We start from the raw sequence: 60,948 nt of genomic DNA, 5'->3' as shown, positions 1-60,948 counted from the left end.
GGAATTTCTTTGCAGTATGAGAATTCAGCCCACACTGAAATGCAAACACAGCAGGAAAGCAGGAGTTCCTTCCCAGAAAACCCTCCTTGTGGAATAAGGCATGGTTTTAACGAACAACAAGAATATTTGTATTTGGCAAAGTATGCGCTAAGACAGACAGATCCCTGTGGGGACATGGGATAGAAACAACCAGTAACTACTTCAAAACAGATTGCTTTTCTTCACCAGAAGATAATTGCACCATCCTAGCCGGGTTTCCTCTTCTGGACTATAGTAACTCTGCAATGTCAAACTTTAAAGAATAAAAAAGTGATCGTGTACCAGGCAGCTCATACTTAAGAGCGAGCTCCTGAAACTCTGAACATGGTTGCTGTGGTAAGGCCACCTGCTCCGCGGCAGTGCCTCATCAGGTCGGGCTGTCTTACAGACCCAGCTAGATGGCGGCAGCTGCGGAACCCACAGTCACGCAGTGAATGGACAACACAAGGCTTCACTTTTGGTAGCATGATGAATTTAATGCAACAGTCACAGCAGGAACAAGGAAAGAGAAAGGCAGATGGACTACCTGCCTCAGCAAGCGAGGGCTTGTGTCGGCAGCGTAGAGACAAGCAGGGTGAGGCACTTAAAAGCTGCTGGATGAAAACCCATCCAGGAGAAGCCTGGGCCTACGTCTACGTTTATGTTACTGTCATTACTATCATAGTGCCATACTTCTTACGAGGAAACATGCAGCAGAAACAGAAAGATCCTAAGATTGTTCTGAAAATGAGACGACACAGTGCCCAGAGTGCCATGTCTCGGTTATAAAAGTCAATGCTTCACATTGTCTTATTTCTTTAGTAGAGGGATCTAGTTGAAAATTTTTTAATTACAAAATTATTGGCAATGATATAAAGCCCTGGCCGGTACAGACACGACTGTACTGGCACCCATTTGGTAAGGAAAATATGAGCATCCAGCTATCTTAAATATCCTTTATCATCCAAATATCTCAACCCAATGCTCTTATATTATTATTCAAAGATACGTTTGTCTTTCCCCCATTACTCCATAATCAATATTCCTCTTAGAAATTATAACATTCACATATATAAAATAAAATACAATGCTTTAAAAATCTCAAAAATGTAACGTTAGTAGTTCTAGTTATCTGAACTCAGCTTATGAAGGGGCTTTGAATTTTTATTGCCCAGATGGCTTAAAAATAAAGTCTTAACTGTCATGTGGCAGTGGTCCTAACCTCTGTAAACACCATGCCACTGAAAACATTTTAATTGGCATGAAATGCTATACTCAAGCATGGTGTGAAGTTTTTAAACCTTAAAGCCTCTTAACATAGTCATGTATATTTATGTACAGACACAAAACATATGAAAGAGGTAATCCCAAAATCACACTAAACATAATAAATATAGAACCTGCTTTGTTAAAAATCTACAGTATACATTCAAGTAAAGGCTACACTTCCAATGCCAACCACACTTGGGACGAATATTTAATGTTTACAGGAACCAGTCCCTAAAAGTGCTCTTCTCGGTACCTGGCGAGGCAATCATTCCAGCGCTTCTGTTTCCATCCAAACGCCATGCATTCCTGCAGTCACAGAGCCAGGGGCTTCTGTTACTAACACACAACCAAAGCTTTGCATCCTTTTAAGTAGCTTAGCATTTCAGCTCTTTGGGGGAAGACAGCGAAGTCCAAACAAACAACTCTGAGCATCTTAAGTTAGACGACTGACTTTATGCTACACCCTGTGTCAACTCCTCTAGCGCACATCTGGGAACAGCACTGCAGCCCGCACATTTAAGGTAAGTCATCTCGGTCCCCGTGAGCGCTCCTGAAGGCCGAGGAGCATCCGCTGTAGCACCCCTCCCGCGAGCTGGGCCTCGACTGCACGCTCCACTTCTGATCCGTGCTTTCTCTTGCAACCTCACTTGGTTTACTTTCTTCAGGAGTTATATTCAGCACACTGATGGAACTGTTGGGGAAATAAGGTAAATCTCAGAAGCTAATTATCTGCTCCTTGGTTATCGTTTAGAGCAGATGGTCGCGAACGTCTCAAGTCTGACTGCCCCCACGTCTGCACTAACACTATGTTTTGTTAACTGCACTGAAGAAAACAGGAGGCTGCACTCGGAGAGCCTTCTTCTGACTTCCACCTACCCGTGAGGCGGGGCTGAGCAGCAGGGCCTGCAGAGCAATGGCCACTCCCATGTCTACCCTACTGTCAGTATACTGGCTCTGGGTTCCCCTTATGCCAATCCAGACAAGTATCTCTCAGCCTCAGCCGTGCCTTCTGGCCTGCTCTCCCGGGGCACAGTTCTCACGCCACAATCTCCTCCCACGCAGAAACGTGGAATACTGCTTTTTTAAAGCTCATGTTTTTCCTTCCCCTCCTCTTGCTTAAAATTCTCTCACATTTGCTCCACAGCTCTTGGATTACTGACCTGAAAATGGACTAAATTATCTTATAAATCATATATGTGCGTGTCCTAAGGGTAGGGAATAAACTGCTTTAATACTTTTACCTTAGGTAGGAATTTTCTTTACCAACCTAAGGAAGTGGATTTTCTTGGCTCTTTGCCCTTCAATACCCGTGTAATGGGCACACCAAAAGAAACTTAAATTAGTTACTCTGAAAAACTATCAAAACGCCATTCTTCAATATTAAAGTACTTAAATTTTTAAGTGATTTCCAGACATAATCACCTTAGCCTGCCTGTCTGCCCCCACCCCTCTCTCTGTCTCTCTCTCTCTCTGTTTTTCCAGACAGGGTTTCTCTGTGTAGCCCTGGCTGTCCTGGAACTCACTCTGTAGACCAGGCTGGCCTCGAACTCAGAAATCTGCCTGCCTCTGCCTCCCAAGTGCTGGGATTAAAGGCGTGCGCCACCACTGCCGGGCCTTAGCCTCTCTTTTAAGGCAGGGTCTCGTTATGCAGCACTGGTTGACTTAGAACTTGCCATGTACAGCAAGATGGTCATTCCCTGAGTACTGGGATGAAAGCTATGTGCCACTTCTGGCCCAGAATTCTATACTGTAAATGTAAACAGAGACAGGTGTGGGTGGAGACCAGGCCTACTAGAGTTCTAACCCTAGCATGACACCTCACATGCTGGCAATCTCTGTGCAGACAGCATGAATGAGTCAACCTAATTTCTTCCCACAGTGTCCACTGTCATAAGACACACACACAACCACCACTACCACCACCACCAACAATAACAACTTCTCCTAAGCAATACAATGTTAACTGTTTTTAGAAGTATGTGAAAGGTCATTTAGAAACAAGTACCTGTGTTCAGACACACATGAATGTGTCTGGCGAAAGTCTGAAGTAGAAGGTGAGGCAGGAAGAGATTTAGTCAGTTTTGATGTGCAAGCTGGCACCCCATTAGCCACACTGTGTAGCTTCTTTTGCCGTGGCCGTGAGTGGACTATAAGATTGTCTGGATCAGAACCTGGTTTACATGCAGGAGAAAGAGCAGAGCACATGGTAAAATATCAACCTCGAAGATTACCAACCAGGATCAGCCATTTGCAATTTAGAGTGGGATTTGAGAAAGAACAGGTTAACTGTCATCTCTGTCACACATTCCGCAAACAGAGGGGCCTACCTTAAAAACGGTCAGTTTCTAAGACCACAAGTTTTCAAGAACATGGCATTATTATAAATTCACAAAAGAGCTTTTGATATGCATGCTTCTCCCATGAGCCCTACTCTGACTTGAGTAAATAAACCATTAAGCTGGTTTTGGGGGTCAGGGGTATTGGTAAGAGTGGGAGCTGTTATGGGCTGAGGTCCTGGGTCTGAGCGCCAGAACCTGAACACAGGTAGGCAGAGAGATTAAAACCAGAAACCGCTTCACTTAGGCTAGGTCTCCGGCTCCACAGATGGGCATCCTGTGCACACTGGTGCTGCAGGCTTGCTCTGCCCCTGCCTTGCGCACAGTCCGACTGGACATGGGGGAACACTTACTTCCTGAGAAGGCACTGAAAAGTTTCACATTTTCTGAGTTCTGGTGGTCAAAGTTCGTCATGTTTAAAAACTGCTGCTTTACCCAGCTGGCTCGCTCTTCTTCAAACGCCTTTCTCTATCAGAACAAAGAGGAACAGCCATCACTCCATTGTTAAGTCTCAGACCTTCTCCAGCTGTTTTTCCCCTCTGGCCACCTGTACGTTCTTATAGTGATACAGTTGCCTAGAAACTAAAACACACTCAAGAAAATCATGCTTAAACAATAAGCCGTGGGAGTCGGAGAAATAGCTGCAATGGTTAAGAGCACCTGTTGCTGCCCGTACAGAGGACCTGGGCTCCATTCCCAGCACCCACATGATGGTCCACCACAGTCGATAACACCAATTCAGGTGACGCAATTTTGGCCTCTGAGGGCACCAGGCACACGTGTGGTGCTCACATATACATGTGCTACACAGACATACATTCAGGTATAACACCCACATACTTACGCTAGTAATTTTTAAATAACATAACAGAAAATCCTAGACTTCACTTAATAGTCCATCAACTGCCAGGTTTTTCATGAACAGAGTATTAGCAGAACTTATGACACAAAAAACACACAGCATAAAACTGACATCAGAAAAATCCCCCACTTTATAAACTGGCCACTTGGAAACAGACTTCTGACCTCACCGGACATTTCTTTTGTCTTGGAGCCATCTGCCAGTGGCCAGCGTCACTGAGCCACAAAGGAAACAGATCACACAGGATCTCCTTTTGATCACGTGATTATACATGTGATCCCTAAACCACATATTCTCTCATTCCTGTCACGGCCACCCGTGTCTCCAAGCAGACATATTCTCGGGCAGGTGTCAGACAGCTCCAGGGCACATGAAGCCTTGGCTGCCTGAGAAAGACAACTATGGATACAAGGTTTACTCGTGTGGAAGAATCCGTGTGGGCACCTTAGGGTGCCCAGCACCAAGTCTGTTACTCAGATGAAACCAGGCGTGACCAGACAGCTCGGACAAACAGCAGCAGAAGAGGGAAAAGAGCAATGACAATAACCCGACCGCAGACGATGACAACACTTCAAGAGTTCTGAGAATACTGTCACACAGATTATAAGATTCAAGATGCATGCAAAACAATAGTAGTGTACAAAGAAAAGGAAAATTAAGTGCATTAGAAAAATAAAAGCAAATTCTGAAAAAAAAATCAGTGACTGAAGTAAATAATAAAACTGATCCTAAAGACAGCTTGGTGATCCAAAGGGAATATCCCGACCTTAGAACGGTGTCAGCCACAGACACACCAGAGGGCCAGGCACCGTCTAACAGCAGGGACAAGTCAGGCACAGGGGACCAAGCAGGAGAAAATGCCTCTAGATGGAAGACACCGGGCTCTTCCAGAGGAAAAACTCTAACTGTACCCTGAGGAGACTAGGAACTATAAAAATCTCCACAAGCTTCCACAGAAGGGCGTGGACTTGAACCCAGGGCATCTGGAGGAGCAACTAGTGCTCTTAACCACTAAGCCATCTTCCAGTCCCCTTTTTTCAATTTTTGAAGTAAATCCTAGAAGTTAAATAAAATATCCAGCCAAGGCCATCTAATCTAGTTTTAGATATTCCAGTATTCAGAACAGTCAGTGTTTCTGTTTCAAAGGGTAGCTTAGGATGGTAACAGACCTCACAAGGAAGCAAGAACAGGGCCGCCTGTAACCGAGAGCTGTCATGCACAAGCACAGGGTCTGACTGGGAAATGAGCACGGGATCCCGGAGGAGAATGACATGGCTTCCCTGGCTGGCTGAGTCTGCAGTCCGCGGCAGGATGGCCTTGCTCAAGGCCCTGGGTTCAATCCCACCATTTATGTGTTCAAATGCACGATCTGTTTATAGAATGAGTAATGCCTACACGATCATGTAATCAATATTATTCTCTGGCTTTTAATTTCTAGGCTCCAGCTTTAGACCAGTCACAGGATTTTATATTATTTTTAGTATAGAGCAGAATATAGGAGTGGTAACCACAGAAAACAAAAACAATAAACTCATAAATCTGCAAAGGAGGGGTGAGCAGTGACGTGGGCCAAGCTGACCAGGGTTTCTGCCCGGCGTGGTGGCACAACTCTAACCCCCACATGCAGGGGCGGAGCTCTGGAGTTCAAGGCCAAGTCTGCATAGCAACTCCAGAGCAGCATAGGCTACACAGAGAGGTTCTGCCCCACCGAGAAAAAAATCCAAAGAAAACAAAAATGTCTATTGGTAACTCTTCTGAGAACTTCAACTTTAATATACTGTATTTCAACCTTTTAAAAATTTAATTTTCATTTTATGTATGAGTGCTTGCAAGTGTGTATGTGTACCACATGGGTGTCTGGTGCCCGTGGAGATCCCTTGGAACAGAATTACAGATGGCTCTGAGTACTGGGATCCCAGCCTGGGTCCCTTGTAAAGCACGGGCACTCGTCGGAAAGAAAGCTTGTGCCACCACACCCAGCTTCCCCAGCCTTTGACATCAGGCTCTGCCTCAGGGCTGAGCTGGCGGGGAGGAGGGCACTGCCTCACTGCACAACAGTTTGTAAAACCACGAGAGACAACGTGTCTTCAATTTCTGAAAGAGAGCAATGGAGGCAGGCGATGCACTGCTGACAGGAGGCCTGTGGACAGGAATGCATCTAAGACGGCTAACCCGGGATGCATACACTCCTCTGTGAGGGTTGGGGGGCAGGGTTTTACTGTGCCTTCGTCTCTGTTACCCAGCACGCTCTGGGTACTGCCTTCTGGCATCACACGTGCTGACAGGGAAGTGGCAGCTGCCCAGAGGAGCAGGGCATCTAACAGAGGACTGCCAAATGCTCAGCCTCCCTTCAGTCTCCAGTTATCTGTAACTAACAGGGCACCAGGCCATAACACACTGACTCCACGATGGAAATCCCATTCAGGCCATAAAACCCAGCACCCAGGACCACCAGCCCAAACATAACCAAAGACCTAATCCCTCAAACTCAATAGTTATGGGGAAGTCTCTAAATGCACTAGCCTTGCTTTTTGAGTTCTGGCTAACTGTTCTTGTTAACTGAGATATGTCAACCCAGGATATGGATTCTGTGTTAGGACCTCACTCTGAGAAAGGCTCAGGGATGCACTGGGCTCCCGAGCACACAGTGTAGTCCCTGGCCAGCTAGTCCACTTTCTATTGCTTTAACCCGCGTCTAAGCAGTCTGGTCAATGCTCCACAACAGTGAGACGGTCCATGGGATGCTTCAGAAAAATGGACAGCAGAGACAAGTCAGGCCTGCAGCCTCACCTTGACCCCGCCCACTGCCCATTGCAGCCTCACCCCCAACCCCGCCCACTGCAGCAGCCCTGCAGCCTCACCTTGACCCCGCCCACTGCCCACTGCAGCCTCACCCCCAACCCCGCCCACTGCAGCAGCCCTGCAGCCTCACCTTGACCCCGCCCACTGCCCACTGCAGCCTCACCCCAACCCCGCCCACTGCAGCAGCCCTGCAGCCTCACCTCCAACCCCAATCGAATGGCAGCTTCTGTAAAGCTTCGCCTTTCTCTCTCAAAATTCTTTTTTTGCTCTTTAAAAAGGGTCCACTCTTCTTTAAGGCGTTCCTTTTCTTCCAGCAAGTAACAGTCTCGCAACAGTGAGGTGGTGTCATCATCACACGTGGTGGCCAGCTGCTGCTATTAAATTTTAAAGTATGTAAGTCAGGAAACACCTACTAGGGCACACAGATTCAAGTGACAGTGAGGACAGTAGGTCAGTGTGGCCAAGGACAAACATTATGAGGACTCAGCAAGCCGGTGAGAACCGGCTTTCCCATGTGCTGCTTCCCGTGGTAAAGCAGGGGCCACGTGAGGAAAGGATGTGGTCCAACTGCTAGGGCAGAACTCAACTGAGATGGAAGTGTCACGTCTATTGACTCCTGCAGATGAAGCAGCAGAAGTCTTCCAGGTTCCGTGACGTGTAGGGAGAGCCTCCAGAGGCCGTGGTGGGTTCAGTGATGTGGGGGAGCGCCTGCCTGCCCACGCTGCTTACCTGTAAGAGCTGCTGCTGAGCCTTGATCATCTCTTTACACCGCTCAATCTCCAGCTCCAGTTTCTCAGTCTCTTGCTCATGGTCTTGTCGTGAGATGACGTCCTCCTCATTAAGGCCCTCTGAGTGTACCTTCGAAGCTGACAGAACCCAGGGTGCCAGTTAGTTTGTTGTCAACTCCATACAAGCTAGGGTCATCTAGGAAGATGCCACCCAAATTGAGAAGACACCTATCATAGTCACCTGTGGGCGAGTCTGTGAGGCCTTTCCGTGATCAGGGTTTGATGTGGGAGGGCCCAGCTGACCGTGGTGGGTGCCCACCCCCTCACCCCTTTCCCCCTACCCCCCACCCCCACCCCGTGAAGGCAGTCTTGGGCTATATAGGAAAGCAGGCTAAGGAAGCCATGAGGATCGAGCCAATAGCAGCACCCTTCCATGGCCTGTGCCTCAGCTCCTGCCCCGCCCTCCCTTCCTGACAGTCTGTGAGCTGTGAGGTAAACAAACCTTTTCTTCCCATGTTACTTCTGCTCTTGTTCATCAAAGCAAGAGAAACGCTAACTACAACAACTGGAAGCTAACAGGTCTCACAGCCACTGCCAGCTCACAATCTTGAACAGACTTTTAAAAATCAAAAGACTGCACAACTTTTGCCTTTCTGGGTTTTGTAAGAAGGAGTTATTGTCTCTGGCATTTTGCATTTTCAAAACTGTGACAAAATCAAACATTTTAAAGAAAAACAGCTCCGAGTTCTGACAATGTATATATAGTCACACAATTTTAGGACCAAATGGATTTCAAGGCAGCACGGCCGCTAACCCTTGGCTTATCAACTACAATTATTCAGACTGGCATGACGGTGCGATGCCTCTGTTCTCACCTCCAAGTCTTTAGGAGCTACTGGCTCAACCACAGAAGGATGCTAACAAAGTCACAAACGTATCAACTTTCTTGATGGTGCTTGGGAGAGTGGTACTAACAACTGTGAGTTCACATTGTAAATCCAGGCAAGCTTTCTAATAAACGGACTGAGAACATGAGCACACTTCATCCAACTCGGTGAGGGAGCTGCAGTGAGAACCACGCCCTTTGCCCTGCACAGCTCGTGGCACTGGGACCAAGACTCACTGGTCTCATCATTTCCATACGTTTTAAGTAGACTTCACTTACTACACAGAAATGTTAGTGCTGGAGAGACAGCTGAGAGGGTAAGCGTGCACTCTGCTCCTGAGAGGTCCCTGGCTCCCTGGCTCTGCTTCCAGCACCCCTGTTAGGTGGCATACAGCTGCCTGTGTAAGCTCCCGGGGAACCTATATTGGCATGATAGCCCCGTTTGCTGGCACACAAACAACACTAGACTATGGGCGACACTGTTCTCTAAGGTTTGTTCTGAAGCCAAGTGCATTTCTCTCAGTGAGTGCAAAACCAGGAGCAAACCAGGCAGAGTCTGACCCTGGCTGTGCGCAGACCTCTGAGCCCACAGCACTGCTGTTCCTGGGACTGAACAGCAGCACCCCCTCTGCATGCCCTGGGGCAGTAGTTACCTTGGTTATCGAGTTTTTCTACATGACTTTTCAAAATTCTCCACTGTTTCCTGATGCTGTTTGTCAGCTGCTCTCTCACAGTGTCACAGGAAAGGCCCCACACGCTGTCTCTGCTCAGTTCCCCAGAGTCATCTTCTATATCGGAGATAGCCTACGGCACAGACGGAATAAAGAGCAGCTCGCAGTGGCTGTACACCAGGGCACCGCATCTGACTGTTAAAATCTCTCCATTAACTAATACCTAATAACACTGAGGACACAGACACTCCCCAATCCAGACAGATCTCTTCCATCTGTCTGAAGAGAGGCAGCCCCTGTCTATGCAATACTGTGCTGAATACTGCCACAAAGTCAATCCTCTAACTGTGCATAAAGGCAGGATGCAGGCTGAGAGAAGCAGGCCGGGGCCACAGAGCAAGAGGCAGGACTGGGATCTGAGTTGCGTCTCTCAGTGAGAGGCAGCTCCACTAAATAAGCTGCAGAGATTAGCTATAGTTAGACCACTAATTCTCATTCTCTCCATATCATTTCATGGTTACCATGTTTCTCTCTGCTGTATTAAGACATGAAATTATAAGAAAATGTACCAATGCTGGTAAGTTATCACAGAGAAACAGTACCAAAGGTGCAGGTCAGACATGTGTCTACATGAAATATCCCTTATTTGTTATTAACACCCAAGGAGGGCAGAAATACTTGAATAATTTTAAAAAATACCTGCCAGGAGTGCCAGGAGCCATTTAGGAGAAGCTAAGAACTAAGAACTAGCAGGTGACCTTCTGAGATGGTTCCCCTAGGGACTGCAAAGCCATGACAGATTCGCTTCTTTTAGGCAAGGCCAAGGAGATTACATTTGAGGAAAGATTCCTGCTATTAATATGCTTTTCCTGTTATTAAATATAAAGCAATCACTAGGTATTGACCCACCCTTCTGAGCAGATCTCTGCAGATCTACAAAGAATCACTATTTTGTAGTGATGCTATATAGACAAATGGTTCTGTGGAATTCCTGATTTGTTCAAATAACTTTAGGAAAAGAGTTTTTAAAGACGGTCTTAGCTGCTAGAAGGATGTAATAACGTTAGAATCAGGAATAGACTCTGACCTCTCTTCCTAACAGGAAGTACAGGCTCCACAGTAAGAAACACATAATCACACTTCCATAATCACACTAAAAGAGAAATGGACTTGGGACAATTTGTGTTCAAGAAGAAACATTCAGGTCCAAGGATAAAGTCACAGTGTGCACTATGATATAAGGCAAGGCCATGTAGAAACTATTGGTTTGAACTTACAATGAGCATAATAGAATGAAACATTGCTTTGAACTCATTATCAGCATCCTTCTGCAATTCCCATTTTCTGTAACATTTTATCTATGAAGTAATTCTCACAGATAAACAGTGAACTTTTTGTCTAAGAAGGTATTAAAAGGCCAGAGAAAAGAAATAAAGTTGTTGAATTGTTTGGCTTGGGGGGCTCTGACCTATCTATCCATCCATCCATCCATCCATCCAAGTGTATGTCTGTCTGTCTATATGAATGTGTGTAGGTATATGTATATATGCAAGCACACATAAATACTTGTGGAATTGATTGTGACAGACAGTCAGGCCTGGCCAGCATGTGAGCGTATGAATGCATGTGTGTCTGTGCATATTGGCCTGTGGGAAGCATCTGAATTCGTTTCTTGTCCTTTCCTTGCTCTCTGGTTCACAGAGAGCTAAGGAGCTTACAGAGCGGCTTCTGGCGACTCACCAGAGAAGGGAGCACTGGCAATGGATCCCTTTACTTAGTTCCCTGCTGCTAAACAGCAAGTGCCAATCTCCAGATATCAGCACTTACTAAAGCACAGGTAATACAGAGTTAAGTTTCAGCCTCAATGAAGCATGGAACAGTCAGAGTTAAATTTCCCTAGTGCTTATTTAAGTCTAGAGAACTAAATAACTCTTTATGCTTAATAAAACACAGAGTTAAAAACAAGTCAACAGTGTTTAACCACAGAATAAGCAAGAAAGCTTTTAAGATTTTTTTAAAAATAAGTTATCAGCAAGCATTTATTACAGTTAGAGAGCTAGAAGGCCGGAGACCATCAGTCTTTAAGCTATGTTGGATGCTATATCCTGCTTCAAAACATTCCAGGCCAGGCTCGCTCCCAGAACAGGAGAAAGAAGGCAAAAAATTAAGAGAAGGGAAATTAAATTGGGTCCCCTCAGTCAGATGACTGGGTCACTCAGAGATGACCAGTTTAGAGCGGGATGGAGGAGGCTGTGAGTGAGCACTAGGGTGTAACAGCTCAGGTCTGAGCAGAGCTTAGATAAGGGCATGGATCTATGTATATGGTGCACACTGGATCTATGTACACGATGTATGTACATCAGCAGTCTTCAGGCCTGTGACCCCCTGCCGCCTCCTAGAATACAGCCTGAGTATCCCTCAGCTGAGACACCTGGAGCCTGCGCACTTGGGACTTAAGATACTTTTATATTCGTGCTACTCAAAGCTGCAGCTGTGGCACAGCTGGATCTCTATTTTTCAGATCATGGTGCTAAACCCTCATGCCACACCTGCGGTTAACGCTTAGCAGGTGGACGCGATGGCTCAGCCCTGCCACCAAACTGGACACCCTGAGTGTAATACCTAGGACCCACACAGTGGAGTGGTAGAAGAAGAGAACTGGGTCCCACAAGCTGTCCTCTGTTCTCTAACCCATGACATTTTAAATATTATAAGGCTGGAAACAGCTTGCAGGAGAAGGAAGAGTGAGAGGGGACACACTACATGATCTCCATTTTCCCAGGATGTGCCTAGAAACGCAGAGTGCAGTTCTGGGTTGTCATGCACGGTGGCTGTCTCATACCCAGGTCTGAGTGTGTGGCTCGCAGCCTGGGCTGTCAGAGAGGGCCACTTACAACAGTGCCTGTGCCGTCCTCTGCTCTTTCCCTGGGCTTCTTCTTCTGAGGAGACAGGAGAGAGATCATCTCCTTCTTCATCTGCTGGAGGACCTTCTTCAGCTCCGCGTTCTCCATCAGGATCTGCTTCTGGCGGTACTCATAATCATTCAACAGAATTTTGTACATCTCATCTTCATTCCTGGAGGGAAAGCACGGGTGTGAGAACACACGCCGGTCGGCTGGTGGCAAACCCGGCTACACTGTCAGTCAGGCGGCATGGCGTACCTGGCTTCTGTTTTGTCAGTCCTCCATGAGCCTCGTTTGCCATCAGCTCGACCCACATAATTTAAAACATCCATGGCTACAAATAAAAGCACAAAACCTGATCAGTCATCAAACTCCATCAGTCTTGAAACCCTACCCTGCCTGAGACACACTGGAGACTGAAGCCGACTTGTTTCGTAGGTCAGGACTCTTCACACACACCCCCCCCCCACCCCACACCCCACCCCCAGGCTCGGCTAAGTCTTCAGATGCTAAGCTTGCTTCGTTCCTGACTGGGAGAAGAGGAGGAGAACCCTCCAGTTGCTGAGGGCAAAGGGATGCAAAGTACTTCACAGAGGGGAGTGCAGCATGGGGCACACAGTGGCACTTGATGTTACATGTCACTGTTAACTTCATTATCAGGAGATGATAAACCACAGGCTGCTGGCCAGCTTACACTAGAAAATCAAGCTTTCCTAGAACGCAGCCACAACCACCTACGTACATACTGTTAGGGGACCTTCTCTTCAATGGCAGAGGAAGCAAGCTGAACTTAACTCGGTGCTCGGGCCACTACAGAGAAGGCTTGCTGGGTCCTATTAACTACATGGCTGCTGCCATTGCTAAGGGAGAGAGAGCCCGTAACAGTATTGATGTCCCATGGTCCCCTGATGGAGATGGACCCATTTGGTGTAAGAAAAAAAGTTCTCCTAGTTCTAGGACTAATAAGATTAAATCTATCGTTTCTGATTGGGCTTGGGACAAGAAACAGCTGCCCGCCCTCCAGACTGCTGCTGCTGACACTTGACAAAGCTAACTGCAAAATCATCCCCTGCCACTCGAGCCACTGTGATGCTTACAATCTTCAGTTTTCTACAGAAAGCACTTGCTTTTCTTGATGGATCCACTCTGCACTGTCCTTGTTAGACAAACACACGGGTGCTGGCTCGAATGGGAAGGATTAGGAGGTGTGGCCTTGTTAGAAGAGGTTCGTCAGTGGGCGTGAGCTGTGACGTGTTCCAAAAGCCCATGCCATTACCTGCTGGCTCTTTCTGCTTCATAGTTTGTCTCGAGATAGAAGCTCTCAGCTACCGCCTAGCACCACACCTGGCCTGCCAGCCTGCCCTGCCCCACCTCCCTGGCCCTGCCCCACTGCCCGCTCGCCCGCCCGCCTGCTTGTTTCCTTGTTCCCTGCATGGCTGTCATGGACTACCCTGTGCAACTGTAAGCCTAATAAACTCTTCTACAAGTTGCCTTGGTCAGTTGGTCCTATAGCAACAGTAACTATGACAACATGTAAATAGGAAGCTGACCAAAAGGACTCAATGTTTTGTTTTGTTTTGCAAATCAGCTCTCTCAATTTGTAGTTTGCGTGGAAATACCCACATTCTAAAGCCTTACAACATACGAGCCCCTTCACTCTTCAGAGCTCACCCCACCCCACTCCCCTCGTCACAACGCACCTATGTTTTTATCCTTCTTGTTCATAACGAGCTGATGCAGGCGCTCCTTTAGCTTATTATATTCACGCTCCTTCCTCTTCACATCATGATTATACTGAGTAGCCCGGCTGGCTATGATATTTTGTAATTTTTGTACCTGAACGAAAAAAAAAAAACCACTTTCTATCAAACAAGAATTGATAAAACTGCTAAAACTCAAGCATTCAAAAGGTTAAACAAGCCCTAGTCCCCATGCTCCCACATGATGACTCCTCAGCTCTGAGCTAACTCCTCCTCCTCCTCTGTGCAAAGCACCTTAAGAACACTAAGTTGAGTGGTGAGGACGACACGGCACGACAGGCTGTCCTCTCTGTGGGCAGCAGCTGCGGGGCCTCAGGCACGAGCTGCTCTGACACTGATGTGTAGGTGCAGCCACACTCCCAACCCTCTTCACTGAGACTGCGTCTCACAAAGCTGTGCTGGTTGATCTTGATTCTCAGGTTTCCTGCCCACCTCCTCAGCAGCCGGGGCTACAGACTGTGGTGTGGCCCCAGGCTCAGCTCAGGTAGCTCAAGATAGGAAATACACTTTATTCTTTAGAGCCATTCTCAACTATGAACACAGAGTGGGGTATTAGCTTACTCCATACCAAGACAAATTACAATCAAACTAAATGTAACCAACATCAGACTATACATTCCTACGTAGCAATTCAAGAAATATGTATATATAAATTATATATAAATATTATATATATTGTTTGGTTAGATATTCATTCCCCATTATTAAACGCTAATGTTAAAATAAATCCTTATCTATAAATTTCCTATGCAATAACTCAAGGAATCTAATTTATATATATTCATGTATAATTAATAACTATATAGTACAAATATATTATGTGTTAATATATATCTATAATCACATGCAACATATAATTCATATTTAGAAATGTTTATATTATGCATATTTATATTGTATTATATAAACTACATTGTATATATAAAATTCATATATAATATATAATGTATTATCTTATATATTGTTATACTTAACACAATGTATTATAAAACATGTATCTCTTTTTCTGTTATATGTTGTATTATATATATATCTTTTTATATGTTATATACTATGTTATATGTACTACATTGTATATATAAAAAAGAAATTTTATATATAATGTATTATTTTAAATATTATTGTATACAACGTATAATGTATTATATAACATACAATATCTCTTTTTACATTTTATGTATCATATAACATATATAGTATGTTATATGTTATCTCTTTTGGTGAAGTCAGAAGATTCTTGTAAGCTTTAGGAAATCCACTTGGATCTACCTCCCATGGAGCAAATAAACAGAAAACTACCCCTGTCAATCAACAGCCTGAGTTTCCCACCTAGTGCCTATACCAGAGGTGGAATTCCTCGCCCCACCCTGTTCCCTGGTTTTGGGGCTCGTCCTCCCCCAACTACCAAGACCATGTATACCTACGAATTTCTTTCTCCCTAATCTACTTTATCCTTAATATGTCTGTTCCAGAATCCTGCCAAGTCCGGGTGTTTACTCAAACTCCACATTCAGGTAGCTCCAGAGCAGCTGCCCTCGAGTGCTGTGGTCTAGCCTCGCAGAGCAGCTACCCTCAAGTGTTGTGGTCTAGCCTCGCAGAACACTCCAACAGGGCCTGCACTTTCCAGGCCACAAGTTCTCACGGAGCAGCCAGCTCTCCCAAGACTTGGCCAGCATCCCAATCTTCTCAGGGTCCCCATGGAAAGCCCCGCCCCCATCAGCAGGAAGCAGTCTAAAGAACAGGACAACCTCACTCCTGCCCCACCATCACCCCTTCCTAGTTCTTCATTTTTAATTAAACAAGAAGGAAGGAATGCTAGCCCACAGGCGATTCCACTAGGCTCCTCCGGGGACCTAGCAATGGCTTCTGTCATCACCTGCCACTGCAGGGTGTGGCCTGGCTGCATAGAAAGACTGCTAATCACAGTTCTCTTTCTTCTCTCTCTAGTATGTGTTCCCAACTGCCCCCTCTCTCTTTCCCTTTCTTTCCTCTCTGTCCTCATCACTGCTCTGCTCCTGCCTGCCTGCCCACCCCTACCCCTGTTCTCCAGGCCCTCAAACCCCTTCCCCCAATTTACACACACACACACACACACACACACATATATATGATACAATATATTATAGTAATATTTTTATAATAACATACTATATATTATTTATAAATTTTTACATTATATATTATATAATGTACTATAATATATAGTATAGTATATGGTATAAACCTATAATGTAATATAACATGTTATATTATATACAATATATTATTATGTTATATGCGTACGTATGATTGGTTAGAGATTCATTGCCCATTATTAAACACTAATTAAATAGGGTTAAAATAAACTGTATCTGTTTAGGGGCTTTTTAAGAAATAGACTCCCGGGGCTGGGAAGATGGCTCGCTCGGTGCTGAGAAGTGCATGCGGCTCTTGCAGCGGACCTGGGCTCAGCTGTCAGCACCTTTAGGCTCCAGCTCCATGGGAGCCAGCGCCCTCTCCTGGCCTCCACAGGTACCAACCATGGACATGGTGCACAGACATGGAGGCAAAACACCCGCCCATAAAATAATCAAGTGAAGCATAAAATGCATAATAAAACAGAAGCAGACTTCCTTCCAGGCTTCTTAGTTAAAAGAACTAAACACTGAAAATAATATTTCTATAGCTATCTTATGGACAGATGAATGGAAACCCAACTGTTTATCCTCAGACGCATGATAAAGCAATGCCTTCAGAGCACTAGCTCTGTAATTCCTTGTCCTACAGTGCACTAAGCCAGAAGCCAGCCGTCTAAGCATCCATTAAATTAAAAATCACAGTGCTGACTTTGAACTAGAAGTGAATTTTTAATGTGAAATGCTGCAGTGTTGTACACCCTAGGCAAGTTCTCTGTACTGTGGCCATTTTATGGGGTTAATTCTTTCTCTAGATGAAAGACGGCAACACTTAGCATCATGCCAGGGGTCAAGGGGGAGATGCTTCAGTGCAGAGAGCACTGGTCCCTAGGCAGGCAGGAGCCAGAGGGAGATGAGCACGCTTCCACTGCTGAGCGAGCCCTTGCTGAAATGAGGTGGCAGAGGCAGAGGGGTGAGGCATGGAGCCTGGCACCTGCGACAACTCGGTAGACACAAAAGGATACTGGAGAGAAAGGGCGTGGTTCTCAGTACAGGAAGGACAGGCAGTACAAGGGACACTACCTGTTGGCAGGTATTACTAAGAAAATGAACAGTCTTGGGGTAGGGGCAGAAGACGGGCACAGGACTGCCCACCCACCATGCCAGTGTCACACAGGATGCATCGACAGTTCTGTTTAAAAGCAAATTGACCATCATGTCACATGTCAAATTTCAAAAACCAAGAGCTGACCTCAGACACAGGAGCAGACAACTCACCTCATCTTTCTCATTCTTCAGGAGCTGATGCAAACTCCTGTTCTTGCACTGCAGCTGCCTGTCTCTCTCTTGAAGCCCGATCATCTCCCGCCTGGACGTTTCCAACTGCTCCTGGAACGTGAAATACGCCACTTGAGCAAAACTGACAGGAGTCAGGAAGTGTGTCCTCAGAAGGGCAGTGACAGGTCACATGGGAGCTGCAGTCCTCTCAGTGCAACCGTGAGCGTTTGTTTAAAGTGATTACAACCAACTTTAAGATATAAAATCACGTGCCTCGTTTAAATTCATTTTTATTTTTATTTATGTACAAGAACTCCAACGTGGTTTCCTCAAAGCCTCATTCTCTCGGATGCTGCCCCTGACGAATTCTCTTCAAGGCTGTGATACTCTAAGAGCACACTTCACAAGACATGCTCATCTGTAATAATACCATCATCCTCTGGGGGATGTGGGGCTTTAGGGAGCGATAAATGCCTCTAAATGTGAAGAGGAAGCTGGGAACACTATCCTTCACACTACCCAAGTTCAAGTCTAAACTCTGAGAAATTACAAAAAACCTAAAATTCATATAGACATACAGAGGCTCCAAAGAGCTAAAGCTTGAATACAGCAGCACAGCGAGCTGTCACAGGTTATGTGCATCTCAGGTCACATAATGCAGCCACGGTGACAAAGACAGCAGGGTAGTGCCATGACAACAGGTATGGAGGCCTTGGAATATGGCCGAGGAGAGAGAGAGACCGCACAGCTGCAGTCACCTCGTATTTAACCATGATCTAAAAAATATACACTGGAGAGAAGACAGGCCATTCCCAGGCCGGGAAGGAGGAGGAGGGCCCTCCTCTCACCTGTGCAAACTTTAATTCCAAATGGATCAAGGAGCTTAGTGCAAGACCACAAACTGTGAAGCTGCCGGAGGAGAAAACAGGAAGCATTTCAGACGGAGGGACGGGCAAGGAGCTGACGGGAAAGGTTCCAGTGACACAGAAAGCGACCTCAAGAAGGGTCAGGCAAGATCACAGGGAGTCAGAAGGGTAATCACAGCAAAGGAAGCTGTCTGCGGTGACCGAAGGAGGAAGTCTGCTAACCAAACGACTGTAGGGTCCAACACTTACAATCTGTAAAAAGACCAAAATCTTAAATACCTAAGCTCCAAATTATTCAATGAACAAACACACTCACTAGGTAGTTCTCAAAAGAAAAAATACAAATGGCCATAAGTACATAAAAAGTGTTTAACATTCGTAGCCACACAGGAAGTGCAAATGAAAAATTGCAGTGAAATTGCACATCACCCTAGTAGTCAGAACAGCTACCACCATCTCAGAACGAAGCAACTGCAAATGTTGGTGCAGACATAGGAAAGAGGAGACTCTAGGCAGTTAAGTCTTCTCTCATATCTAGAGTAAACGTGTGTGTGTCAAATGACCAGAAAGTTGGACAACCTTGGTGTCAGGGCAGGAGGGCACCTAAAGAGAATGGGGAGCAAGAGAGGTTGAGGGTATGTGTGTGTTGGGGGGAGCAGATCTGGGGATAAGACAGATCCTGACTTAACTCTACATGCATGACATGAGAAAAGAGGGGACTCCTCCATGGGATGACCAGGTGGAGGGGAGAGACTATGAGAGGTGTAAGTAAGGCACAATAAGGTTGTGAAATTTTAATAATGTGATCTATTTTGTGCATGCCAACCAAAAAAACTAAAATAAACCAAACAAAAAGCTCTGCAAAGAATTCCTAAAAACTGGCATTGTCATGAGGCTCCTTGAGCCTTCCACCCCCATCTAAATAGGAGTGTGTGCCCCATAATTCCTCTACCCCATCAGCAAAGTGACATTTATATAATGCCTTCCCCTCCTTTGGTGCCACCTCATCTCTGTACCTTCTGGAGCCAATGGTCCAGCCCCACCCTCACGGGCTGCATCAAACCTCATTGTCCCCAGCCTCCATAAACCTTTGCGGTTCTCTGAAAACACAATGTCCTCTCCTGCCCCCAGGACTTCATATAAGTTACACGCTCTGTTTGGAATACCTTTTCCAGATGCTAGCAAACTCCCGAATCACTCTTTAAATCTCGATCAAAAACCATGAGCTGGGACAGGGTGTGAATCAATCACAAAAGTTAGATCTAGAAACCTTACAGAGTTCTGTCCTATGCTAACCTAAATAACAGACTCTGACCCAGGTCAAATCCAACTTAGAAGAGACGCTAGTCAAGCACTCTGCTCTGGGAAGTTCTAGCTCCTTCCTTAAAGGCAAGGCCGTGGTCTGCAGCTTAACTGCATCATTCTATCGCACTCTGCCCAGATCACCACACAGCACCAACCCAGGGAAAAGAACGCGGCCTTCCAGGTTTACAGGTCTGGATCAGCCTGATTCCCACTCAGGTCCTGATAAGAGGACCTGAATCACTGCAGCACACACAGCTCACAGTCCTAGAAAGCACCTGTAAGTACCTTCTCCAGCCCAGCAGTCCCCAGCTAGCCAGGATGCACGGTGGCACAATCTATCTGTCCTTCCCAAACCGGGCATACAAGACGCCCAAAGCACTGTGGGAGGCTGTGTTACTGCACCTGCACTGAGGACAGACAAGACATGGGAGGTAGTGACGGGTTAAAAGAACAAGTGCCACGGACGAACTGTGACTTCTATAGAGCACCCCCAAATGTGCTTGGAGCTCACAAACAGGGCAGTGCACAGCGCGTGCACTTCACAGCACACTCTACCACCCTGCAAACGTTACCAAGCCCTGCTCTCCAACAGAATAGACTCAAGGCGCTGACTTTGCTTTTCAGTATCTGTCCTTAAGAGAGGAGTAGGAAACAGATACAGTGCAAGAGAGAGGCCAAGAACTGACAGATGGAAAACCACACGGAAGCCGCTTGCCAAGAGTATTCGTACACTCACAAAGCCTTTTTCTCGTGAATCGATCCTAATATAGAATACTGAGGAAAAGTGGTTTGTATGGTTATTCTTAATAACATGCAACTATAATGTAAATCTTTCCTATACTGTGATACAAACGCTGGTTCTTCTTTTCTTGGGGGAGGAATACATTTTTATAGAAAACCATTTAAAAAAAAAGGCTTTTTATAAGGAGGAAAAGAAAGCAAACCAGAAATCAGCAACAGCATCCTCTATGGTAAGATGGTAGGTCAATGGCCCTGTGGAAAGTGCCTGTTCTTTCTTACAGAGAAAGGTTACCACGGCCACAGGAAACTACTGCCCCCTGCAGCACTGGACGTCCTCAGAGTCTGATGCTGTCCGGCTCATTCCCCCAGTCCCATTCTTTGGTATCTACACCGTATCACGGGAATACTTTCCTTGGCACCAATGTGTGAGGAAGCATCTCTTCTTTATCAAGCAAGGCTGGATGAGCTGAGGGAGCCATGATTGCTCCCAGAACGTATTTCCTAACTTTCTACGAATTCAGCGAACCCTCGAAACAGTAAAACCAAGGCCTTCAGCCCAGACAGCGAGCAGCAGCAACCAATGCGTGCTCATTTCTGGAAACCACTCTTCCTACATTTAAAGAAACTTCAGGTTTTAAACACAACCCTGAATCACATCTGAAGCCCGTGGCCTCATGTGGAACCGTGGCCTCATGTGGAACCGTGTCCTGTGGCACAGCACTGAGACAGGGGGATGGACGACTGTACCTTAAGTTTGGCGTAGCAGCTCTGCAGGTGGTCCATGTCACTGCCCAGCTTCAAGTTCTGTGTCTCCACGCTCTCCTGGGCCAGCAGGTTCTTCCGCTGAAGCACGAGCAGCTCGTTCATACAGTTCAGAACAGCGACTATATTTAATTCTCTCTTTGCCTCTTTACTTTTGGATTCTTCATACAAGGAAGGAAACCCGAAGGTGGTCAGCTCCTGGAGGGGGAAGCGTCTGCTTATCAGTTCTCTCTGGGAAGATGTGGGTCCAACAACAGGATGTTTCAGTTCAGCAACAATGAGCTACTGAACTGCACACTGATAAGTTAGTAACAGTGTGTTGATTCTCCAAAACTGCAGAGAGGTTTTGAAGTCACCCAGACACAAAACAAACCCATGTGCACTTCAGAGTCAGCCCAGAGTGTACACATATTCAAAAACACTATGCAGTACAAAATATACAGGTTTAACTTGTCAACTGAAATTTCAACATATAATTGCTTTTCAATGGATTAATAGACAAGTCAGTGAAAAGGGAAAAATAAAAAATTCTTCCCAGATCAGTAACATTAAATATTCAAAGAATGAATACAAACAAGTTTAAATTCTTTGGTGAATTTTCTAAACTGATGAATTTTCTAGAATCTGCTGAACAATCGCCCATGACCTGGCACAAGCTATCCAGCTTTTTTATCAGTAAAATGAGTGAATCCCAGTGAAAGAGCCTGAGATAGGAGGCGTGTGGTGCCGCAGACACAGCAGTTAACCTCGGCAGCCCAGCTCCGAGGCTCGGTGGCTCTGCATGTCTAAGTCTCTGGCCACACAGGCTTGGTAAATGCTTTTCATGTGGCCTCGACATTTTGTGGTACATAACATGGCATGTTCTTGCTTCTTATAAGAACACACTACCTGATCAAGATAGGAAATACTTTGTTCAATGTTCTCTCCTGTGCAGAAGACACCGAAAACACCATGCACGTTTTTGGATAAAGGTACTGAAGAGCACAGAACTTGCTGGGAGTACAAACTGGACGGAGACATCTTTGTTTCTGAGGTATATTGAGAGAGATTTTTGTTTTCTGAAAATAAAAGAATATTCAGGTAATTATAAAGCTAACACCATCTCCATTACCAAAGATTCTGAGTTTCAAGCTAGGGCCACACACATTTATGTGAAATATATACACGTCTATGACAAAATGGCACAAGTTCATTAGTGACCGTTCCTGGTAGATATGTTAAATGAATGCCTATCTCAACTTCTACTTCTGCATTTATAAAAATAGATCAACATATTTGTCTGTGACACTCAGTTTATGTGTTTAATCAGAAACTGAAGGAGCCAATAAACATTTCAAATGCATAAAAATTTCCTCAAAAGTAGTAAATAATCTCTTGCCCACCGTAGCGCAGCTTGGCTTTTTATAAATTTACTGACAACGAAAACTGCGCATGTGACCGGCACTGCCAGCTCCGCCAGTCCCCATGTCTTCTGTGGCTGGGTGGGTAGTTTACGCTTTCCTCAAGAATTCCTCTTTGGTGGTGTCGGCTGGACTCACTCACCTGTACACAGAACTGGATCTGTCACAGTCATCCAATCTCCCATAGCAAGTTCCAGAGCCAGGATACCTGAGGAGGCGGCTCAGTGCTGCGACGCTTACAACAGCTCCTGTCACTCTCCTACGTGAGGCGGCTCAGTGCTGCGATGCTTATGACAGCTCCTGCCACTCTCCTACGTGAGCATCTCCTTAGAAGGCAAAGGACAGAGACATCAAACTTAAAAGATGAAGCCCAGTGAAAGCCAATGTACAAAGCATTTGTATGTCCTCTGAGTTCCTGACATTCTATTTTGTGTGCACATGAGTGTTTTGTCTGTGCACCATGTGCGTGCTTGGCACTATGGAGGTCAGAAGAGGGCATCAGATCCTCTGGAACCAGAGTTAAAAATGGTTGTGAGCCACCATGTGGGGCTGGGAACTGAACCCAGGTCCCCTGCAATAGCAGCCAAGTGCTCTTAACCACTGAGCCCCATATGTATGTCCTTTAAAACAGAAAGGGTCTGTAGTATTTACTCCCATGTACACAGCACAAATAGTGGGTAGTACATGTTGTGCTGGTTCGTTTTAACTGTCAACTGATACGTCCTAGAGTCTCCTGGGGAGGAAGTCTCAGTGAGGGACTATCTACATCAGGCTGGTGTGGACGAGCACGTATGGTGCAGAAAGAGCTAACCGTGGGCAGCACCATTTCATGGCCGGGCCACGGACTATGTCAGAGAGAAGCCATCGAGCTGAACAAAGCAGCTGCCCTCATGGCTCTCAACCGTGGGTGCAGAGACCAACGGTCTCACGCAGCTCCTGCCTCTGTGACCACCATGGACCACAGCCTCGAGTTACAAACCTTCAGATAGTAACCCTTTTCCCTTAAGTTGATTTTGATCAGGATGTTTAATTACATGAAAATAGAAATAAAACTAGAACACACACTATGCACCAAGCACAGTTTCTAGGCAGAAAGGAGGCTGCATTCTCTCTCATTGTGGGACGGGTAGGCTGGAGACACTTCAGAAGCAGGTATTAACTTAGCAGAGTCATCAGAACTACATAAAAAGCAGTCTCCATAATATGAAGGCGTTGGGGTGGGACATATCTACATCAGTCAGGGAAAGTTACCCTGGATGGACCAGTTCTGGTTTGAACATGAATGAACCTTAGAGGTTCATAGGTTGTAGTCCCCAGCCAGAAGCACTATCTGGGGGTACTGGAAACTCTGGGGCTGGAGCCCAGCTGGGGCAGTCAGTTACACGTGTTTGCTGCCCTGCTCCCTTCCCCACTGTGGCAAGGTGCGCTAGTGTCTTCTTTTCTTCCTTTTTTTTTGGCGGGGGGGGGGTGGGGGGGTGGGGGGTGGGGGTGGGGGAGGGAGGACAGGAGGAAGCGGGATTCTTTGTGTAGCCTTGGCTGTCCTGGAACTTACTCATAGACTAGGCTGGGTTTGAACTCCAAGACCTGCCTGCCTCTGCCTCCCCAGTGCTGGGATTAAAGGTGTGTGCACTGTTGCTGCTGCTTCTGCGCCCGCTGTCACCAGCAGTGCCTCCCACAGCAAGTCCAGCCACACCGTAGGCCTGCGGACTCTGAGACCAGAACCAGCAGTGGAGGGAAACACCTGAAACTAAACCAAGAGAAACCCCCCCTCCTTTCAAGCTGTTTATCTGATGCACTGGTGACAGCTACCACAAAGAGGGCGACACTGAGCAGAGGTCTAAATGCTGTGCAGTCAATCCCAAAACAAGAAATGGCCTGTGTAGCCAAAGTAAGGGAACCACAGGTACAGAGATGTAAATCGGAACTGGCAAGTAAGATAAACACTCAGAAAGCGAGGGTGGAGGGCAGCAAGCTGAGCTGGGCAGAAGGTGCTGTGGAGCGGTCTGAGGCAGGAAGTAACAAGAGCTTCTTTAAGATTTGATCCGGGTCATTGTCATCACAAGGAGCAGGCGTTAACAGTAAACACTCGTGACAATGAGGCTACTGCCACAGCACAGGTTAGACCAGTGCCACATTGCAGGCCCAACCACAAAAGCAGAAACAACTGCATGAAATGGAGATGTATCCTAGAGAGCCTTTACAGCTCAGGATGGACTAGAGTGTGGGTAAAGCCGCAGCCAGGGCATCACTCAAGGCACCGGAGCAGCCGCCAGTGTGGCATTCTGCATATTGTACCACACACAGGACATGCAGCCTGATACGCGGGACCTTGCGCTACGCTACATGTGTGATAGGATAAAGAAGAGATCCTGAATTCTTCTGTCCCTCAATGATGTCTCCCGCACCAGGAAGAGAAGGGTAAAAAGGATGACTCCATATCAACTTAACTTTGGACCCTCGGGGTCACAGCTCTGAACAAAACACGATACAATAGAACAACCTGTCTGTCTGCGACAGCTTTGCTTTGGGTAGACTCCCCCCTCTGAGCTCTGGGTTTTCACTGGTCATATCCCACAACGGCACCGTGTACTTTAGTGTGACTTTTTAGGATTAAATGAGTACTTATCACCTGCTTGGCACACATGATGCACAGTTAGTGGAAGCTCACTGTGTCCCCCTCCTCATTGCCAGGAGTAGATCCCTGACATTAGCAAGGTAGGAGGGGGATTTCTTTGGGCTCACAGCCGCAGAGATGTCACCCCACCAAGGGCAGAGGGAGAGAGATGCAGAGATGAGAGAGTGAACACCCATAGCAGCAGGCTTTCTCCTTCATTTCCTGTGGAAGCCCAGCCTATGGGATGGGGCTGCCCATGCAGGGGCAGCCCTCACTGTCGGTACTTTTTGGCCATGCACGCATTTACAAGTGTGCATCAGCACCAAAAGCAGCCATCAGTCACCAGTTAGACAGGATTCCCAGACAGACAGAAATCACTGCTGCTCTCGAAGAAAGGGAAGCACAGGTCTCCAGAAGACCTGGAAACTGATGTCCAAACAGACCGCAGACAGTCATCTAATGCCCATGTAATCTGTTGTCCACACAGACACCGGGCAGTGATCTGCACTTTGTACTCACAGGGCTGGAAGAAGCAGAAAGCTGATCACTGATCCTTGGAAGACGCGGAGACTGAACCGATGTCCACACAGACGCTGGGCAGTGATCTAACCCTCTGCGACCGTCTGTGGGGATAGTCACCAGGTAAGACAGCAAGGCTCACCACCTCTCTCTGCACAGGGAGCTGCGGCCTCACACCCGGCTCCTGCACGTCCACAGTGCCTCTTTAACCAAAAGGAGCAAGGCTTTCCCCAGCTCAGCACTGTTTATGCCAGTTTTAGTTAATGCTTAGTTTTCTGTGTCAAATGCTGGAAGCTGGGCTCAGAGAAATCACCGGGGCTGGCCTGGCTGTGCGTCTTACACTGAGCCTGGTGCCTCTCTGAGCCCTCCACAGGCTCACTCAGAGCATGTCAGTCCTACAGAAGTTAGACTCAAATCCAATCCAGCCTATGTCTGCGTATGCACCAGCATCTGGTTTATACAGACTTTCCCCTTCGCTATCTGTCAGGTTCTCTTCTGGACAAAGCAAGCCATCCTGTTGTGAGTACCTGAGAGCAAAGGAACAAGGAACTGATACCTGTGGCCAAAAGGCCATCAGGCCTGCCAAGAGTCAGAACAAACAGGAAGCAGAGTTTTGTCTGCGCCCTAGCTCAGGCAAAGATGCTGGCCCTGCTAAGGCCCTGAGCCACAGGCACTCGGCTAAGCTCTGCCAAGATTCTTGATGCAGGCAAGCTGTGAGATAGTACATGCTTGCTGTGATGTGCTGGACTGAGTTGGGATAATTTGTTATTCAGGAACAGATAACATATGTTTCAAAAAGAAGGAAACATTTCTGAGTCACCTGTAACACTACTTTCTATGCATCCTGATACAATGGAGCAGAAAACCATCCCAGGCACCAGGGATGCTAACACCTGGTTCATGAGGGACAGAACCCACTCTTCTATTTATTTTTCTGTGTGTGATGCTCAATGATTCCTGGGCTTCTGGAAAAGCATGGAATGTCCTAGTCTTTGTAGCCAAGTCCCTGGCATAGAGCAGGTCGCAGCCCATCTATACTCAAGGACCCAAGGCCCACACAAACCTCTGTGGTTCCGGCCACCAACTGTCCTCTTTCCTCTCTCAGGTTCTTTGTTTGTTTGTTTGTTTGTTTGTTTGTTTTTCAAGACAGGGTTTCTCTGTATAGCCCTGGCTGTCCTGGAACTCACTTTGTAGATCAGGCTGGCCTGGAACTCAGAAATCCGCCTGCCTCAGCCTCCCGAGTGCTGGGATCAGAGGCGTGGCCACCACGCCCGGCTCATCTCTCAGATTCTTACCCGTCTCATCGTTTGCAGTAAGTGCACAGTTAACAATTCTGTACACCCCAAAACGACCAATGCTAATCAGTAAAAACTCCAGTGAACAAGTCAGGGTCCATCCTGTGGATATGTGTGTGAGAGCAAGCAGCAATGGGAAAGACGCACATGCCCAGTCCGTGCTTGCTCCCCACTGTCCATCTCTCCTGTCCTGGTCACCCTAGCTCTGTCCTCCATCTACAGCAGGGAAAGGAGCGGGCCAAAGACGCCACCTTCCCAGCAAGAGCCTCTGAACACAGCAAGTGCTCTTCCCAAGCTGACTCGCAGGTTCTGCGACACACGCCCATCGCCCATCGAGTGTCAGGAGCTAACAGCTCCCCATTGCACAGGAATCTAGCACACGGTGCCAGCTGGCCTTCTAAATACTTCACACGGTTTTAGATAGTTCACTAACGTTTCTGCTAAAATATCACCAAGCTGAGTTACCAGATTGTTGGAACACGAAAATAAAATTGTTATAACGAAATCCTGCAACATTAGTAATCTACATTCACAGAAATTGAAGATTCAGTTATCAGCATGATTTATCTCTCAGAAATGAAATCTACTTACTTAAAACATGAGTAATGCCTTTAATTATGATTTCACTTTAGAGGAGACTATAGCTTGTGATTTTATCACACTCTGTCACCTACAAGTAGAAGCACACTAAATTCAACCTTAGTTTTACAAATTTAAAATCTAAGTTTCTTCACCTGTACGGCATAGTAGCATAGGTATTCCCCACAGATATAAAAGCTTTAGCAGAATTCCAGGGCGGTGACGCAACTGGCAGGCATGCAGTTAGTTCTTAAACAGGCACAAAGTCTTCATAAAGAAAATACCACTCCATACTAGAAGGGCCAAACCCAAAAGCTGTCATCACCTTATTAATTTGCCTTCACGTTGAGTTTAGGGCTAGCAGGGAGATTTTCGGTTAGGGAACGCAGGGTAAATCGTGGGGTTTCCTTGCCTGCTCACATGTCTGGGGTCCTAGTCTGCCTAAGTCACTTCCCACAAACCATCTCTCCAAGCTGGTCTCCTCAACAACATGATAGGGGCCCCAATTTCTAGCTCTTAAGACTAATGCAGGTACTAAATTAGACAACAGGTGCAGAAGCAGGCCAAGTATAACCAGAGTACAGGACACTGGTCTACATGCTTCAGGATTCCCAAGTCCACCTCACTACAGCCCTGTGTGCAGCACTAATTACTTTCCATGGTAAGACAATTAAGGCAGATGTAACAGTAATGCAGGCAGGGCCACAGGGCTAATGAGCAGAGAGCTGAGCCAGGATTCCAGCCCCAGCCCACATAGCTACTCTCTTGGCCATCTGGCCCCACAGAGCAATCTCTTCCTCTGTGAACTCCACCAAAGACAGGATTCTAACCATATCTCCCACCTGGGCAAAGGCTGAATAAAATAGTGTGGATATGCAAATGATGGTAGACTCGTGAAGACGTGATTTCAGTGATGCCCCCAGCTAGACGTGGCAGTGCTACTGTCTTTCTAGCACAGGTAGCTGAGCACCGTGGCTGCAGCACAGTCCTCATCCCCCGCCCCCGCCCTCCCCCAGTGTTGCTGCAGCAGGAGAGACTGCAGCACACATGCACCCTAAGAGGTGGGTCTGGAAACAGCAGAGTCCTTCACAACAACAGGGCAGTGGCTCAGGGAATAACCCTGCAACAACCCAAGCACGCACTTGTTCCCAAGATGGGTGGTTATGTGGCCATCAGAAACCCAGTGACACACAACAGATAAGGGACACCCAACAGAACGAGTGTTCCAAGAGACAGGACATTTAACACTTGGTTTTTAATTGTGCACATATGGAAAACAAGAGTGACACATCTGTAAAACACAGACTGAGGCAGGATTCAGCAGTCACTGCCTCACAGGAAGGGACAGAGGGGTTTATACAGAGGGTACTGTCAAAGTCCCCTTCTGTATTACATGTCTTATCATTAAAGTAAACAAGATGAGCTCACAATAGACTGTGTAATGAGCGCTGAGAGAAGGACTCAGTCAGTAAACTGCCCGTCTCAGAGGCCCAAGGACCTGCATTTGGATCCCAGGAATCCATGGAAAACCAGGCACTGGAAGACAGGAGGCAGAGCCAAGCAAATTCATGGACAGTCACAAGATCCCTATCATCAGCCATGTTATTTGATGTTTAGGCAGGCTGAAACAATTCCCATCCTTCACTCTGGATATATTGAGTTAAGAGTGTATAAAGCTCGGCTGGAGAGATGGCTCAGCAGTAAAGAGCACCAGCTGTTCTTCCAGAGGTCTTGAGTTCAATTCCCAGCAACCACATGTTGGCTCACAACCATCTGTAATGGGGTCTGGCGCCCTTTTCTGGTGTGTCTGAAGAGAGCAATTGTGGGGCACTCATATGTATTAAATTAATTCATTTTAAATAAAGAGTGTATAAAGCTGCATCAGGATCTTTGGAACACTGTTTTTTTCCTCCAGGTTTGTAGCTGTCGATAAGTATGTAGATGACGTGTGTAAACTGTCTCTTTAGTTCTTTGCCATGTGGCCAAGTCCCAGGCCAGTAACGGACTCTATCTCAAACGAAAGGTAGAAGGCATCTGAGGACTCGCACACAAGGTTGTCCTCTTATCTTCCACACGTGTGCTGCCCATGCATTTACCCTGCCCACGTGACCCCACGGAAATGCATCAACATACATGCACTCATGCGTGTGCATGCACACACACACACACACACAGAATGTGTGGTGAACCAAGGAATACAAACTAGCTAATTATTTGTAGTTAAAATCCTTTATAAATTTTTTAAAATGTGTACTGTTAGTCACATTTAAAAAAAATATTTTAAATTCTTTCCGGTCCTTCTAGCCATGGGGCACATGAGCCAGGGGTCCTGGGATCCGTCTGTTTTATGTCTTCCCTGAAAGTAGAAAGACCAGTCACTCTGGCTACAGTTTAGAGACCTATGAAGCTATCCACAGACTGGCAAAAGATCGGTGGGGTGAGAATTAAGAAGACATACGCCTTCTGATGTGCAAGACCAGCAAGGGAGACAGTGACATTGCCACCATCCACCACAGGCCACATGTGGCTCACTGGCTCCGCCCCTTACTCCTTAGATGGCCGTAGGAAAGGAATGGGTGGGTACTGCCTTGTTCTGTTGATGCAAGAGACTAAGAGACAGCTTACCTTCAGCTACACACCAGGAGGAGGAAACGCCAGCTACACTCCCCTAGGCCCTGACTCAGCAAGCACTGAGCACATGGCGGAAGGCCGTGAGCCTGTCTCTTCATTTCAGAAGAAGATGGCTCCTGGCTGATCATGTCTAAGATGCTGTTGCCCCTTTTTATTCTAGATCTGACAGACAGGGCTATTCTATAAAGGGGAACAGTACCCAAGACGCTGTCTTCTAGCCGGGAAGAACCAAAACCAAGACCAAGAGAAGAGCATGATAGCGTGTTAAGGAGCCAGTGCCCCTCAGGAGCCTAAGTATCTACGGGCCACAAGAACATTACAGGACTAAAACTTGTATTTGCTCTTGGAATTCTTTTAAAGCATATTTTGCAGATTTCCTTCAAACTTAACATTTCCAAAGTAAGTTCTATTTTTAGCAGCTCCAGTACTTTTTAGTGCTCACTGTATTTCAGGAACTAAAATAAGAAAAATTTAAAGTTTTTGTTTGTTTGTTTGTTTGTTTGAGACAGGGTTTCTCTATGTACCCCTAGCTATCCTGGAACTTACTATGTAGACCATGCTGGCCCGGTCTCACAGAGACCCAACAGCTTGAGTCTTTTGAGTACTGGGATTAAAGGTGTATACCACCACACCCTGTAACTTTAATTTTTTTCAAATCCTATTTTTAATGATGGTTCTTAAACGATTTAACCTCCCTTTTAGCCCACCACCACCGCAGGTAGTGGGAAAGAAAAGATACAGGAAGCGGACCTATTTAGAAAGCATCTTTGGAGCAACTCCTGTCTGCATTGTCTGGAAATCGGCAGTTCAGTTCACAGGTTAGCAGTGGCAGCTCTATCCACTCTAAAACACTTTAGGGACAGATACACCACAGTACAGTACGGTAGAGTCGGGATAGCAAACACAGACCAGCATCAGTGGCCCCACCTAGCAGAGACAGCCAGGCCTCACCTTCGGCACTAGTCAGGAGGGACCAGGGAGAAAAGCCTGAATGAAGTTCTTGCCAGTTCTCGGCTGTGCGAAGACCAGCAAAGATGAGAGACACACGAGCGTTGCACAGCTAGCTCTATAAGCAAGCCTAGCTCAGCCTCTGTCACTATCTGTTGAGTCCTTTTTCTTTTTGGTTTTTTGAGGCAGGGTTTCTCTGTGTTGCCCTGGCTGTCCTGGAACTCATGCTGTAGACCAGGCTGGCCTCGAATTCAGAAATCTTTCTGCCTCTGCCACCACGCCCGGCTTAAGTCCTTTTTCTGCTCTCTCCAAATATCACATGTCCTCCACAGGTCTTGCCTCAGTTGACATCATTCTGCCAATCAGCCCGAGTCCACAGAAGAAACTGCAGCATACTACCAGAAGTTTTTTAGTGTGTTTCTCTCTATGGGGTTCTGACAAATGCAGCTCAACTATGCAGTGTAAGACGAACCAAAACGTGTATTTTTAGCAAAGACTCCTTCATCATGTGTCCTTTCATGTGCTTGCTTTAGCAGAACATCCTTCCTCCTGTGTCTGCTTCAGCTAAACCTTCCTTCACGAGTCTGCCTTAGCCTCTCACCTGTGTCCATTTCAGCTAAACATTCCTTCATGTGCTTGCCCCAGCAAAACACCTTCCATCACAACTGACTCTCCAAAGAGCCCTTAAGTTTCCACTTCAATACCCAGGTCCAGTTTTCATTATATAAGAAGCACAGGTCACTTTTATAAAAAAAAAAAAAAAAAGTCCTCAGGAACGACTCGGCAAATGAAGTAGTTTGCGGTCATTATGGGCATCTTGATGGAAACACACACAGAGGACAAAAATAGGAGCTGGACAACCTGAGCTGGGTAGGAAGGACATGTTCTCTCAAGTAAAAGCCTGTGTTGGTACTAGGCCCAGTGTCACGCAGGGCAGACGAATAAGACTAATGAAACTGGACTTGGGAGAATGTGGAGACAAGGTCAGGGCAGAGCTCACAGGGATGCTTACAGAAGTGTTCAATGGAGGTTACAGTTGAGGGCAGACACAGCCAACCTTTTGACATTGTGAAATGAAATTATCATCCACAAAATTCACCTGTGAGAGCCACACAATCCAGTTCCATAAAACAAAAAACAAACAAAACTCAAGATGCTTCACCCACGTCTTTATTTTCAGTACTTGTGATTTTGTGTGGAGTCACATTCTAGGTACACAAGTCACATTCTAGGTACCTGGGCACATGGACGAGCCAATGCCCTTATCCTGCCTGTGACATGTTCCCTCAATTAAAGCTTTTGATCAGTGTGTCTATAGTTTTCTTGCCTTGGTTTTGAGACAGGGGTTTCCGAGGCCCAGGATAGCCTCACACTCAAAATCTGTCTTTCTGGCCTCCAGTGTGCAAGGATTTTACATGTGCCACCAGGCCTGGCTAATCACAAACATAACACATAGTGGGTGTTCCATATGCTCACTATTTCTATATGTATTACCATGGCACACGTATGTAAAGCACAACTGATTACAACAGGAAGTAGGTCATACATAGTAGTAGCATCCCTCTTGCATTACAAACAGGACCTGTCCTGTGGTGATGGATGGAGCACCTGACTAGAGAGACTAGGAAGGAAGGACATTCATACAGCTGTAGTCAGACAGTTCTGTTCAGTTTCCATTAAGACTTGCTATTGATTCCAGCGTCTCATCTCTGAATCCCACACGGCTTCCGCCTGACATTTTTGGACCTCCCATCCCTCAGGGTCTGCCCCGGGCCAAGACTGGTTTTGCTGGTGACTGCATCTTCATTGCTTCTAGATCTCCAGTCCTGGCACAGAAGACAACTTAACAAAGACCCGCCTGAGACAGCCATCGCTGCATTTCCAAGGCTCCTGTCAGCTTCAATTACGTGCCTGGTGAAAAGCTTTCAGGTATTATCTAGACCATCAAGGTCCAGAGGCCATGGACTATGCAAATTATTACCTAGGCAGACATACTACATCAGAAGCAATATAATCCCCAACAAACCCTTTAGATATTCCTTATTGCCCTCTGGTCAAGGTTCACAGCGCTGTTCTTAACGCTTGTCGCTAATGCAGCTCCGGCTGCACATGGACGACACCAACCACCTGTAACCTGCACCTGCTCTGCTGTGCCCAACGCACAGTTGCTTGGCGAGCGCCTGTCAGGACACAACTGAAAGGCCTTCTTTCCTAAAGCCCGCCCACATTTGCATTTCTCCCCTTCTCCACACAAAACCTCCTAAAGTACAAAATGTTCAGAGCAACACATCTTTTTGTCCTTGGGCCTGGCAAGTAGCAGCTGAGTGTCTGACAATAAATGCTTACTGAAAGAATAGATTTATTAACAAACAACAAATCTGTTCCTACACAAAATATTGGACCAGCATCACATGGTATCAATCTAGGTTTTTCCATTACTAATAATGGATGGTGTGTTTCTCTACTGTCTCATTCTATAGGCTCATGGCTTTAAGGTAAGATGTACGCTCACAACCACCTAACCATAATTGCCCAAGACACACAACAGACTCACACAGCCTCGTTATGAACTAATGGCTAAGCCAACAAGGTGAGTCCACAGCTACTGTAAAAGATACAGGAAGCTAACACTAAAAATCACTTTTGAAACTGAGCCTAGAAACCTATAAGCCCAGCTTCTGGGAGGCTGAAGCAGGAGAACTGCAAGTTCAAGGACTGCTTGGGCAAGCTAGTAACAAGGCAGCCTTGCCTCAGAATCAAGGCGCACCGGGTTTCACTGCTCAGCAACAGAACCCTAGCCTTGCATGTGCATGGCCCGGCTTGGTCTGGTTCCCCAAGGAACGTGTGAGGTCGTTCAGAATGAAAGGTGTTTGTTTTTTATGAAGATCTGTATGTTGTTCTACTTTGTCTGGGACTCCTAAACTCACGCGTATCCCCTACCTTAGCCTCCCAGGGAGCTGGGATAAAGACAGGAGCAGTGTGTGTGTGTGGGAGGGGGGGGGGCTTACTGCTCCAATGTAAACATGATTCAAGTCCCTGTGGAAAAGTGTTTTCTAGGCGCTCTCTCCCCCCCCTCTCTCTAGCTGAATGCTAAGTGAGGGCACTTTCACAAAATCTGTATCCTAACCGGTTTGGGCCGACAAGCTGGTTTGTCCAGTTTTCCCATTTTAAGAGAGCCCAAGTACATAATTTGACTGGGCTGGGTTGGAGGCCTTCTGGGCTAACATGAACAGTTAACTTTTCCATGGTGCGTACACCTGCCTGAGCAAGCCTAGGATGCTGTGGACTTAACAAGTCTTGTCACAAGGCTCAAGTGTGTCATGGATCGAGTTTCACATTTCATCCTGGAGTGGCCCGGCCCCAGCAGTTATCTCCAAGCTGCTGTGGCCCTGTTACTTAATCCCTGGACCTATTATCTTCCCTGTACAGATGGAGAACAAGAAGGAAAGGAAGGGTGTAAAATGACAGGCTGTAGGGGCCCCAACAGTTACCAAAGAAAACGCCCCGGTTTGAATTCTATCCATTCCTAATCCTCTCAGAGAGCCACTTTGTACGAGGAACTTCTGTGCACACCGGGCAGGACAAAGTGTCGACTGGGAGCACAGCTTTTCTTGTTTAGTTTGAATGAACACTCTAAGCTTCGTGGGCCCACAGGCTCTTGGGGAGTAAGGAGATTGGATGGCTTAAGTTTTGCTAGCTGGATCGACGGTTTTGAATTTTATCCAGCCTCGTAAATGTGTCACGTCATATACAGACCTTTCCGTTCAAGATCAAATTTGGGACTAGAAAGGTTTTCCTCCGGAACCTTGCGGGCTCCATGGTAGCACTATTTTCAGCTAACTCCAGGCCTGGACTCTAAACTGAATTGAAGCAAATATCAAATCCAGAAGGCTCTCATCCTTGGGCTCCACCTTTCATCCAGCCTGGATTCTAGAAGAAACTCCCGGCTCTCACAACTGCATCGGCGTGGCTGGTTATGAATCTGACACGCAGGACTAAGGAGCCTGAACTGTGGGTATTAATGTAAAGATTCCTCTACTGGTGCTGATGGGGAATTATTGGGCAAGTTTTATTTCCTGGGCCCAGGTGACTTGCATAACCCAGCAATCTGCACCAGGAGAAATATGTGCTGACCCGGACAGAGCTCACCATTTACGCACTCTACACCACTGGAAAATCCGGGGCCAAATAATTTCTCAAACAAGCCTGCCCCTGCGATGATGTAAGTTCTTCCCCTAAACGTGGGGCTGGACCACTATGAGCCACCTACCCCTGCAGCAGCGGCAGACCTCACTCGCTAAGTCCTGCGGCAGCCTCGGAGGACTCGCCAAGCCCGCGCGGTCGGGCCAAAGGGACCCCGCGCGCGCCCGCGCCGCATCCCGAAAGGGCGCGGGGCCCCCCCAGCACCTACCTCGCACTTTCCGCTGCAGGCGGCGGGCAGCAACGCTCTCCAACCGCTGCAACGGCCGCGACGAGCCCGCCCAGAGTCGGCCCCGGTGCCTGCGTCCACGTCCAGCCCGGTGCCCTCCTCCCCGCCTGCGCGTCACAATCCCGCCGCTCACCGTCACGGCTCCGGGAGCGGCTCACGCCTCCCGCAGCCCGCGGGCCCGCACCCGCGGCGGCACGCAGCGGCTCCGCGCAGCCTCCAGCCCGCCCGGTCCGCCCGGCCCGCCTCTCGCCGCTTTCCTCGGCGGGCGCCCATCCCACCCCGCCCCGCGCTGGCGCCGCCCATTGGCTCCGCCGGTTGCCAGGCGACGAACAACCGCGGCCCGCATTGGTCCAGCGAGGACTAGCCTCCGACAACCCCCAGCAGACGCCAAGCCGCTCTCCCCCGCGCAGCTGCGGCTACCGCACCTGTTACACCCGGGGTCACCCGGCCGCTGCTCCCCGCCCCCAGCTCTCCACGGGGACAAGAGGAGGGTCCTAGCCGCTTTAGAGCCGGGCCTCTGAGGCCACCCCTGAACCCCAATGCTCTCTGGAGAACCAGGTGCGCTCCCCAGAACGGAGAGACACCGGGGCATTCCAGAATTAGGTCAGGCCCTGGAGAAGGAAGGTAGTGGCCTCTGGAATCAATGCGCCAATGCACAGAAATCCGTGTAAAACCAGGGCCAGGGTAGTGCGCGTGAAACCCCGAGTTCATTCCTCAGGACTGCACAGAACGCATGTGAGGGTCTGTGATCCGGCAGAATTGAAGTACAAGGTCATTGGCAGCTTGAGGCTAGCCTGGGCGTTATGAGAGAAGCTCAAGTAGTGAATAAAACAAACTAAGGCAAAGGAAGGGACCTAGGGAGGAGACAGCTGGAAAGGGAAACTAAGAAAAGGTACTTGTGAACTAGACCTTGATGAAAAACTCCCTAGGCCCTCTCCATGAGTGCCAAGAAAATGTAGGACAGTGGCAATTGGCCAAATCCACTTGCCTCTCCCTACTATTTTCACCTAAAGTTCCCCTGGGAAAGGAAAATGGAGAAACCTTAGTAAAGGGTAGGGTGGTGGGGTTCTAGCAAGCTGTTTACTCAAGAGGAAAAAAAAAAAGAGGTTTGGGGTTAAGTGGCTCCTGTGAGAACAAAACATCGTAAAAGGAACACAAGAAATACACCACTGCCACAGAAGAACAAGACAGAGAGGAACAAGGACTACACATGCCCACAGTGCTAGGTAGAAGATCAGAGTGCAGAAATGAACAATGGATTTGAAGGAGATTGGATGCTAAATACAGGTAGCAAGGATACATCATTACAAAGGCGCTTTGGAGCACAGTGCCAGTGAGAAATTACTGCCAATGACTGTCTTACTCTCGAAGTTAGACCATTAGTGGGGTGAGGTTGCTCCCTCTGCATCCGAGGGGGTGTTCTGAAAGTTCCCTTGTCCACTCTCCAAAACACTCCTTTTCCTCTCTCAAGAAACATCTTAACGTGGCATTTATTCTTTAAATGCTGAGTCCGGCTTGGCCGTGCAAGGGACAGCATGGTATGGTCCCACCCCTGGAACAGAGAGAGCAGGGCACGGGCCTCCATGAATGTTCAATGGCTGCTGTGGGCATAAGGCTTGTTTGTATAATAATGTACATATTCTATGTTCCTCCATCAGGGAATGCTCCCCGTTAAGGTTAATGATAATCAGAGACAGCGCAAGTCTGGGAGGCAAAAGTATGTCCTTAGCAAACACGGTAAACACTGTGACCTTCAGGGCTGCCCTTAAAAGGCTGTGGGAAAGAACTCTGAAAATGTGAGTTCAAGACTAAATTTCTCAACCAAGCAAAACATGAAGATGCGATATGAATTATATGAGGGGCTTCCCAGACCTAAAAGAACAGAGGCAGCTGCACTATAAGCCAGTTTGTCAGAAAGATACAAAGGCAGGCAGATCCCTGAGTTCAAGGTCAACCTGGGACAAATCTAATTTAGGTCCAGGCTTGGTCAGAATGGTAATCTCATGACAGAATCCCACCCAGCTAAGTTATTGTCTGTGCTTACAAAGACAGACTGATCTCTGAATTCACTTGCAGTGTTAAAAAAAAAAAAAACAAATCAAAACTGTGCTAGCTGTCTCTAAAAATGAAGGGGCTGGGTCAGGGAATGCTGATTTTTGGGATAATCAAAAGGGAACCTGGAATAAATGGCTTAATTGATATGCAAATAGAAGACTGGGCTTTTGGTCTACAAGAGATGAGCTATTCAGAGAGATTTTAGGATTGTTTTTCTAGCCAGAGAAAGCTGCCTTGTGCAGAGGGCTTTCTGGAAAGCTGTCCTGAGCAGAACATGAGCACTTAGCTTGTAAGGCCCACCACCATTTCACGTCCAGGGGTTGGTTGGTTGGTTTGGTTGTTTGCTTGGTTGGTTTAGTTTGTTTTGGTTTGGGTTTTGTTTGTTTTTTGCTTTTGTGTTTTGTTTTGTTTTGTTTTGCTGCTCTCAAACACGCCTCCTCCCTCCTCGCCTCTCCTCTCTCCGAGGCTGGTCCTTGGCCTCTGAAACAGTCATTTAAATGTATCACCACTTCACCATGGCAACAAAACCAGGAGCCTTCACTCCTGGGTTGCTAAGTCAGCTAGCTCAATCTGCTATGCTTCACACAGTACAGTACCAAGTCTCCCAGACGCGCTGTCCTTTGTATAGGTAACATCTATCCATGGGTAAGTACCATGCCACGGAAATAAAACTTGGAAAAAAAAAAAACTAACAAAAATCAATCTCAACACAAATAGCAGATTTTAATGAAAATGTATATTCCTTTAAAATCCCATGGTATTTAAAATCTTGCATACATCTTTACATGCAAAGACATGGTAGAAGGCATACAAATTTTCAAGTCGTTCCTACATTCTGTGACGCTATTTCTGGTAGTCTCTGGAACACTCCATTGTGTACTCATAAAAGACAGAGTGAGAAAGGCAGATGTCTCAATGTTACAGCCAAAGTAGCTTTGCCCTAATAGATTCCCTTTGGAGGGTTTTGGGGGAGACTCTCCCAAGGGTGCCACAGAGCATCCCTTGAGATCCACTGATCCAAACCTTTGTGCTTTGTCCCTCTCTGGCAGGGACAGATTGAGGGGCTGAGCACAGAAGCCAATTCCAGCCCATACATAATAGGAAGAAGGAGAAGGGCCCTTGGAGGGGAGCTCTCCCTCCTGCCAGACCATAAGGAGTCTTTCTCCTCACACCTTGCCAGGCCCCCTCCAGTTTCAGACTCATTTAGAACTGTGGTAGCACATGGTACAGCTGCGAGACAAAAGCACAAAGAGAACCGTAGAATCCACGTGTCGCCAAATGGCTAAAATTGACCCTGGCGGCTCTGCACAATAGCTCCGGACTGCTACTCACAAGAAGTAGTGCAAGGCTCATTGTTAAGGCTTTGGGGTCAGGTATTCAGTCAGTTACTTAGACAAGAAGATCCTGACTGATACACAGGACAAGGGAAGTACTCCAGGCGGTAGTCTGAAAGAAGACAGAGCGACATCTGTAGCCCAAAGCTGAAAGGGACCTTTCTGGGCTTGAGAGAATCACTTGGTATGGCCAGGAAAAGTGGGTTAGGCAGGGGTTTGCTTACAGCTTCCCTTGAGCTGTTTTCCTCTCCAGAAAAATTAAAGAAAGCATATGTAATGCTGCCTTTGTTTTCCGGAACATGAAAATGTTCACCCTTGCTCTTCTGAAGTCTACTCTGGCATTTAGGAAACCTTTATGAAACATAGATCTTGTCTCCTCTCTACTTTGACTCTGTCCTCATCATTAAAGCCAAAACCTTTTCAGCTACGAGGTTCTCATGACCTGACTCTCTCTCCACACAGTCGTTGTAGCCCTCAGGCCTCATATCCTACAGCTGTACCCACTAGCAACTAGTCTCTGTCTCCTTCACTGTTTCTCAGCCTGAGTAGACACCTCTGCCTCAGGACCATTTCACTGGCCACTCCTGTGTTAAGTGCTCTTCCCTTAGCATCTGTATTAGCTACCCCTCAACGCCTAAGGGTTTGCATTCCTCACACACACACACACACACATACACACACACACACACACACACACACACACACACACACACACACACACGCCACCATCTTTGTGAGGCCTAATTAGACACCTTCACTTAAAATTAGAATCCCTTCCAGATCCCAGGCATCCGGTTACCTTGCTCTTATCCAACCTTCAAGCACACTTTATCATTTCTTCTGACTGACTGTTTGATCCACTAGAATAAAGCCTCCATAAGCAAGGGCCGGCTTGTCTGCTGTGTCCTCAAGTGCCTGGGACTTTCCGTTGATTTTCAGTACTCAGTGACTGACCATTCAAGTGAATGCCATCTATTTCAAGGTCAGCACTTTAACAGGCGGCACTTATACATCGTCCAAAGATGGGGCTCACATCTGTGTGGTCAGCCTTTGTATGACATAAAAGCCTTCCCTTGAGAAGAAGCCCGATTTCCAGAAATCGAAACGCAGGTTTCAGACATTGATTACTTCCCAGTGTCCTTAGTGTGGGACCGCCCACTCTATCATGTTTGGCTAAAGCTGAACTTACATTTCTGGTATTTCTTATTCAGCTGAGAAAGTGCGGACCACGAGGCTTCTTACCCCTGCCCCACAGTCATTAATTACCTCAGAGTCCTGCCACTGTGACAAGAAAGCTGAAGAAAGTTTAAAAGGTTTGCCACACCTCACAGTTCAGAGCTCAAAGCCCACAGCCGGGTAGCCTGATGCTTCGGGGCCGGGTCAAGGCCGAAGGGACCCTTGGAAGAAAGCTGCTCACTTTGAAGTAGCCAGGAAGCAAAGTGGGGCCAGGGAGCGGGGCGGTGGGGAGGAAGGGGCCAGTGTTCAATCCCCTTCAAGGACATAACCCTATAATCAACTTTCTGCCGTGTCCCTCACACAAACATCCCCCCACTGCCCCATACATAGCACTAGTGGCTGGGGACAAAGCCTTTAAAAGCCTGCGGGTGTTTAGGGGACATTTCAGATCAAGCCGAAACAATCTCTCTGGAAGTTTCTTCCCACTGAGGTTCTACTTGGATCCCCTCCATCATCGGGATCCCACCTGGGTGCAGATCACCCTTCTCCATTTGTTTCCTTGCTTGCGGTCTGTCTTCTCCCACTGGAGCAGAACAGCAGGGCAGGGGCTGGTCCAGTTCATCTCGGTGGCCTCAGCTCCTCATGGCTGCTTTAACTCTAACTGAACTGTTGTGAGGAGGCAGGAGGCAGGCAGGAGGAGAAACACTCACGCCACAGTTTATTGACTTCTATTAGACAAGAATATTTAGAGGTAGGTATTACTATGATCTTTAAAACACCTTAATTCCACTGAAAGAGCCTCTGAACCACTCCCAATTCAATCCATTCCTTAGAAACAGTATCTCCAACACCCAGGCGGACACCCAGGCACATGGCTGCCTCTGGCATGCAGATTCAGAGCTCCAGAATAGCGGGCCAATTCTTCCAAGCTCTCTGCTGCCGTGCATACATACATACCATCTGGGTTGCTCAGTAAGCGATGCTTTCTGGATCCACTGAAGAAGATTTCCTGTCAGGGCCTGTGCGTGATGAGACTATGGGCTGAGTCACTTCTCCTAATGGTCCTGCTTCCATTACTTCTGGGTTATGGCCAGGTCTAACTTTTTAAGGACAGCAGGGTAGGCAAAATTAAGTCTTAGTGAATGTGTATGTGCATATGTATGTATGTATATACACACACATACACACACACACACACACACACACACACACACACACACACACATATACATATGAAGAAAGAAAGCAAAGCCGAGCAGACCAAGAGCTGGGATATAGTTCAGTGGTAGAGCACTTGCCCTAGCTTATAAAAATCTCTGGATTCACTCCCACCCGACTCCCACCCCCACCCAATCACACAGACAAAAGACCACACTTCCAGAAAGCTGTGTTTTCTGACTTCTGTAAGTTTAGTGGAGCCTGGTCCTCTGTGTGTCTTCATAGACTAGTGATACCATGTCTTTCTGACCAGTCCCTTGGGTGTGAGTATTGGTTGGCATAATTAAAATGACTCTTAAAAAGTGTTATGCTGCCGGGCGGTGGTGGCGCACGCCTTTAGTCCCAGCACTTGGGCGGCAGAGGCAGGCAGATTTCTGAATTTGAGGCCAGCCTGGTCTACAGAGCAAGTTCCAGGACAGCCGGAACTACACAGAGAAACGCTATGTCAAAAAAACAAAAAAAAAGGGGAAAAAAAAGTGTTATGCTTGGAAGGAAAACAGAACTTTCTCTTCCTATTAGTCCAGGTTAAAATACCTGGGTGTTCCCTGCTTGGCACGTTAGACTTTGGTCTGATCTGCTGAGAACATTTTACACCATGGCTTCTTTTGAAATGATTTTGGGTAAGAATGCCTTTGAATTTTAGCAGACGCTAAGTTTTGCTTCCCAACTTATCGTCTATCCTAAGCTTAAGTTTCTAACTTTAAAATGGCAGGCAAAATTTGTTAATAAAGCATTCAACCAACCCATAAACTATATCATAGGAAGGTGGCTAGGGGTCAACCATAGAGATCTTGCGGAGGGAGAGGGAGGGGGAGGGGGAGGGGGGAGGGGGGAGAGCTGAGTGGACATTCACATCTACATATGTGTATGTGAATGTAGAGGCTGGAAATTGACATCAAGTGTTTTCTTTAGTTACACTTTTATTTTGAAAAACAGTCTCCCTGACTTAACTCAGAACTCATTGACTTGGTTAGACTGGCTTGTCTTCAAACCAAGCATCCCTCTGTGTCTGTCTCCCCAGCACTGGGTGGGGTTACAGGAGGTGCCTTTGCTTCAGCAGAGTGTGCACACACGTGACACACACGTGACACACACGTGAACTATAAGCACACTAAGGTGGACTGCTTTAAATTCCCACCTCACACTTCTGCCACATCAGCTCAAGTTCTTGACAGAAACTCATGCATGTGAAGAATAACTCAACTTTCTTTTTCCATCAAGTCTGTTGCCCAGGCTGATCTCAAACTTCTAAGTTCAACTGATCCCCATGCTTCAGGCTCCTACGTAGCTACAACTTCAGATATGCGCCACCATGCCCAGATGTGACTATGCACCACCATGCCCAGATGTGACTATGCACCACCATGCCCAGATGTGACTATGCACCACCATGCCCAGATGTGACTATGCACCACTATGCCCAGATGTGACTATGCACCACCATGCCCAGATGTGACTATGCACCACCATGCCCAGATGTGACTATGCACCACCATGTCCAGCTGTGACTATGCACCACCATGCCCAGATGTGACTATGCACCACCATGCCCAGATGTGACTATGCACCACCATGCCCAGATGTGACTATGCACCACCATGTCCAGCTGTGACTATGCACCACCATGTCCAGCTGTGACTATGCACCACCATGCCCAGATGTGACTATGCACCACCATGCCCAGATGTGACTATGCACCACCATGCCCAGACATGACTATGCACCACCATGCCCAGATGTGACTTGTATAAACGAAAAGCTTGTGAAGTCTCAAGTTTAATAAAACCATTGTTAATGCCATCGGGTGAGAATAAAACTATCACCTCAATTTCCAAGCCAGCTTTAATTCAGAATAAGCTTTATTAAATACTGGTCAGGACAATGGACACTGGCCAGGTCCATATCTGAGTTCCCAGAAAATGGCCATGAGTCATGTTAGTCCAGCTTATTAAAGGCAAACCCCACAAGGCTATGTACTTTCCACCTTCATCCAATTAGGGGCAAGCTTACACCCTGACATGACCCACCCCCATTATATGAGCTAGGACAAGGTAGTTGTGGCAACTGACCTTGTATACAAAAATGAAAACATGTGGCTTGTCATCTTACATGAGCAACCTCCCCAGCACTCCAGGAAGCTAACTGTCCTGGGCTTACAGGTTAGAAGCATTTTTGTTTTATAGGTCTCTTAAGCACAGTAATTTAAACTTATAACAACTTTAACCCTCACACCTTTAGCCCCATAGAAACTACCCTCAATTATTCTCCAGACACCTGGCTTTGCTCAGTCTGTCATTCCTTCTAGTATACAAGTGGTGTGCGTGTACACACACACACACACACACACACACACACACACACACACACACGATCGTTTGAATCTTCCCAAACAGCAGATGCCCCTGCCTTTTTAAAAACAGACTTTAGTTTGCTCTGTTCGCTTAGATTTGAAAATTTAAATATAGACCTTTGCTCAACTGACAAAAAAAAAAAAAGTTCCAAAAAACTAAAAGATTTTACATAATCCCAAAATGTCTTTTAGCTATACAGAAATCTGTTTAAAAGCATAATTCAGCATAACTCAAATAATTAAACATTTGGTTCTGTGCCTAAGCACTCCAAGTTCACCAGGTCCTGGTCTGACCTCGTGCTTAGTGAATATTTGCTCAATGGTGACCGTGCCAGGCGATATAAGAAAAGGACTCTGTCTACAACAGGAGCCAGTCTCCTGAGCAGGCAGGGGAAACAATGAATCTTAAATTCTGGGCTCCACTGCCTGCTTTGAAAGTTTGACATGGCCTCTTCGGTCCATGGTGGTGTGCCTGAGCTTGCATACCTGCTGGGACGGCCGTCCTCTGGGTGTTCCATTCAGTAACTCACACGGGTTCCAGCCACTGTTAGGCGGCTGCTGCTCCTTCTACCAAGAGTGCTATCTAATAGTAACAAACAACAAAACCCAACCAAACTCTCAAGAAGTGAACTGAGGCTGTGAGGTTTCATCTCACTGGTACAGATGTGATGACGTTAACAGAAGTCAGTACAGGCCTTCTTCACAAAGTGCTGGTATATGGAAGAATTAAGGAAAACCATGGGGCTTATATTAGCTTTCCATTGCTCTGACAAAACACTTGGGATACTAACCTTTTTTGTTTTGTTTTGGTTTGGTTTGGTTTTTGGTTTTGGTTTTTTCGAGACAGGGTTTCTCTGTATAGCCCTGGCTGTCCTGGAACTCACTTTGTAGACCAGGCTGGCCTTGAACTCAGAAATCCACCTGCCTCTGCCTCCCCCAGTGCTGGGATTAAAGGCGTGTGCCACCGCACCCTGCTGATACTAACCTTTTAAAAAGGTTTTAGGACATGACCAGTTGGCTCCACTATTTGGGGGAATGCACTCAGACTATTAAGGGGCTTATGGGTAACCATAACCATCTACTCAACTTATGGTGGGGAGGGAGGGGTAGGGACAGTGTCCCCTTCCAGGGCACCTTCCCAAGCATCTAACTTACACCATCCAGGTCCAGTCTCATATGTGGCACAGGAGGATGTGGGCATCCTGCTTTTTCTCTTCCCCCGCCCTCATTCCTTGGAGAGAGGGTGTCTTCCTGAGCCTAGAACTAGCATAGCAATGAGCAAGTCCTGCCCTTCCTCCTGTTTTCCCTCCCTCGCCCCACAGCACACACACAGTGCTGGCATTACAGGTATGCACACAACCATGCTCAGCTTTCCCACATCCCAAAGTTCCCCGGCTTCTCAATAGTGCCACCATCTAATGAGTGAGCCTTTGGGGACATTTAAGATCCCAATTATAACAGGGCCATCTGTGACTTTTGTTAGAATTATATGTTGAAGGTAAAAAAGCTTTTCAGAATCACATTTACTTTCCTTGCTGTGAAAAACTCTATCTATGTATCTATCTATCTATCTATCTATCTATCTATCTATCTATCTATCTATCTATCTATATATCAGTGCTCTGTGTGTGCCTGGATTTGGAAGAATGGGTCTCCCAGTGGTTGGAGGCCTGTGGAGTAGGCTAGACTGGCTGGCCATCGAGCCCTGGTAATCTGGCTATCTCTCCTCTCCAACACCGAGATTTTTAGGGTGTGCCATCACCTTGACCAGCTTTTTGACATGGGTTGGAGCTCAGGCCTGCATTCTTGCGTGACAAAGTTGCTCCCCAGTTCTGTTTATTATTCTAATTATCTCAGAAATATGAAGAGAATTTTGATAAGTGCAGCCTCCACAAAATAATTTACTGATTTCTTTTCAGACCACACGACTATGTCTTCTTGCTTGCTCTTGCTTTATGTAATAGATACCTGCCAGGAAAAGTGACATGTAAATAATGCCATTACAAACCGAATCATATTTGAGATGTACTGTTGAAGTTAAATATTTACAGGCAACCTCTGATAGACCCTCTTACACGACAAGCATGCTGAAGATAGGACAAAACCATCTAGCGTACATTTGTGGTAGGAGACCTTCCTAAATGTTTTCTTGAGTTTTCCCTGCCCTTGGTTACAACTAGATTTTAGTTTGTTTTGTTTTGTTTTGTTTTGAGATGATTTTAATAGGTTTCCTGCAAAATACTGGATGTTTGAACCTTTTTATTTTCCAGTTGCCAATTCAATCTTAGCATTTGTGAATCTGTATTTGTTTTTATGATTTACATTTCACTAGGCGGTTTCTGTTTTAAAATTTTTATCTCTTTTTTTATTATGTGGGTGTGGGGTGGAGGAATATGTGCACACGAAGGCGGGTGCCTGCGGAGGTCAGAGGTTCTGGATCTCTTGGAGCTGGAGTTACAGAGAGTTGTGAGCTGCCTGCTGTGGTTGCTGAGAACTGAACTCCAGTCCTCTGCCCGAGCAGTTCTCACTCCTAACCACTGGACCATCTTTCTCTGGCACTTACAGTTGTTTTCAGACATATGCAGTGACTGTCAGCAAATAACTGCTCAAGTTGAATTATTGTGGAGTAGAATCCTCTCTACAATCAAAATAAAAAAAAACAACCATGTAGAATTTCATCTGTGAGCATTTCTATACCCATTAAAATAGCGTGCTTCAGACACCACCATTTAAGTCTGCCTGTCTCTTTAAGAAGAGAACTGAGTGTGTTTCCTTGCTGGGCTGTCTTGGATTTATTTTATCTTAACAGCTGTGCCTGAAGTTAGCACTATTCAGATGGGGATTTTCAAGCTCGGTGGTGTTCTTCGACTTGACTATGCTACCAAACACAACCCCAAATTTAGAATCAAATGTGGGGGTGAAGACAATCAGAAGCATTGGTGAAACGTAATATGAGAAAAAGAATTCTAAGTTTTGCTGAGCATAAATAAAGTGCTTAAACCTGATCTTGGTGGAACCGCAGCAACAGTAGAGAGGCCAAAGCCCCGAACATCCAAGGGTGAAAAGCTGCATTGTATAGATAACGTGGAGGGGTGAGGAATGGGGGTGGGGGTGGGGGTGGGGGTGGGGGTGGGGAGGAAGCATGGTACATGGAAGGAATGGACATTTCTGTGACTATTAAAGATGAGGGCGAAACCCTCGGATGCTTCTCACCACTCTGCAAACAGGGACATCACAAGTTCTGTCTAATGTGTGCCACCATTTGATCTCTGGGCTTGAGCATCTCCAATTTCATTTATGTTCATGTCATTGGTCTTTCAAGGGGCAGTGTAACACAGTCCTTAAAGTGAAAACTCCAGGCAAAAATTGTGGTCTGACATACAGCTGCTATTAAAAGGGAACAAAGAAAAGAGAAAAAGAAAAAAAAGCCATGCCTTTCCGTCTTATTTATGAAGAAAACAAGTTTCCTTAGGCAGCGGTGTGATGTGTCTAAAACTGTAATTTATATGGAGCTATTGTCCATTTGTGGCACGTGTAATCATTCCCGGAGTTATCATCTATTCACAGAGTGGCTCCACCCTCTGAAGCAGGGTTCAGTGCTTCCTACACAAACCCACTTAATCCTATAGCTCTGTCACTAATGCCTGTACTTCCAGATGAGGATTAGCAGGGAGAGGTTAGCAGTTCCGACATGGCGCATCTCAGCGCTGGGTCGCTCGGGCGCCACATCTCTGCGCTGGGTTTCTCGGGCGCTCCACCTCACCATCTGCCAGTGCCGGTCTGCCCCTTCATTGCTGTTCATCCCCATCACTTTCATTTGGAAGATTGCTGATTAACTAGTGGAGACGTTCCGAGTGGGCTGAGTTACCCCTCGCATCCCCGACCTGGTCTCAAGATACCAGAGTCTGAGACTGTGCTCAGGGTCTCCCTGTCACCCTACTCACAGCCACCAGGTCTCGCTCCCCAGTTACTGTTCCCATGGTCCTTCTCACCTATGATGCTTTGTCCCCGGGGGGCATGAGATACAGTTAAAAGTCTTGGTGATGTGGAGAGGGGGAATGGCTGTGGTGACTGGGGAGCAAACTGTCACTGAGAAGAGGGTTAAAAAAATGATTTAAGGGCTGGTGAAATGGCTCAGCGGTTAAGAGCACTGACTGCTCTTCCGAAGGTCCTGAGTTCAAATCCCAGCAACCACATGGTGGCTCACAACCATCCGTAATGAGATCTGGCGCCCTCCTCTGGTGTGTCTGAAGACAGCTACAGTGTACTTACATGTAATAAATAAATAAATTATAAAAAATTCTTTAAAAAAATGATTTAATTGGGGTTGGAGATGCAGCCCCATTTAGCAAGTGCTTGCCTTGTGAATGTGAGGGCCAGAGTTTCACATTCAGATCCCATGTAAAATGCTGGGTGTGGTGATGTTTGTAACCCCAGCATGGAAGGGGTACAGGCAAGAGGATCCCTGGGGCTCATGGGCCAGCAGATCTCGTCTCTGCTAAAAAGCATGAGATGAAAAATTGCAGGTGTGGCTATAACAACGTGGGTAAGAAGATGAAGGCATATGGCAAGACTGACGAGGTCCGAAGTGCTCAGAGTCCGGGCGAGGTCATCACTGACACAAACACTGTACAGGAAAACCAGCTCCTATGTGAAAGGGAGTGGGATGCTCAGTGGTCTTCGTGGCTGGGCATTCATCAACCAGCTGAGAGCTGGGTTTGCCTTTACCCAGAGCCTAGGTTATCCTAACTTTAAAAACAATTTTCAATTTTATTTTTCTGTGTATGAGTGTTTTGCACGCATGAGTTCCCATTGCCACATGAGTGTCGGATGCCCGTGGAAACCAAGAAAGGGTATCTGATTTCTTGGGGCTGGAGTTACAGAAGTGGTGGCTGCCAAGTAGGTGTTGGGAATTAAATCTTAGTCTCCTGGAAGAGCAGCCAGTGCTCTTAACTTCTGAGCCATTCCTTCACTCCTGCTAGCCACTTGTTACAGAGCTATGTTAACCAGCTAAGATCTGTTTCCTGGTGGATATTAACTGGAGTGCGCTATTATTCAAAAGCTTTGGCAGACATCTCTCAACTATGATTTCAATGTAGCTTTGTCCATTTGGCCTGCCATTTAATCAGTCCTATAGAAATTGGTTTTTTTTTCTTTTTTTCAAGCTTGTCTTGGTGATTCTCTTCATCAATATAAAAGATATCTTTAAAAATGTTATTCTTCCCCTCTGTGTGGCAAAAGCAAACATGATACACTCATTTAGCAGAAGACCTGGATGTGAAGCCATTTTATTAACTACAGTGCTGTGACTTGACGCCCTGCAAAAGCCATATACGGAGTTGAGCAATAGGGGAACATGTTTAAATTAACAATCTACAAAGAAAACCCTGGAGACATGGGGAGAATTAGCCAAAGATGGATAAGCCTTGCAAGAGGCCAGGAGACAACAGTAATAACAGGGAAGCCCTGAGGACCGCAATAAAGGGGGAACAGCATCGGTCAAGGGAAGGGGCGGCTGGAGTCACCGAGGAAGACTCTAGCATCCTGACTCAGCTGGATTCTCAGAAATTTGGTTCCTGCTCTCTCCTTATCTCAGGTTTGCCTGACTCAAGTTCTAAGAATAATCTGAATGAATATTCCTTGCTTTAAGTGACCACCAGATGACCCTGTCAATATTTATTTCTGTGACCAAAGAATGTCCAGGCTTCTCTGATCCAAATCTCCCACTCACATTCTTATCTCCCCGTCATCAGAAAGAAATCCCCACTCCCCACACTGTTCTTTTTGTGGTTCCTCGTCCTTTAACTCTGATGGGGTCTCGGCTCTTTGTCAAAGCCAACAGAACTCTCTGCAGTCCCTGAGAGGGCTGACCAGTTTTCTCTCCTGCATGCCATGTTCCACCCGGCCATCAGGTTATGCACATAGCGTTCTTGCTCCTGGCCATCACTTCCACAACACTGTTCATACCAGTTGCTTCAAAGCTTCTCTCTTCAGACTGTATCTCTGTCTTAGTCAACTTCCTGTTACTCTAACAAATACCTAGGACAATCTTATACAGAAAAAAGGTCCATTTTGGCTTACACTTTTGGAACTTTCAGTCCATAATCTGTTGGCCCCCTTGGCTTTTGGGTCAGCGGATAAGGGGCTTACCAACTGACATAATCATTCAGATAATGATCAAGAAAGGGTTGGCATCTCCATACTGCTTTGAGGGCATGCCTCAGGGATGTAGAGATCTTCTACCAGGTTCCACCTCTTAAAGATTCTGCGACCTCCCAACAGAGCCACACTGGGGTGCACACCTCTACCATGTGGTCCTTTGGTGGGGGCGTTTACGATCTAAACCATAGCAATTTCCCTCTAGACATCCCTGCTGTGGTCTTGTCTTTTGCTCTAGGTCATTTTCACGTTCTTTTGGAGACTTCGACACAGGTTTAGTGGAGGTCTCCCCTTAATTATTTTGCCATTAGTCCTGGTGAGGTCAATACTAGATGGATTGCCCATCTTCTCCTAGGTCCTCTGCATCCATCAGCCTCTTCATCCCCAGGGAGCTTGTCTTCTGTCATTCCACTTCAGCCACTGTTAGCCATTTTCTCTTCTCTTGTCACTTAAAAGAGCTGCACCTGCCGATCACCTTAATCTCAAACTTTCTACTCCCACATTTTCAGTCTCCTCCCCATCATACCTGTGTTGGCTCTTCCTGGGTGTCAACAGACGACATCTGGAATGAACTACAATCCAGAAATGGAGGGCACACCTGTGACCCAGATCTTGAGGCTGGAAGACATAGGCTTCTGATCTTCACTTGGGATGGCGCACACTTTTGTTCCAGTTCTTGAGGCATAGTGGCCATGAAAAGCTTAGGCCTAAGCTGAGTGGTATACACCTTTCATCCCAGGACACAGAGGCAAGCAGATCTCTGAGTTCAAGGCCAGTCGGGGACAGAGCAAGTTCCAAGAAAAGCTTAGGTTCAGGAGTGTGGTAGACACTTTAAATCTGGGCCATACCTTCTGCTGGAGGCCTGCATAGGGGAAAAGGAAGGTTTGTTTGTTCTTTGCTTGCTTGCACTTATCTGCCAGCACATCTGTTGAAGCCCACTTCTTCATGATTCCGGCTCATACAGAAGACCAGCTGTAACACCTAGCCTCCTGGGGCTGAGCAACTACTAGATTCTTAGACTTCCCTTCACAGCTGCCCATTGTTGGGTGAGTTGGACTACAGTCATCAAAATAAATTCCCTCGATATAGACAGACATTCTATAAGTTCTGTGACTCTAGAAAACCCTGACTAATACAATTCCCCAGATCTAAAGATTCTACTTCGCTAAGCACTTTGTTCTAGTGGCCCTCCTGCTTTCTCCCGTGTCTCTCCCAAGATCTCAATTCCTCTCTTGTCTACCCCAGTCCCATCACCCTTCATTACAATTGCTCCTTCCTGTACATTCTTACATTTCTAATGCTTCCATTGCATTATCTCTGCCTGTCTTAGTTACAGTTCTACCTCCACAACAACACACCAAGCAATGTATAAAAGAGTTTAAGTGGGGGCTCATGGCTGCCTAGAGTTAGAGCCCAGACTATCATGGAGAGGAGTATGGCAGCTGGCAGGCAGGGATAGCACTGGGACAGTAGCTGAGAGCTGACATTTAATCCACAATAAAGATGCTGAGAGAAAGCTAACTAGGAATGGTGTGAGCTGTTGAAACCTCAAAGCCAGCATCCAGGGACACACCTCCTCCACCAAGGCCACACCTTCTCACCCTTCCCAAACAGTTCCCCCAGGTGGGGACCAAACATCTAATGTGTGAACCTGTGGGGGTTGTTCCCATCCAACCCACTCCCCAAATCCAGACTCAGATTTAGAATTACTTCCCTCTTATCTTGTCTACCACCCTTTAGGATCTAAATATGTCTGAAGGAAGCCATGGCTATTCTGCCTCCAGATATTAAGCTAATCCTCCCCTTATTCAATCAATCCTTGTGTTCCTGGCCATTGTCCTCTCTTGCTTTCAAAACCTCACCACCTTCTTCCTACTTCTCTGGCCTTGGCTCATATTCTTAGACACAAACACCAGCAGCACAATCAAAGACATCTTCTTCCAGCAGCTCCCCCACATACTGCTTCTCCTTTCGTGGGGGTAGAGCAGCAGCTCACCTTTCCACATGGCACCACCATCTTCTCTGTACCCTAGGCTCCTCTCTCACAGCCACCCTTGTAAGGTGCTTTCTTACATTGTAGGTTTAAATATTTCTCATACCAACAAATTGCTCTCATTTGCAAACAAATGTTAAAAAAAACCCTTGTTTATATTATTTTCTCTAGGCATCTCCCCATTTTTCTGCTTATTTTTACAGAAAAATGCTGAAGTCTTTGTCTTTGTAGGTAGCATAGCCCCTTAACAGTTAGGGGCTTATTTTCCACTGTGGACATCTCTGTTTAGAGGTCACAGTTACTTCCTAACCAGACCATGGTGTCCTAGGAAACAAGGCAACAAGTAGCCTAGCTTTGGTCATGATAAAGTTCCCTGACAGAGGTAGCGTTGCTGCAACTGGTAGTAATTGCAGAATAGTAAACCAGAAATACATGGTACGGGAGAGGCCATAGAGAGAGAATACTGTCACCCAAGGAGAGGGGATGAAGGATATAGGAAAACAACATATGTACCACTGGGGTTCCTGAAGGGAAAGAGGTCCAAGGACAGATGACTAGAGTATGTTTAGATTAGAGTTTAGCCCATACCCAAGTAGAGTTGTTTCAATACATTAAACATGTCTTACCTGCTCATTCGTAAATTTTATAAAATACTAAGCAAAGATTATAAGTGGAGTTTAGAGAAAGTTAAGAACTACTCTAATTTTTACGCTCTAAGTTGGCAACACACATCAGAAAAATCTTATTAACACCATCAGTTACCAATTTCATACAAAACCAAACCTTTAGTGCTTGCTTCTGCAGCACATTAAACACTGAAACATGCAGAGAAGATTAATATGTTCCCTGTACAAAGATGCCATGCAGATTCATGAAGTATTCCATAATATAAAAACAACAGCTTTTAGATCCTATTATGGGTCAAAGTGCTTGATGCCAAGGCTGGCAACTTGAGTTTCATCCTGGGTCTCAGAGGGTAGAAAGAGAACTGTCACCCACAAGCTGTCCTCTGACTCTACATGTTCACAGTGATGGCCACGTTACACGCAGACACACACAGAGACACACACACCGAGAAACACAAAGACAGACACACATGCACACATGTTCACACATATACATATATACAAACACAGAGAGAGAGACACACACACACAGAAACACAGAGACAGATCCCCCAACATACATGCACACATACACACAAATGAACGTAATTTTAAACTTTTCAGTTAATTTTCATACTTTCCTACAAGCCCAGTATAGGAAGTTAAGCACAATCAAAAATGTTCAAACATGCATTGCCTTTAAAAACAAAAATGGGTCTTCAAAGTTTATCTGTAAAGGTTTGCTATATCATTTATTTAGTAGAAGGGTCATTGTTGATAATCAAATATATTAATTTTTCCATTATATTGAACAACAAAGCAAAATGAATAAAACAGAAGGGACCAGGAACTCTGCTGAGGTCTTGGGAGGCCATCATCTTTGGAACCACTGCTTGCATTCCTGACACATGATGAGCTGTTTATAATCCGGGTGTTTTTAGACTTCAGCTCATTTAAATGCAGCTAAGCTGCCTTCACAGGCAAAGGGCTTGAAGCTAGAACTGTAAGCAGCATGGATACAACAGACAAATCCAGACCAGATGGCTCCCACTCTGATTCGGGGGATGGCTCCCACTCTGAGTGGGGTGGGCTGCTGTTAAGGTGGGGTTATCTAGGGATCTCCCCTCCCTGAAATCTTCAAATTTATCTTCCTTATTTAAAGTCCTCAGGCCCGAAAGTCTACCTTGAGTACAGGAGCAGACAGAAGACAGCATTTCTTCCCACTGTCCGACTGTCCATCTCCTCTTCCCACGCCCGCTGACAGCCTTCTGATTGTCCTTACGTATCTCTACAGTTGTCCTTGAAGCATCTTAGGATAGATTGATTCTAACCCTGAACTTGAAGGCGGTTATGAGACTCAGTGTTGGCCAAGGAGTGCAGTTGGTTACTGCACAGTCACATAACACAAAGGGACACGGGTGTAGGACTATGGAAAGAGGATTTCAAAAGAGACAGTTCTCCTTCCCCTAACTCGGCCCCGATTGTGGGAGGCAGCTTCCCATCTCCCACTTAGAACGGCCACCAAGGGGCTGGGGTTGCAAGAAGCCTTTGAAGCGTCTTGCCCCGCTCCTCAGAGCCAGCCAACACCTCTCTCTCATTATCCAGCTCCCTCAATGCTCTAAGATGATGCATTAGCTCCATAAGCCTGGTCTTCATGTTTCCCACACCGGTTCCATGAGGCATGGTTCAGGAGACTCATGCTGTCCTTGGTGTATGTGGGGCATCAGCACTGCTGCCGTGCACACAGGCTGAGGAAAGAGGCATCTGTTTGCAACTGAGGAACTTGCTTTTTATTTGGCCTCGTGGGAAGAAGCTGAATGGACATGTGGTGTGAGACAGAGAGCTGTATACAGACAGGTTGAGCACAGGCCTGGAACCCCAGTGACCCTAAGGGACGGAAGGTATTCGGCTATGCTTCCTGAGTCCCTGGCCTCTGTCACAGCTACAGCCTCCTTCAGCCCCCTGTAGAGAGGTGTGTGGCCATCAGTCCCGAGTAGGCAATGCCCCAAGCTCCTGGTCTTCTGTCTGGATCCCATCCCCCACAGTTACCTGGCAACAGCCTGAGGTTCAAGCAGTCAAACTCCCCTCATCCACCTCACCCAGTGGCCCTAGCCCCAGGAGGACTCGGGACCCCATTTTTTTTGCCCCACAGTATAGTGGTTTGAATATGTTTGGCCCTGGGAGTGGCACTATTTGGAGGTATATAGCCTTTGAGTTGTTGTGTCACTGTGGACATGGGCTTTAAGACCCTTGTCCTAGCTGCTTAGAAGTCAGTCTTCTTTTTGCCTTTGGATGAAGATGTAGAACTCTCAGCTCCTACTACACTATACCTGCCTAGACGCCGCCATGTTCCTGCCTTGATGATAGTGGACTGAACCTCTGAACCTGTAAGCCAGCCCCAATTAAATGTTATTTATATAAGAGTTGCCTTGGATCCATTCTTATCTCCTTGTACAAAGCTCAAATCTAAGTGGATCGAGGAACTCCACATAAAACCAGAGACACTGAAACTTATAGAGGATAAAGTGGGGAAAAGCCTCGAAGATATAGGCACAGGGGAAAAATTCCTGAACAGAACAGCAATGACTTGTGCTGTAAGATCCAGAATCGACAAATGCGATGTCATAAAATTGCAAAGCTTCTGTAAGGCAAAAGACACCATCAATAAGACAAAAAGGCTACCAACAGATTGGGAAAGGATCTTTACCAATCCTAAATCCGATAGAGGACTAATATCCAATATATATAAAGAACTCAAGAAGTTGGACTCCAGAAAATCAAATAACCCTATTAGAAAATGTGGTACAGAGCTAAACAAAAAATTCTCAGCTGAGGAATACTGAATGGCTGAGAAGCACCTGAAAAAATGTTCAACATCCTTAATCATTAGGGAAATGCAAATCAAAACAACCCTGAGATTCCACCTCATACCAGTCAGAATGGTTAAGATAAAAAATTCAGGTGACAGCAGATGCTGGCAAGGATGTGAAGAAAGAGGAACACTCCTCCATTGCTGGTGGGATTGCAAGCTGGTTCAACCACTCTGGAAATCAGTTTGGCGGTTCCTCAGAAAATTTGACATAGTGCTACCAGAGGATCCAGTAATACCTCTCCTGGGCATATATCCAGAAGATGTTCCAACTTGTAATAAGGACACATGATCCATTATGTTCATAGCAGCCTTATTTATAATAGCCAGAAGCTGGAAAGAATCCAGATGTCCCTCAACAGAAGAATGGATATAGAAAATGTGGTACATTTACATAATGGAGTACTATTCAGGTATTAAAAACAATGAATTTATGAAATTCTTAGGCAAATGGATGGATCTGGAGGATATCATCCTGAGTGAGGTAACCCAATCACAAAAGAACACACATGATATGCACTCACTGATAAGTGGATATTAGCTCAGAAACTTAGAATACCCAAGATACAATTTGCAAAACACATGAAACTCAAGAAGAAGGAAGACCAAAGTGTGGATACTTCGTTCATCCTTAGAATGGGGAACAAAATACCCATGGAAGGAGTTACAGAGACAAAGTTTGGAGCAGAGCCTGAAGGAACAACCATCCAGAGACTGCCCCACTTGGGGATCCATCCCATAAACAACCACCAAACCCAGATGCCAACTAGGCAGATGCCAATAAGAGCCTTCTGACAGGAGCCTGATATAGCTGTCTCCTGAGGGGCTCTGCCAGTGCCTGGCAAATACAGAAGTGGATGCTCACAATCATCCACTGGACAGAACACAAGGTCCCCAATGAAGGAGATAGAGAAAGTACCCAGGGAGCTGAAGGGGTCTGAAACATCAATATGAACTAACTAGTACCCCCAGAGCTCCTTGGAGCTATACCACCAAAGAAAACACATGGTGGAACTTGTGGCTCTAGCTATATATGTAGCAGAGGATGGCCTAGTCGGTCATCAATAGGAGGAGAGGCCCTTGGTCCTGTGAAGGGTCTATGTCCCAGTATAGGGGAATGCCAGGACCAGGAATGGGAATGGGTGGGTTGGGGAGCAGGGGGAGGGAGGATTTTTGGAGGGGAAACTAGGAAAGGGGATAATATTTGAAATGTAAATAAAGAAAATATCTAATAAATAAATAAATACATAAATACATAAACCTTTAAAAAACTTTTATACATTTTGCTATTGATCCTAAAAATTTCATGTATATTAAATTAGACTCACTTCAGTAGTGTACATGAAATCAACTTGTCTTTTCCTTAATTAGAAATTTTATTACAGTAATGTAAAGCTGATTAACACAGAAGGCTTCTCTTTGTCATTTGGTTTGGATTATAGACCAGCTTCTGATTATGGCTCAAGACTAGTAGAACAGAGAAACCCTGTCTCGAAAAACAAAAACAAAAACAAAAACAAAAACAAGCAAACAAACAAACAAACAAGACCAGTAGAATCAGTTGACAGTAGTTAAATAAATGAAGTGATGTTAAAAAAAAAAAAAAGAGTTGCCTTGGTCACGGTATCTAGTCACAGCAGTATAACTCAAACTAAGACAGGACATTTGAGTTTTCCCATTGCAATAATAGGCTGTAAGTATTCTCTTGCTGCACAAAGAGTAAAGAAGTTCTAAACTCCGTAAAGATGGCACAGGTGATGCCATCAACAAAGATCTTCACTCCCATTTTTGGACATCTTCTGTGGCAACCGACAAAATTTGAAGGAAAGGGTGGGTCATTTTCTCTCAATATTGTCCTTCATTTCCAAATCTGACGAGGTTCCATGGGCGACGGTCTGCAGAGGGAGAAGCGTCTAACAACAGGTCCATCTTACAAGCTCTAGGAGAAGCATTTAGGAGAAGACCGACCTCAGTCTAGCTGAGCACTTTGCTCCTTCCGATCGGATCTTCTCCAAAACCCGTAACGCATGTGACCGTGAGTGACAGGTAACAGTCGCTTTAGAAGCGGCAGACACATGGGAATCTAGACCACTCCTGCAGAGAACAGTAATCGCAAGAGTCTTGAACCCGCAAGAGTGAACTGGATATGTCTGAGGCATGGAAAGTCAGCGAGAGAGAATTCTCTTCAAACGAATCAGAGACTTGCGGCATATTGTAGCACACAGTGACAGCTTGTGGTTCAGGCGGAGATCCCGAATGGACTCACTGGACGGAACTCCAGGTGACATGCAGGGCCGCCTCCCTCCAAAATTTCCTTGCTCTGACAGCTTCCAGAGGATTCCTGGACTCCCCAGCTTCTGCTGGGTGCTGTGCACAGATGTCTGTGACCTACCCTCTTCTTTTTCTCCTAAGAACCTCTGTGACTTCATCACCCTCACCTTCATCATCACACACAGAATACGGGCTGCTCTCCCTTTCTAGGCTAGGTTTCTTTCTTCCTCTTTCCTTCTTTCTTTCTTTCTTTCTTTCTTTCTTTCTTTCTTTCTTTCTTTCTCTCTCTCTCTCTCTCTCTCTCTCTCTCTTTCCTTCCTTCCTTCCTTCCTTCTTCCTTCCTTCCTTCTTTCTCTCTCTTCTTTCCTTCCTTCTTTCTTTCTCTCTCTCTGTCTCTCTCTTTCTTTCTTTCTTTCTTTCTTTCTTTCTTTCTTTCTTTCTTTCTTTCTTTCTTTCTTTTTTGAGACAGGGTTTCTCCGTAGCTCTGGCTGTCCTGGAACTTACTCTATAGTCCAGGCTGGCCTCGAACTCAGAAATTCCCCTGCCTCTGCCTCCTAAGTGCTGACCTTCCTAAGTTTCTTAATCAGATCTGAAAACGGTCTCTTCTGGCACACACACAGGGTCTAGATTTTTTTTTTTTTAGAAAATGAATAAGTTCTGCAAGCAGAATGTTGAAGAAAAAAAAAAACAGTGGAGAAAGTCAGTCAGTCAGTTAGGTGGGAGGGGACTTCCCAGGGCAGGACTTGATCTGAGGTAAATGTTTCTCAAGGCCACTCTAAAGGCTATATGGGCAATGGAGGTGGTACTGATAAATTGGGAGCAAGAAGGCCAGGCAGGAAGCTAATGCTTCAAGTTAGGGACAAGGGGGTGGCAGCCTGAACTCCGGGGACGCTGTGGAGCTTCTCTGTGCTTCAGAAGAGTCACTACAGTAAAGCTAAGATTCCAGGGCAAGACAGAGCTGTAATGAGGCTCAGCATAGTGTTCAGCTTACAGTGTTCAAGCTGTGGTAGCTGTTGGTTTACGCTGCATTTTGAAGTTATGTTTTCTAGACGAGTTAGAGTAGTAAGACGTAAAAGGAACCTTAAGAATTGGGAGAGCGGAGCCTAGCCGGAGAGGAGAAGCAGTTTGCTCAAGGATGCTCTGTAGACGGGATAGCTACCGTGCAACACATTCAGGAGAAGAACAGCCATGTCTTGTCCTTAAGTCTCCAGAAGAGGCAGCTTGGAGCTCTGCAGAAGTGCACATTGTGGGACAGGCAGATAGAGTGGAGAGGGGGTGGGCGAGACACACTTGCAGATGGTGTCCGAACACCTATTCTCAAATCCTATTACAGCAGTTATTGGCTGTTCTCTCTGGAGCAAGACTCCTAATCTCTCTTGACCTCATTTGTGTCTGTGAAGGATGATTATAATATGACATCACACATACAGTTAAATGAGAAATTCCTTTTGTCATCTGCCAAGACCACAAAAATAAGTAGGCTCTAGGCCTCCCCTCCAGCCTCACCTGCTTTCTGTCCCCCTCCAACCCAAAGGCATCGGAGCCTGGTGTTGTCTGCTGAGTACAAATGCCATCTTTCCCAGGGCTCTGCCTGAGGAACGCCCTGTCAGGATAATGCATCTCATCATGTTTGTCAGTTTCTGCTTCTGAGTCTGTCAATATTCCCCCCACAAGCCGACATTCCAACACATAATGCGCTTTCTCCAATAATGTAAATCAGAGTGTTCATTTCTCCAAGCCCTAGTCTGCTGGCAAATTCACTTGTTAGAAACTGAAACTCAGTGCAATAAAAATAACTGTACTCTTCAAAATGATAGGCTAGATCTGAAGTTGTATGCAACTGAGAAATATTTATAGCAAAGCCAGTCTAAGAATGTAGTTAACTAAGTAGCACACACATACACACATATTCTTAAATATATTTGTACTGGCTAGTTTTGTGTCAACTTGACACAGGCTGGAGTTATCACAGAGAAAGGAGCTTCATTTTGGGAAATGCATCCATGAGATCCAGCTGTAAGGCATTTTCTCAATTAGTGATGGGGGCGGGGGGAGGCCCCTTGTGGGTGGTGCCATCTCTGGGCTGGTAGTCTTGGTTCTATAAGAGAGTAGGCTGAGCAAGCCGAGGGAAGCAAGCCAGTAAAGAGCATCCCTCCATGGCTTCTGCATCAGCTCCTGCTTTCTAACCTGCTTGAGTTCCAGTGCTGACTTCCTTGGTGATGAACAGCAGTATGGAAGTGTAAGCTGAATAAACCCTTTCCTCCCCAACTTGCCTCTTGGTCATGTTGTTTGTGCAGAAATAGAAACTCTGACTAAGACAATATTATTCCTTACATAACAGGGTTTGGACAAGTTTTAAAAGTATTAGGAATGACAAGATGTTGGTCAGATAAGAGGACATAAGCTAATGCTACTATCACCCAAAGGCTAAGCTAAGATGACGGCAGCATGTTCCAGCAGTCACACACGGGGACTTCCAGTAACACTAGCCCGTGATAGCTTATCTGATTTTCAAGTGGCAACACCCTGCTCTGACTATGACATGGTACCCTCTCTCCCATGGGCTTTGTCTTCAGAATGAGTTCCCAACTGTGATTATATCAAATGCTGCCCTGTAGTAGGCTTCCCTCCTCCCAGGGGAAAGCCCCTGTCTGGCTTTTCTATGGAAGTCTGTCTGGAAATAAGTCAGCCATTCAATATGTCTAATGAGACGGAAGTTGTTCTCTGAGGAAAACCTTAGTCTGGTAGTGAATAAGAATAGCTCAGCAATCCCAGGGCACCAGGCATTGTCTGCTAAACAAAAAGACAATAGAAGCACTAGGGTAGGATAGCAGGATATAGGAGTGCTTTGTGTGTGTAAGTGTTTGCTGGTCGAGGAAGATCTGAGGAAATGGTGAGCCATCTGTGAATAAGTGACTGCAGAAAGGAAGGGAAAGCCAGCCACTCCTTCGGGGAAGTCCGTGAGTGTTGGGTCTCACAGGTGAAAGTTCACAGTCACTGGAAATAAAGATGACTGTCCCCCCCCCCCTTTCCCCCAGCAAACCTTCCAGTTGTTTGCTCTCAGACATGGCTTGGGAATGTCATCGATGTGTATATAGCTGAAAGGATGGAGGAAGATTTGAAAGCGAGACTAACTTAGCAGGAAGTACATGAGTCCATAGCAGACAGAAGAGCTGGTTAGTGGTGTGATAGAGATCAACAG

At 46.3% G+C, this 60,948-nt stretch overlaps 1 protein-coding gene and 1 non-coding gene across 8 annotated transcripts; one reads left to right on the top strand and one right to left on the bottom strand.

Moving 5' to 3' along the window:
• Positions 1-489: 489 nt before the first annotated feature.
• On the bottom strand, positions 490-35,992 carry Ssx2ip (synovial sarcoma, X 2 interacting protein). Of its 7 annotated transcripts, none has more exons than NM_001253768.2 (15): positions 35,699-35,992; positions 25,835-25,938; positions 22,844-23,027; positions 22,190-22,359; positions 21,287-21,499; positions 17,628-17,738; positions 14,176-14,311; positions 12,734-12,809; positions 12,467-12,647; positions 9,555-9,705; positions 8,017-8,153; positions 7,488-7,658; positions 3,977-4,091; positions 3,293-3,458; positions 490-1,978 (listed from the first exon to the last, which is right to left on the bottom strand). In NM_001253768.2, exons 3-15 carry the CDS (start codon positions 22,884-22,886, stop codon positions 1,804-1,806), a joined length of 1,845 nt encoding a protein of 614 aa, NP_001240697.1. In that variant the 5' UTR covers positions 22,887-23,027; positions 25,835-25,938; positions 35,699-35,992; the 3' UTR covers positions 490-1,803. The 7 variants fall into 7 exon arrangements, with proteins under 7 accessions (NP_001240697.1, XP_006502469.1, XP_006502468.1 ...); XM_006502406.4 differs by having other exon boundaries at positions 7,488-7,661; positions 35,850-35,939; XM_006502405.4 differs by having other exon boundaries at positions 7,488-7,661; positions 35,699-35,788.
• Positions 35,993-52,789: 16,797 nt separating this feature from the next.
• On the top strand, positions 52,790-52,892 carry Gm22078. Its single transcript, XR_003954750.1, has one exon. It is a non-coding gene; the product is annotated as a U6 spliceosomal RNA (small nuclear RNA).
• The last annotated feature ends 8,056 nt before the right edge of the window (positions 52,893-60,948 follow it).

The sequence above is a fragment of the Mus musculus genome, chromosome 3 (assembly GCF_000001635.26).
Source record: "Mus musculus strain C57BL/6J chromosome 3, GRCm38.p6 C57BL/6J".
Classification (NCBI taxonomy): Eukaryota; Metazoa; Chordata; class Mammalia; order Rodentia; family Muridae; genus Mus; species Mus musculus.
Note: the sequence above shows the minus strand (reverse complement) of the source record. Positions and strands in the feature narration are given on the sequence as shown.

What these genes read in the sequence shown, in the direction of transcription:
- Ssx2ip (NM_001355661.1), bottom strand. Translation starts at nt 22,886, where the DNA reads ATGGGAGATTGGATGACTGTGACAGATCCAGTTCTGTGTACAG. An exon ending in CAAGAAGGATAAAAACATAG is followed by an intron (nt 12,810 to 14,175) that starts GTGCGTTGTGAC and finishes TTTTATTTGTAG; the next exon opens with CCATGGATGTTTTAAATTAT. An exon ending in CCATTCGATTGGGGTTGGAG is followed by an intron (nt 4,092 to 7,487) that starts GTGAGGCTGCAG and finishes TTGTTCTGATAG; the next exon opens with AGAAAGGCGTTTGAAGAAGA.